Genomic DNA, 60,948 nt, shown 5'->3' with positions numbered 1-60,948 from the left:
AACAAAAAGGCTACATATTTATACAGGGCAATTACATAAAATCATTACGCTTTACAGAAAGCCGCTGACCGTTCTGTATAGCCCAAGACACACCATTAACCATTATTCTCATTCAGGGACGCAGTACCCTAATACATAAAGAATAACCATCGCAGTCAGGATCAGCTATCCGAGTATCGTACGGGTAGCCCGCGACAATTCAGTAGCAGTAAATTAGTTTTCCAGGGAAATTTCAAAGCAGCTTAATATTTCAACGAGACACATCGGTAGCCCGATCTCGTTCCATTACGTACCGATTGAGCTAACTTGGCTACGGGCTGTGGCTACTGGCTAAGAAATAATCGACGAGTCCCTGATATTTAAAAATTGGAATTGGTTGCGTGTCCTTGATGCTTTAACGGTATATTAGTGTTTCATCATTAAAATGACCAAGTATATTTCGGATCAAGATCATACAGATAGCGCACTAATTGCTTTGACATTAAACCAATAATCAATCTCGTTGCTATGACAACAAATTCATTTGAATAGCAAAAATATAAGTGAATCATGTGTGTAAAAGGGTATTAACGGATTGACAAAATACAAAAAGTGTCGTGGGTCTCATTTACGTGTTTGCTTCAACCATTACAGCACGGCACTTATCTCCTGGTAAGTGGAATTATTTTACGCACGTTTTGGGTCATTAATAGCAGTTCCAATTAGGACGAAAAATACACTATAGCACAAGCTAGCACATGTCTCTTAATAGAAGTTTATTAAGCTGTTGAAAAAGAAACGTTAATAGTGATCCTGTGTTGATGTGATGCCATTACTATCTTCAACACCAAGATTCCTTTTTGTGGTTATCGCGGGCGCAAGTTGTTCACTTGAAATAGGACTAGACAAAACCGGTTATTTAAGTAAGTATTTACACTCAGTTAAAATAGATCTTATACATGTTATAGGATTAAAATAGCAGGCAAAAAATAATAGAGACATTGCGATTTTCCAAACGCAGCACGTAGCACGTACGTTTTCGCGTACGTTTTCGCGTACGTTAATACGGTGTTGAATATTGCTAGTCTCGGTTCCAGACTGGATTGCGCTCATTCGTCACGAAGGAGAACAAGAAAGCCAGAATAAAGACTATAATATTTGATCTAATCTAACAGCTTCTAACTTAGGTCGATAGAGGGCATAGTGATGAAAAAATAGCAGTGAGCTGAGTCTCTGCATAAATTCAAACAGACCGCTTTTGATTTTGATTAAAATTTTGACCTACATGCTGATTAAACCTAATTGTTTTTTGTGCTCCCCAAATATTATAGTTGCCCCAAAACATATATTTTGGTAATTAAAGATCACTACATACATACATCATAACTTTACTTTCAAAATGAGACTTTTTCGTCCTGAAAATTGGGCGCGTTGCATGGACTTAGACATGAGGTAAAATCAGCATATTTCAACGTAGCATCTGCGTTTTTTATTCTACGTTGGATCCAAAATGGAAAATCGCAATGTAATTTTTTAAACGCAAAGTATCACACACATTTCAATGGGCAATCTCTGCGTGTGAATATTGCGTTTAAATTTAGTCAATTTTTAACACATCGCTGTACCTTTATTATAATGATTTGTTACAAACAAAAAGGATCATAATAATAATTAGACTTTCCTTCATATGTTCATTATCTTTGACTGTCTTTAATATATTGTGAAATGGACAAATTTTGTGCATTTTCAACGAAGTATCTACGTCGATTTCGCACGTGGAATATCTTCAAAAATAGCTGAATACGTGACCTCGCTTCGATACAGGAGAGTGGTTTTGAATAGATCAACGTACGTCCGACGTCTACGTTCGGAAATCGCATTGTCTCTAATATGTCTACTGACACGACGGATCTCAAATTCGTTATAGATGCGCAGACAATCGGAAAGAGGTTTTAAAATAATGTTGAATAATTATGTCAAAAGACGTAAATGTAAGAAATAAACTATTGGAAACAAGTTACCCCCAGTGTTGTTGGTTCATCCGTAATCGTATTGCATATCAAAACAATATCCGAATGAAATTCAATTAGTTTGGTCAAAAACTTCAATTTGGTGACCACTCTCTGGCTAGATAAGGGTCGTTAACCCCAGATAAGGGTCGTAAACCTCAGATAAGGCATCTAAACCCAAGATAAGGCGCTTTAACCCCAGATAAGAAACGTAAACTCAGATATGGCAGTCCAAACCCCAGATAAGGCGCCGTCTGGGGTTGGGACTGCTGGTTCAAAACTAATTTTTTTCAAGATGGTGCTAGCCACCATCTTGGATTTCTGGGTGAAAATGATGCCGTAATGTCAAACTAATGTCAGAATAGGAATCCTTGTACTCGACATATCCGAAAAAGTGTCTTTGTGCATGATTATAGGTACTCTGGTTCAAAACTTAAATTTTCAAAATGGTGGCGGCGGCCATTTTGGATTTTGGCCTCTAGCTAAAAATGCCGGGATTTTCGCGAGGGACATGGAGGCTATTTTTTTCTGAATGGTCCATAGAAGTCGAATCAATCGTCAAACCTTACTAGCCAGAGAGTGGTCACCAAATTGAATTAACTAAATGTCTAATTTGAGAGACCAAAAAGGACATACGCGACAGTTTGAGTTAAAACTTTAAATTATACCTTTTTTGTTTATAGAAACGGGTAATTTCATTGAATGTGGTAGTCAATTTATTAAAGTCTAGTAATGGCTGAGGAGAGATACGGATCTACTGTGAATCAAGAAAAGCCCAGTGTACGTGTAGATTTTATTCACCAAGTTCAAACATTTGGCGATTCAACCACACTACATGGAATACAATACGTGACAGGAGAGAAGATCCATGTTATTCGAAGGTGGGTGTTATACCATTTTTCATCCTGATATTTGCCAAAACATATTTTGCAATAACATTTTGACAACATATTAAAAATGTTGTTGTAGTATTTTTTTTTCATAAAACGTTAAAATGTTTTAATGACCTTTATATAACCCCGACACTTATAGGAGTGAATTCGTGATCCTAGCATCGCCTGTTTACGACATTTGTCAGTAGATATCCACGAAAATAACTTTTCCCCAAAATCTCACTTGATTCCGATTTTGCGTTTGCAAGTTATGCCTGATTATCTGTATTACACTGCTCCGTAGACAATGTGTTGTTATTCCGTACCAGAACGTAATTCAAATTTCACAATATTTTTGCTAAACGAATTAACCTGCGAGAAATTGTTTGTACATAAACATTATGTAGCCAGAGGTTTCCAGTGGTATTGAGAAAAGTGGACGGATGATGCTGTGGATCACGAAATGCCCAATGTTATTGAAACTTTTTGACAAAAAAACAACCAAACAACAACAAAAAAACGCATCTATAATAATTATGTTTGTAACGTTTTAACAATATTTTGTGTTTGCTGGGATAGTTGGGATCCGATATAACTTTTACAGCCCGGGATTTTTTGTTTCATTCCATGTTGGTGTGTCCATTTTGTAACACTAATATGACAATGTCATCATCATCGTCGACACATCATCCACGTTACATCAAGATATTTTGTAATTTCATCCCTCCATCTAACTTTCTGTCTTCCTGGATGCCTAGTACCATTTCTACATTTTGTAACCAGTTTGGTCAATATCGTCCATCATATGTTCTAACTAGGTGACCAGCCCAAGACCACTTCTTTTGTTTCATGCTTCTGATCTACTCATGCCACATTAAGTTAATTATCCAACTATTGTCAATTCATTTGTTTAAAAGGGATCGAGGTCACAATTAGCTGAAAAATGATTTTAAATAACGTTTGAATGTGTATTTTGTTTTGCAGATTATTTTGGATACTGGTAGCTCTCACATCCATAATCTGGGGAGGCGTGTCTATTTATAGATATTTCCGGCAATACCAAAAATTTAACATTTCCACAAAAGTTACTATTGAATACAACGAGAGCATGACCTTTCCTGCTATGACCTTCTGCAATTTAAATCAATGGAGCAGAAACAAGTCTGTTAAGGCTACTATTGACATGTTATCACGGATTTATGCTTTGGATCAAGAAGACCGAAATGAATTCAATTGGACGGCGTTTTATATAGGTATTGATGTAGCTTATGGGGATTTGCCGAATATAACGGATATAGCCTTATCGCCACTCGGAGCGTATACTTCGGAAGAAATGATTAAGGAATGTGTATGGAACGGTGTCGAGAAATGTGGACATCAGAATTTCACTACAATGATAACAGATCTTGGGGTTTGCTATACATTTAATAATCCCTCAAACGTGGAAGATGCCCTTGTCGTCAACAAGCCAGGTATTGATAATGGTCTGACGCTAACATTGGATATAAAGCAGGATGATTACATACTAGGGGAGTTTCAGGGAGCTGGAATTAAGGTTTGTATTGATGGAGCAATGAATCGTTTTGTTTCGTTTTAGGATCCGTTACGTTATCTCTGCCTGAGACGACAGTTTCATTTTTACTTCACAACTTGAGGTTTTCCTGGAGTTTTTGGTCTGCCATTAATATTAGGTGACCACACAAAAACATGCAGGTTTTCTTATCCACGGATGGGTCAATGAGTAAAACGAGTTTTTCTATATTTATTATCTTACTTATTATCTTCTTCTTTTCCTCTTTACATTTTTTGACATTAAACAATCGTATGGTACAATGTTTTAAATGTAATAAATGCACTCAGGGCAGTGTCACAATAAAAAATAATAATATAGATTATGTTATCCTGCTGGCTCACAAAGTCTTGCCCCAACCCGAGCTTTAAAAAAACCAGTCCTAAACTTCTGACCAGAACATTGTCCATGTACAGGTAGTGTTGCATCCGCATGGGGAACGCCCTTTGATGAAAGAGGTCGGATTTGCGGTTTCTCCAGGATTCGAAACACTTGTTGGCATTAAACACATCAAGGTAAAACGATTCAAGAGATTTTTATACATGTTAGACATCATGATTTGTCATTGTCGAGTCCAGTCAGTGAGCTGTCGTATTACAAGTCGAGTATAGCCGGTGGGTCTGAGCCGTAGACTAATGGTGGAGTTCGACAGACTGGTGATCTGCTACTTCGCGGGGGATACAATCATAACCCAATGTTGATGCCTGCATGTGAGTTTCTGACCAAATTAACCTCAATTTTGGCCATTTTAGCCCACAAAGTGCAATTTTTTGCGCTCTTCTCGCGAATTTGTTATACTTTGCATCATATTTCACCACTTTAGCTTCAATAAGGCAACATTTTCGCTCGCTTTGCGCGCATTAATACCATAAACCTATTCCGTCACCAAAAGGTGATGGATTCGCTAAAATTTCCAACGCAATCCCCATGTCAAAAAGAAATCTATACCACTGAATGATTTAATAAGCTTATCTGACAAACGGACGTAACTCTGAACTAAAACTCCGTCTTAGGTATCATTATGATGATGACTAAGACAAGAAGTTTATACGATAATGAAGTTGAAGTTGATGCGGGAATTGATTACAACGACAATGACCGTGACTACGATTATGATAAAGATGGTGATGTGATGATGATGATGATGATGATGATGATGATGATAATGATGATGATAATGATGATGATACTTATTTTAGTAATAACTAACTTTTTATATGTTGCGATAATGAGTAAAACATTATAATATACTTTTGAAATAATTCTATACACTCTCCTTTCTAATGTAGTCAACATCTGTACCACTACCGTACTCGTCAAATTGCACCGATGAGGGATTGAAGTATTCGAAAGTGTACACAGTACCACTTTGTCTTCATGAATGCAAAGTTGATCATGTAACCGGATTGTGTGGATGCAGAGACTATCGCTACCCAAACGGTAATAGTAGGCAAACAGGGGTCCAAAAATACTTGATTTTGAACCATATACGAGCCTATAGCATAATGATGGCTCATACTTATAGGCTTATTGAGCTTCTAAACTATTTGTGTCAGCTAGGTATATGATTTCGGTATGACCATTTTATTTTTATCATTTTTATTCAGAGTCGTCTGAAACAGAATGCGGGCCTGAAGAAATGTTTAATTGTACGATTCCGCAAGAAAGTATGTATCTCCTAATAATACCGTTCCTCGCTAAAATGCATGTTAATATTATGCATATCTTCCCCATGTATGCATTAGAATGCATTTATTGTGCATTTTAAGACTTGCGCGATAGATATGCGTACTAACACGGTCAATTCAAAACCATAGTTTAGCCTTGATTGTCCATTGTTTGTGGGGAGGGGGGGGGGGGGGTAGTGGTGATACCTCCCCAAACCGTCTCCCATACCACACTTCACACTAAATAATTCCTACGTTTATTTTATACCGGAGCAAGTTGGGATCTTTATCTCTGTACAACCAAAACATGTAAGATTTAACCTTAATAATACGGCAATGATATGAATTACTCCATCTATTAACGATATGTTACAATTATCCTCACAGAACAGTTTACCAAGATGAACAACTGTAATTGCAACATACCGTGTTCATCAGAAACTTACGAAGGGCGATTATCGGTTAGCTATTGGCCTGGACTACCAGCATCATTACAACTAAAAGAAATATATCCAGAGTACCCGGATAGGACTTCACAAAGGTATTTTGTAAGAAATATTTATTTTATAAATTAACAGCTCATTTTATAGGGAGCATACTCGTACAATAACAAAGCTATTGTAATTTTTTTGGTTTGTTGTTATTTTTGTAATTGTAACCTCGTGTAAATAGGTTGGCTTTTGTTGATTCATAAACAAATTCATGCTGAAAACTTACCACATTAAATATTAAATATGTATAATTTTAATTTCAGGGAAAATCTCCTTCGAATGAAACTCTATTACGAAGAGCTTAGCTACACGAACGTAAAGCAGTTTCCGGCATATACCTTAGCTAATCTGGGAAGTAAGTACAGAAGCGTTGCCAGCCTCAGTGTTCAGATTAACCCTAACTCTACCCCCTGCTTTTTGCTATCGGAAGTTAAAGAACAAACGAAAAAGGAGAGAAGATGAACAAAAAAGACGGGTTACGCTGCCCCAGGCAGCGATTCCGTGAGCATATAGCACTTAGGGTTATTACGTCATCGCAGACCCTGGGATTCACGCACGCGCACAGTGGTTATCATCGAGGTATTTTGTGGTATTTATGGGTGTTAGGGTTAAGCATTTCCTCAAAGTAGATTGTTTGGACGTCCGTAAAAAAATTGCTGGCAGCTAGTTATCTAGGCTAATAGCAAATTTCCGTTTTTACAGAATGCTCCTGATTTCAACACAAACATATTTTAGTATTATACCTTCAAACATGTTAAACGCTACAATTTAATTGACATTTCCGATAAAGCTGTAGTTTTACGTTTGATACATATTTAAATAGAATTTCCTTCTGTCATATTACAGTTGAAAACGGCTAATTACAGTTAAATATAAAAACTGTAAAGGCTGAAATGTGATAATAATATGAATAAAATAAGCAAAATAAGTTTAAGTTTATAATATAATTATTATAAGTAATAATATAATATATTGTCCTTTATTTGATTTCAATAGGTGATGTCGGTGGAACAGTTGGTTTGCTTTGTGGAATGAGCTTGATTACAGTTATCGAATTCCTGGATTTTTTCGCTTTAATGTTTTTTCGATATGTTATTACAAGAAGTAGTTAAACAAAATAGTAAAATAGTTGCGACACTGCTTTTCTGCTTTAATAGCATTTTCAAAATAAATCGTTAGTAAAGATCGACAGCAACTTTTTAGCATTTAGGGCCATTCTGTGGCAACGTTTGTGACAAAAATGATTTAGAAAAACACTATGCCAAAATCGCCACAAAAATGTCAGGTTTATAATTAGTGGTTAAAAAACCTATAGATACAGGGGAAAGAAAACCATGCATCACACACTAGCACAATATAATATATATGAAGTTACAAGAGAACCATAACACGCATAGGCAGATAAGCCTAGGCATACCTACTTGTGCGAGGACTTGAAACCCAGACCACTGAGTTTTTATTTTATCTTTAACCTCAAAGAGGTGAGGAAAAATGCCGTTATTTCATTGTTATTATCTCTTTTCCATATCATTATTATCTCATAATTATTACATAATATCATGTTTCACTTGATTTGGCATTACTCATATTAATTCACATGTCATATCATACATCTTATTATTGTATCATACATAGGTCTACATGATTATTATCATACAATGTTTTTTGATTGGGATTTCATGTTCAATACATCATGTTATCATTTTACAGGCCTATACATATTAGAACCTCATAATTTAAGACAAGTTTACATAACATTCCAGTACACTTTACCGTACTGCCAACCATTTGAATCAATGTCGATTCTTTTTTTTTATTTATTTTTTATCTTTGACAAATAAATTGTCTAGCTTACGCCATTATTTATGAAATTTTCTATATTCTTTCTTTCTCTTTTTCTTTCTTCGTACCATTATGGTATAAATATAATGTTATCACTTAATATTCCAGTATATTTTGCAGTAATTCCATTTTTCTTTGTCTATATTTATTCTCAGTTTTCGTTTTGTATTCAACATTATTTGATAAATTCTTTTTATTTCCTGAATAAATAACATCAATATAGGTATAGATTTTCCAGTATCATTATATATTATAGATTTGTAAATAGCAAAACACCCCAAAACAATTAAAATATTAGCTAAATGTTTTTCATTACTTTCAATATCCCACCCACATAAAATGTTTTCCAGGTTTATTTTAAACAAGTTGCAATTTTCCATTTGACAAATAAAATTTGAAAATTTAATCCAGAATATGTTGTTCTTTGAACACATAAAGAAATGTTCCAAATTATCTGTACTATTACAAAAATCACATGTATCTGAATTACTAAGTTTCCATAAATACAAATTCCTTTTACATGGAATAAGATTGTATAACACATTAAATTGGAATTGCCTCAATCTATTTTCAATTCTGTTTCGAATTTTAAATCGAAATACCTTTTCCCACACTCTTTCATACACGCCATGTTTTTCCCAATACTGAATACACACAGGTTTCTCCAGATCAGTATTTAACATACTATAAATGTCTTTCGTTTCAAGGATGGATATATGTTTAAATTGCTTATTCTGAAATTCAAAAATAGTGGACGATTTTTCTTTACAGGTGGACATAGAATTACTCCTGACCCCTTTTTTCCAGTTTTCTGGAATCGCATGAATTAATTTGTGAAATAAGAAAATGTTCAGTGGATTTTTGATAATTTGATAGCTTTTTTCTACATATGTCTCTTTTTCCACATTGCTGGCAATAAATATCAAACATTCATAATTGGCGGTCATTTCAAATCATCCCCAAGTCAACGAGGTTCAAGAAAGTTCTCTCATTGTTAATTGTTGGTTATACATACCTATACAAAATACAATGCCTAGTAACCCACCACTTGAACAGGAATTAGCCAAAGCAAACAAGGACCAGAGCTATTAAAAATTCTATAGCCACTAAGGTAGAAGCTTATTATCCTCTTCAACAATAGGATTATTGATTGGTGTTTGACTATCAAAGTGAGATAGAAGTCGCGCCAGCTAGAGGTACCGATGAATACAACCTTCATGCACATTTTACACTGTAACTCAGAATACAATTTAGGGAATTTACGGCTCATTCGTGCTGTACGGTCACATATGTGATGCGATTAAGCAAAATCAGTCGGAACTCGGAAATATTGATTTTGAGATATAGCCAAATAAAGGAAATATTTCCTTTTGTTTCCTGTTGTTTTGGAAACACTTTCATTGCTCATATCTTTGGAACTGGTTGTTCACCCGGTTGTTCAATTTTAATGAGATTTTCTGTAAAATGCAGCTTTATACTATCCTATAAAAAACTGAAAATTTAATATTTCCGAGTTCCGACTGATTTTGCTTGATCGCATCACACATAATGATAAACAGGTCTCAAGTCTGGTACTTTTGCATGAACGATCAGGGTAACAGTACATACAACACGTCAGCGTACCCTCCAGCCTAATACATGTTGTAACAATTTATGTTTACAATTTAGACAACAATATTACATGTTATCTATTGATTGTATTGAGTTTTACTTGGTCGTCAATATAAAATAAAATCGGTGGTCTACAAGGAAAGATTGTGTAGTAGTCCTAAAACAGCTTGGGTCAGTTTCGTGTCTTTGTGTAGGAAAAGTGACTGAATTGAGTTGATCATGAACCAGCTGGTCGGTGCTCTTAAGATGGGTAATTTTAAACAATTGGGCATTTGAAGTGGTATTTTAATTTAACTTGACTTACTTGACTAAACTGCACAGGCCGGTGTGGCCCCTTGCACTCTGCCGAGTAAGCCTCCTCCATCCAGTTCTGTCTGTTGCTTGTGTCTTTGCTTCATTTGGGGTCATTCCCAAGTCCCTCTGAATTTGGTCCTACCATCTGGTTGGTGGACGACCTGGTGGTCTTTTCTTGCTGAAGTCATTAATGTAGGCTTGGTGGGGAAGCCGATGTAGAGGCATCCTGAAGATATGCCCAGCCCATTTCAAACGTCTCCGGCAGATAACATCATTGATGGAGCTAGTGATGTTGAGACTCGGTCTGATGGAATTGTTGCGGATTTTGTCAAGTAGTGAAACTTCAAGCATTGCCCTAAGGCATCGCATTTCAAAAACATCCAGTCTGTGTCGATCGGATTCACGTAACGCCCAGGATTCTGACCCATAGGTGGCAATAGGGAGGATGAGCGACTGGTAGATCCTTACTTTCAGCGATCTGGTGATGTCATGGTTAGACCAGATGGTATTTTTCAATCTACCAAATGCCCAGGCTGCCAACTTTGTGCGACGTTTAATATCCTCTTCTACTGAGGGCACACTACTACCAAGAAAGACAAAGTTATTTACTTTGTCAATGGGCATTTGGTTCAGCATGATATCTCTTGGATCGTCAGACATGATCTTGCATTTTGTGGGGTTAATTTTCATTCCCCAGCTGCTGCATGCTTTTTCCAATTCATTAGTGGAGATTTGCAGGTTCTCAAAGTCCATATCCATGAGTGTGGTGTCATCTGCATATCGGATGTTGTTAATGCACATGTCACCCATCTGCACACCTGAGGCTAGATTTTGGATGTCCTTCATGACGAACTCCAGATATAGATTGAAGAGGCATGGTGAGAGAAGACATCCCTGTCTAACACCAACTAGGACTTCAAACCAATCGGTGATCTTTCCATTTACCACGACTGAGCATTTGGTTTGCTCATACATTTTTGCAATGAGGCTCACCAGTTTGGCGTCTACTCCTACTGATCGCAGACATTTCCAAAGGGCCTCCCTCCATATGGTGTCAAATACTGCTTTGAAGTCTACAAAGTTCCAATGTATTGGAATGCGTCTTTCTTTAGCCTTTTCGAAGATTTGGCGTACTGTAAATACCGCATCTGAGGTGCCTCTGGAACTCCTGAACCCACACTGTTCCTCTCTCAGATAGTTATCTACAGTCTGTTGAATTCGGTTAAGAACCATCCTACAGAATACTTTCCCATGGATTGACAGGAGGGTAATAGCTCTGTAGTTGGCTGGGTCCAGTTTGTCGCCCTTTTTGTACACAGGGGTTATTAGACCTTTACTCCGGGGACCAGTCTTCAGGGATTTTTCCTTCAGCCCAGGCAGTGTTGATGATCTTCAACAACATTTGTTTCAACATGGGTCCTCCTGCTTTCAACACTTCTGCTGAGATCTTATCCCAACCACACGCTTTGTTGTTTTTAAGCTTCTTGATGGCCTCTTCAACTTCATCTATTGAAAAGGGCAAACTTGCTGTAGCGGGGTTGACAGGTTCCGGGATGGAATTAAGTATATTACAGTCTCTGGGGAATTCTGTGTTCAGATGTTTACTGAAGTATTCATCCCAGCACTTCATTGCTTCCTCTGGGGCTGTTTTCAGTGAACCATGTTTGTCCTTGGCTGCAGTTTGAAGAGATCATGGCTTATGTTCTTTGCATGGGCTTCTTCCATTTCTTGAACGTCTTTTTCAAGAAGTTTTCTTTTCCAATGCTTCACTTGATATTTGACCCCTTTGTTCAGCTTCCGATAGCAGTTCTTGTTTGGAGCTGAGGGGTTGTTTAACATCAAGACTCTGGCTTTTCTTCTCAAGTGGCACATTTTCCTGACTTCTTCAGGTAATCCCTTCACTTGGTGAGCCCTCCTAATACCAACTGATTCTTCAGTAATTTTGTTTGTGGTGTCTCTGAACTTGGCCCACATGTCTTCTACATCAGTATCCTCCAGTTGAAGCAGGGGTTCAAAAGTACCACCAATCTTGGCTCTGAACTCTTCTGCAATCAGGGGATTGGTAAGTCTACTGACGTCATAGCTTTTTGGAGTCGTTTTCAGGCGTTTGGTTCTGACTGGTGCTGACACCACTTTAGCGATCACTAGATTGTGATCTGAGCCCACATCAGCTGAGCAGTATGATCGGCAATTCTGGATGGTACTTAGGTTCTCCTGTTGAGTTATGACAAAGTCAATCATATTTTTGTATTTCCCACAAGGTGAAGTCCATGTCACCTTTCTACAGGCTTTGTGCTGGAAGTGGGTTTTACAAACTGTCAACTTGTGGAGCATGCAGAATTCCAACAGTTTCTCCACTCTGCTGTTGATCTTACCAATACCATACTTGCCCATTGCGGGGGACAAGCTTTACTGTCAGAGCCTATTTTGGCGTTGAAATCCCCCATCAGGATGAGTTTCTCCTTCTTATTGACTTGTAGCCCATCATTAAATTCATCACTCTCTTCATCACTGTGCGTAGTGGTGGGGGCGTAAACATTAATGATGTTGAGTATTCCATCCTTCATTTTGAACTTTGCTGTTAGGATTCTAGAAGAGACGGATTCATAGCTGACAAGGCATTCAAGAAGTGGCTGTGATATTAGAAGCCCTACACCTTCTCTTCCAATGCCATCTTTCCTACCTGCTAGAAGGATGGTGTATTCATCTTTATTGATGAGTGTCTCGGATTCTGTCAGATGAGTCCAAGGATGTCAAGACCAAATCTTCTAACCTCATCAAGGAGGATTTCCCAGTGACCTTCCGTCCTATAGCGTCCTGACATTCCAGGTTCCTATATTAATACCACTGGAGCTCCTTTTCTTTGAAGGTTCCTCTACAGCAGTCTTTGTTTGAGTTGGCTGTTTTGTCACTATTGGCTTATTTGTCACAGTGCTTGTATTTGAGGCCTGCTCAGCTGTGGCTTTTGTCACATTTTGGCATTTTGTCGACTTCCGGCTACTTACGCTGATCCTGGTTGTCTTCCTTGTTTCTTCCTCTGGTTGTACCTGTGGAGATGGCAACCAATCATCCGGCGGATTCTTAGCACCCCTGCCACTCTGTTGCCGACGAGCAGCCACCGGGACTCGGGGCCTTAACGGGGGGGTCGACTTTCATGATAGGAGATTACTCGTTAAGAGTGTTGACCTGCTTTACATACTGGGCACACGGCCAATGACTTCCCAGTCGGGTGAGTTGTTACATTACTTACATAGGGGCGGGCCACCAGCCACTTGCCTTAAATATACACGTAAGGGCCCCTATGGGTTTGTTCGGTTTTCCTTCCCGTAAGCAATATTCTATAGCCTTCCAGACTGCTCCAGCAGCCTTTCAGGCCATAGGCTATTGCCCCCAGAGCCCCCGTCTGTTAACTATGCCGCAAGGCAAAGCCGTAACAGGTGGTCCGCGATTGACATGCAATCTTCGAGAACGTGGGGGTTGGTAACTACAGAGAGGCGATTAGGAACAGGAGGGCTGATGGAATTGCCTCCTGCGCCTACAACCTTAAGTATATAGTAAGAATAGCAAAGCAAGCAAAGGGTAAGCAGCATGCGGGAGAAAGGCATGCAGGGAGAAAGAGGGGCTAGGTAAGGAGAGCAAAGCAAAGGTTGGAAGTGCGCATCATGCAGCCATTTACCACCCTTAATTTAACATTTGAAATAATTATCATATTATGTTAAGAGATCAGGGGCTGTGCAATAATTATGAGCCCTGGGGGGAGGGTAAAATTGGGGGGGGGGGGGCAAGACATTTTTGGCGAGCCGAAGGGGGGGGCAAGCAATTTTTGCAAGCCGAGGGGGGGGGCAAGCAATTTTTGACACACGTTCATGCGGCGCCTTTTAAATAAGACACTCTAAAAAGTCTTAGGAAAACAGTACAGAAACGCTTAAATATGCAAATTTTCCTGCTCGCTGCGCTCGCAACATGTATATATATATAGACCATTTAAAGTTTGTAAATTTGGATCCCCAAAATTTGGCATGCACAAGGGGGGCAAAGAATGTTTGGCGGGCCAAGAGGGGGGGCAAGCGATTTTGGCGGGCCGAGAGGGGGGGCAAGCAATTTTGGCGAGCCGTTTGGAAATTTCCCCCCCCGGGGATTTCATAATTATTGCACAGCCCCTCATGAAAAACATGAAAAACATTCGCTTTTGTCCTGAAATCTTTGACGATAAGCATGAAAGTTCATTTTACCGTGGTTTGTAATAAATACTACATTATATTAACATTTTACTGAAGCACAGTTGAAAATTATTTATTCTTAAAATAAGATAAAAAATACCTCTTCACAAAACTATTAATAAACATAAAATCATTGAAAGATCCACACTGGTATTTTAACGTAACCTTGAATGTGCCTTAATAATATTATAGAGATGACTTCTTGTAAAAAGGGCCGCATATATAGCGCAATTATATATATAAAATCAATAATTATAGCATTATATCTCTAATATTTATAACTACTCCCTATTCCAGAAAAACACAGCACTAATTTGCCTTCTACAATGCATTTAATAAGGTTGTATAAAATAATTGTTTTGTTTTTCGTCCGGAGGATTTTCATGAATTGACGAGAACCCGCCCGTCAATGTAAAATTAGCATTATCTTTTCCACCATTGCTCGAGGAAAGGAAGAGGCCTTTTTAAAAGTGAGATCATGAGGGATAAACCCGGTAGATTACCACAAAATAACTAGGAAGTGATTATTATTCTGTAATAATCTTATTTTTTTCTAAAGCATTCAACAACAAAAAATGAGGCGGAGGGGGATGAAAGCCAAAACAACAAAACGCCTAATACATGTATAATAGAGATAGTTTCTTAAAAACCCATCAAAACCCACATATTTATATACAGCCTGTCTCAAAAAAAATTGTGCAAGTGAAAAGCGCCCTCTCTGGCAATTAGAAAATACCGTTGTGAAATAATGTTTACATCAACGTCCAGGGTGTAGTCTTAGCTCTCAAATGCCGTTTGTTCTGTTCAATTTGCTTGTTTTAATCTCGAGATATGTTTAGTTAAAGACGAAAGGGTAAAATCACAATTGTGCCACTTTTACTAGGGAAGAGGGCTTTACATGTAACAGTGATAGCATCAAGTTTATCAAGAGTTCCTTCGTGAAATCAAAAGAATGCATCAATTACACAATACACACAATTTTTGACTGTTTTGACTGTTTTATCATGATGCAGGAATGATGATTCTCTTTTTCCACTTAAAAGAGATTAAAAGATAAATAAATATTTCGCATTCTGCTGTAAAAATGGATTTCACATTCTGCTGTTCTGCATGTGCGTGTCAATGATTTTATCATGGTAAATACTGTTTAAGACATGTTAAAAGACAAACAAATCTTGTGCACTTATACATGTTAAAGCGTATTACTTTTTGGGAGAGATATTAGATAAAATAATGCCCGCGTGCTGATGTTGATGTGTCTAATGCATGCGCAACGAAAGGGGGGAGTGCATTAGACGCATCAACATCAGCTATCATTGATTTACATGTACAGCTCTCTTCCCTAGTAAAAGTGGCACAATTGTGATTTTACCCTTTCGTTGTTAAATAAACATATCTCGAAATTGGAACAGGCAAATTGAACAGAACAAACGGCATTTGAGAGCTAAGACTGCGCCCGTGACGTTGATGTAAGCATTATGTCACAACGGTATTTTCTAATTGCCAAAGAGGGCGATTCTCACTTGCACAACTTTTTTTGAGACAGGCTGTAGTGCAATTACATACAATATTCTCTTTTACCATGTTTACAGAAAGCCGCTGGTCCAAGACACACCTTACAAACCATTTACATGTAGTATCATTCAGGGACGCAAATCTACAGTAGAAATTTCATTTGAATGAGCATAACTCATATATAGCTGCCAAAAACCTGACGGTTGTCCGCGTGGCCTATGTTCTACTATGCAAACTCACTCGTCATTGGTTTATTAGTATTTTCATTATTGTATTCAAGGTCGTGCGTTCGCGTTGTAATTTGAAATATGCGACATACGATGGCGGTCGAATCATATACAGCTGCTGACAGCTGTTTTTATTCATATGACATTTTTACTACAAATTTGCGCAGTACCCTATAGAATAACCATCGCAGTCAGGATCGGCTCTTTCTTTGAGTTTCGTAGCCAGCGACAATTAGCATTAAATTCCTTGTCCAGGGGAATTTTTAATTAACTCATATTTAAACGAGGAATAATTATGACACCGTACAATCACGTACCGATTTAGCTAACTGGGCTAATAGTTGACGAGTCCTTGATAAAAAAAAAAAATGGGAATTGTTTGCGTGCCCTAGATGCTGCAATGGTATATTAGTTTTTCTTCATTAAAATGACCATAGTATACTCAGATCAAGACAAGACAGATGATAATTATGACTCGCGCATTAATTGCTATTATGAGTATCAAAATCATGACATTAAACCAATAATCAAACTCGTTGCTATGACAACAAATGTATTTTTGTTAGCAAAAATATAAGTGAATCATGTGTGCAAAAGGGTATTACTGGATTGAGGAAATACAAGAAAGTGTCGTGGGTTTCATTTACGTGTTAGCTTTAACCATGACAGCACGGCACTTATCTCCTGGTAAGTGTAATTATTTTACCAATATTATGCTCTTAATAGTTATTTATGCTGTTGAAAATGAACCGTTAATATTTAATATTGATCCTGTTTTCAACACCAAGATTCCTTTTTGTTGTAGTCGTGGGCGCAAATTATTCACCTGAAACAGTACTAACAAAAAACCGGTTATTGAAGTAAGTATTATAAAAGTAGATATTATATACAGGTATAAAATAGCGGGCAAAACATACTGCCATGACTGGTCTCAATTTCTGTATAGATGCACAAACATTCAGAAAGCGTTTAAAGAGTATGAAACGTATTTAAAACGTATGAATATCCACTCGTATATTCAGAAAGCGGTTTGGATAATATGTCAAAAGGCGTAAATGTAAGAAATAGACTATTGAAAAAATGCCACGCCCTGTATTGCTGGCTAATCAGTAACCATATTGCATATAAAAATAATAACCGTATGAAATTCAAGTATAATTTCATTGATTTTGCTTACAAAAGAAATACCAAAAAGGACCAACACAACAGATTCCGTTAACGCTTTAAATCTGACTTTTTCTGTTTATAGGAACGGGTTATTTTATTGAAGGTGGTAGTCAATTCATTAAAGGTGAATAAAGGTCTAATAATGGCTGAGGAGACATACGGATCTGCTGTGAATCAAGGAAAGTCCAGGGCACGTGTAGATTTTATTCATCAAGCCCAAAAATTTGGCAATACTACCACACTACATGGAATACAACACGTCACAGGAGAGAAGATCCATTTTGTTCGAAGGTAGGTGTTACAAAACTTTTCACCCTTATGTGGCAGTGACGTCAGTGCGCATTTCATTGGGCGCAGAGCAAATCGCTAACGTTCGCTTCACTCCTCGATGCGCCATGCTCCAAGTGATTCTAGAATGCTGTTAGAATAAGAAAAATTTTAATGCTAAATTATTAAACATGCTAAGGAAGCCTGATTACCTTTTGGAAATAACCGAGTGGGAGGCTATTCAATGAAATATCTTTTGTGTAAAACCTGAAGCATCCTATATATAAAAGAATGAATATGAATATATAACGATTCGTGATACCCAATCGTGATACAGTTGATGTGGTTTAGGAAGCAGAGAATTTTATTTCAATTTTATATACGGCAAAATATTTTTGAATTTAGTGAAAATGAAGACTGAAAAGATGTCAAACGATCTATGTAAAATTACATAGAACCCCGCCAAAGATTAGTGTTTCGTTTTAATCTTAATCTAATCTTTTATTTATATAAAAGGGGAAAACCCAACGTCAATACAAGAAAAATGGTAGGCTCCCTATACACTGCACTGACCGATACCATACACGTGCAGTCAAGTGAAATCGATACTATGTATTGTGCACATGTACCATATATTGTCGTATTTCTGTTTGTAGAAACAGACAATTTAAGAACAATACACATTAATGTGTTTAAGAGGGAATAATACCCTGATTTTCATCAGTACCCCTCTTCTTTTTTTTCTTGCAAATTTATGAAGTACATAAATATGTTCATCACCTCATGTCCTGAACTTATAAAATATCTCTACATACAAAGTGCTTTTAAACCATTTTAGTAAGTCATTTTAGCCCTATATATTTTTTGTTTACTGTATCCTAGTAACTCAGATGTGTGTTTCATAACAAACCATAATTTATTCTATTCAACATGTTCAAGTAGAGTACATGAATAGAATACATTAAATCCTTTGTTATACTCTCTAAATAACAGTTAATATTAACACTGAATAAATTAAATAAACACTTACACAATGGATATATAGTCATTAGTCAATTTAATACTATAATGTGTTGTTAGGAGAAGAAAAGGCTATTAGGTCACCGTATGTCAGGTTATAGGTCAATAATTGGTTCAGGTCAAATTTAAGCATCCATTTTAAATACACATGTGAGAGTCATGTGATATCATAATGAGGCATAATTTTGATATTCTGTCTTTAACTGGATATATATCGAGAAGTGCAAGGTGGATATACTAATATACCTTGGGATGTAAATGGTGATTACAATTTAGAATGCCTAGTTGAGATGGATTTCACAAATAAATATAAAATAGTTACCAAAATCACAAAAGTTAAGCTTACGGAAAACTACCCAATATGGTGGCATAGGTGACAAGAATTTTTTTTCAACATTGCTGTAGTATGGTTATGGTAACCTGTTACCTATGGCTTAATTAAGTTTCAGTGAAATAATGTCCCAAGTTAAAATTACAAAATATAGCCCAACATTGAAAATAGAAGCATTTTAACCAGTTCCTTTTTTGATAGGTGTGGAGCACCAAGTTCATGAAGTCATAAAAGAAATCAGGAACCACTTATTCCCATATTACATATCAACTTTATTTCCCTAATGTGTTAGCAACACGTATCCAAAATTTTAACGAAATCCGTTGATAGTAAGCTTTCCAAAATGAAGTGAATTTAAAACATCAGTGATGTACCACCTTTTGGCTTCTACCTTTAAAAGCATGTAAGCTACATTGATACCGATGCCACTAATAAAACAAGAAGATTTGCCCCTTCATTTTGCATATATACCACTTTGTGCAATTTTTTTTGGTAATTTCTTCACAAAATGCAAAAAAATGCAAAAAAAAAAATCAATGGGTGTAGTACCCCCTTAAGCAGATAAAATTCCAAAATATGGTACGTTTTCTGTCTTGTTATTACCCGATATATTGGAGTTACCTATATGTGTTCAAAATTTAAGATGGCTACCAACACTAGTGGAAGTTTTGGATGAGAAAACGGACATTTTGATGTGTGGATGCAGAGACTATCGCTACCCAAAAGGTAATAGTAGGCAAACGGGGACCCCAAACTGCGGGGGGGGGCACTTCCCAAAACAGGTGACGGTGCCTGCTGTTATAATACCAATGTTTTTAGACAAGCTTCTATACCCAATTATTACATTATTTTGTCCTAATACCCAATGACCCCTGTTTCTTTCCTGCTATATACCCAATGACCCCCACATTTGTTTTTCAAGTCAGCTTCCCAGTGGCTCATTTTTCAGGTTTTTTACTGAATTACCGACTTTTATTCGACAATTATATTTGAACCGAAAGGCCCCTACATTAGAGGGTTTTTAGGCACATGCCGGCACTATACATGGAAGTGCATTGATGGGCCCCGAAAGTGCTTGTCGCCCTTTCAATATCGTAAACGTTTTTTTAATCTTCTGAGATGGAGACCACCAGAAATGCTGCATAAAGTTTTTCCCTCACCTTGGCACATATACATAAGGCCTACTGAAATTCTCACTTGAAATTTAACTATTGGTGTCAGCTATGTGAATTCTGCCTGAGACACTGTACACGATTATTATAGTTATGTTTATATTGATCATTTTGGATTGATTTGTTTTGTTAGAGTCGTCTGAAACAGAATGCGGTCCTGAAGAAATGTATAATTGTACGATTCCGAAAGAAAGTAGGTATTTCTGCAATATATCCCATTCTCTCGCTAAACATAGTGCAGTTATACTGCACAGCAAACATGATCGACCTTTGCAGTACTTAAACCTGGTTAACAGGAAACTACTCCAGCAAAATCAATCGATAAAGTCTAGTCTATCCTCCACATTGAATGGTGGACTGCACTTATGGCACTTGCCAATCAATAATCACCCACTTGAAATATTTTCTAGAATTTCAGAGAGTACAATAAATATTGGCCGGTTATTTTTAATGCATAAAATTAGTGTGCATTATCTTCCCTATAAATTAACACCTACCAAAAAGGAATTACCCTTTAAATAATGGCCATTATTCCCTATGCCAAATAGGGAAATAGTTATGCAGTCAAAGTAGACATTATTTCTTCGCATTATGACACCTAATTTGTTGCAATGGTCCAAATTAAAATGAAAGTAACCCAAGATTTGAAAGTTGCAACAAAATCCTATTACTTCGTATTATATATATTATATATTCAGTATCCATTGAAGGAAATCTGTTCAACTCTCATTGGATTATTCTTTTGGTTTCAATTGTTCACGTAATGTCAAATTGAAACATGAAGATTTCAATAACTGACCAACAAGGTCATAAATGGCCTACAATTGCAAGTTGTCCTTTCAGTGGTAAAGTTAGATTCAAATTTTACTGTTTGGGAGATGTTCATAACAGATATAACGTACCCTTGGTCTTCCACTTCTTGTGACCCGCTTGGTCACAGAAACATTGAACTGGTAAAGTTTTAATATGGGATTAAGTAAACAATGACCACTGAAGCTCATTGATATGAATAATGACACTTTTTTGGCATTCTACCTCTGTACAACCAAAAATTTGAGATTTTACCTGAAAATTGTGCTTTTGTAGAATAACTCCGCAGGATACATATAGTATCACACATATTAACTGTGTATGAATGTGGTGATCGAAATATAATCATGAGGTTATAGATGTATTGAATGGAACAAATTATGCACACTCAGTACGCCACTGACCAGCTTCTATTATCATGCATAGTCGCGCTAAAAGTCGATTGATACATTTTAAAATCAGCACAATTCAGAGATACACCTTTTTGCTATGAAATTCATTTTTTCGGTCAAATATAAAGCAATAATTGTTTTCTTTAGTAATGTCAGTTAAAAACATAGTCCTTGGATATACTTTTTTTTAACAAAAAAAAATGTTGTTAAAAATAGACATGGAATTGGGTCTTTCAGTGTAAGATTTATGATTTTTACAGGCCTCAGCTTCGCCCGCGAGCCTTTTTCGGAATTATTTTTTTTTGCGTTTCAAACCAATATAATTCCCTAAAGAAAGATATTTCCCACCTCTATAACTATAAAAAATATCCGTTTTGATTTCACATTTTTTCACATGCGACTGCCAAAATGTGAAACCAGTGCTTCATTTCTAATATAACCAGCAGAAATAATCGATATTTCTATTGTGGCTTTCAAAATCATCCATCCCTGGGTTCATTAGCGAGTTGAGTTTGACAAAATTGGTAGTCGGAATTAAAAATTGATGCAATCAAAACCGTAAATCTGACAAAACTATGACATATTATAGCCCTATACATGAAGAGCTTATTTCCAAACCGTGTTAAGTCCACAAGATTCACTTTGAAGAAAATCAGAATTTTCTTTATGGCAATGAAAAAAAGTTCGATTTCTATAAAATTACAGTGAAGTGAAGGTGACATAATTATATAGGACCATAAAAATATGTTAAGTTAAAATCTAGAGACTTTTGATTTTTTTAAATGAATTAATTTGTTTTAAAAATAGCATGGACTTAACACGTTTTGACACAAAACACAATTTCTGGCATGGACTTAACACATTTTGACACAAAACATAGCATCTGTAACACAGAACTAATCATATTTTTCTCAAATTAGTCTTAAAAGATAACAAATTTATTAAAAAACATATAAAATGTGATTCTCTCTACTATAAAACACAATTTTGCCACAAAACACCTTGCATCTCAAACCCCCTCCTCCTGACTATTTTTTACCCAAATTTGATGTTTAAAATAGTTCAAAATTCGAAACTGAGCACTTGCATTTCTCAGAATTGAATAAACATCATTTCACTGACAATAAGTGATGACTTGAAATATCCATTTGTTTTATCACATTATCATAATTTCCCCCTCCCCCATGCTGCACCCTAAGTTTTTGTATACCTTTAACTTTAAATAATACCTTGAATTTATTAGCACATTTTGATAATCATACAAAATGATAATATTAAAAATTAACTCTACCACTATCCTCTAACATTAAGTCTCCCATCACAACCTCTCCCTCTCCCTCTTCCCACCCTGTTCATGTCTTTTTGGAGGTATCTATCAAATATTTGAGAAATCTCATACAAACTAGGCCTACTAATATTTAAAAAAACCAAAAAACAACAACAACAACAACTTTTTATGCAGGCCAAATTCAGGTACAATGTATACTAGTATCAGGACCAAACCAGGGACCAAACAAGAACGAAGATGCAAGGCAATGTTATCAATTATGCAGAACTTGGGCGATTAACTATTGGAAGCCCTATGCCGTGCTACTTGCCTACAAGCTGCCCACAAGTTCATTGTTTGTGGACTTAACACAGTTTGGAACCAAACTGGATTGGACTTAACACGTTTTGGAAAAAAATCGATACTTTGTGGGTCAATATTTCGGGACTTGACTAATTTTGGGGAAAAAAACACACATTGCTGGATAGCCCTAGTTACTCACAACCTATTTTCATCAAAATCTCAATTTTGAAGGTAGGTGGACTTAACACGGTTTGGAAATAAGCTCTTCACATGTATGATGTGCTTTAGAAAGTTGGGAAATATCTTTCGTTAGCGAATTATGTTACTTTAAAAAGCAAAGACGTTGACCCCCTAAAAGCTCATGGGGTGAGTTGAAGCCTGTGAAAATCGAAAATCTTACACTAGAAGCCTAAATTACACACCTAATTTTAACACCAGGGTTTGAAAAAAATATTCAGTACCAAACATTATGGTTTTCTTCTGACATTTACCGAAGAAATGAAAATTATTGCTTTTCATTTGACCGAGAAAATTAATTATGAAGTGAACAGTTAGCAGCCTGCACAACCGATTCTTTTGTTTGGCAAGGCTCACTCAGTCATTTAATGAGGCAATACAAACGATCGAATTTGGTGTTGAAATGAGCTAAATTTTTAGTTACACCTTTTCGATGTAAAATTAATTTTCTCGGCCAAATGAAAAGCAATCATTTTCATTTTTTTTTTTCAGTAAATGTCAGGAAAAATTGTAGTGCTTGATACTGTATTTTTTTTCAAATTCTAGTGTTAAACTTAGGCGTGAAATTTAGTCATTTAGTGTAAGATTTTCGATTTTGATAGGCTTAAACTCTGTCCGCGAGCCTTTTTTTGTATCAACCTTTTAGCTTTTCAAAGTAAGATAGTTCGCTAATGAAGGATTTTTCCCAACTTTCTAACGCACATCACCGTGAGCGATATATCATAGTTTTGTCAGAATTTGCGTTTTCATTTCACTATTTTAACTGCCGGCTGACCATTTTTCAAAATCAACGAGTGAAATCTAAGGCTAATACTAGCATTGTGGATCGATATTCCTGGGTTTAATAGGAATACCGGCATGGCTACAGTGTTGCTAGAACTTCAATATAGCAAAGAAATTCCCAGGCCTATAGCGCTCCTACTGATCATGTTTAACCAGAACACTCAATTGGGGATTTGGGCTACCAAATCGCTGGTCGGGCAATTTGCTTTCAATGGAAAATTGACCTGGATAAACAACAAAGGAAATATCGACTATTTCTGTTGGTTGCTCTCGAGATAAAAGTACTGAGTTAGACATTTTCGGAGTATAAAGGAAAAAGGGTAAAATAAAAACGGAAATTCTAACAAAACTATAATATATAGACCCACACGATGTGCTTTACAGAGGTGGGAAATATCTTTCTTTAGCAAACTATATTAGTTTGAGACGCTAAAAATGAATTCCGTAAAAAGCTCGCGTGCGAACTGAAGGCCTATAAAAATCAAAAATATCACACTAAAAGACACAATTTGATGCTTAATTTTAACACCAGGGTTTGTAAAAAAAATGTATATCCAAGCACCAAGTTTTTAACTGACATTACTGAAGAAAAAAAAATATTGCTTTATATTTGACCGAGAAAATTAATTTCATAGCAAAAAGGTGTATCTCTGAATTGTGCTGATTTTAACATGTATCGATCGACTTTCAGCGCGACTAAGCATTTCTAAAGAATCGGTTGTCCAGGCTGCTAACTGTGAAAAGGTGTAACTAAAAATTAGCTAATTTCAACATCGAATTTGATTGTTTCAAGCGCCTAATTAAATGACTGAGTGGGTCTTGTTTAACAAAAGCCATTGACTGACTAGTGTTCTACGTGTGCATGGTCTATCACAATCTCAGTCCAAGTCCTGAAGACTATGTTTTCACTATCCTAGCTGCTCATACTGCAGTTACTGTCCATTTTCTACCTCTACAAACAGTGTATGTTACAGGTATACGCCATAGAAGTGACGTCATAATCGGATTAATTACCATAGCAATAGATGAATACAATTTTTGAATAGACCGCCCTGCACTACAAGCCGATTGCACTTATCACCTGTGTATGTCCGCAAACATAGATTGAATACAATACCGCTCTTTTCAAAGATACTTATCTTACAGGTGCGAGTGATCAGCCTTTCTTTGACATCTATGATTCAATGCATCGGTACCGCGTGAACGTTGTAGGGCAGGGTGGTATAGTCAAAATTGTATTCATCTATTGCTATGGTAGTTGATCCGATTAACTACGTCACTTCTAAGGCGTATACGCTGGCGAAGTTACGTAATAATCGGATTAACTACCATAGCAATAGGTGAAAACAATTTTTGAATATACCGCGCTGCACTGATACTTTCACGGGGTACCTCTGCATTGAACCATATCATGCTGATCACTTGCACCTGTAAGATTAGTATCTTTGAAAAGACCAGTATTGTGTTCAATATACGATTGCAGACATACACATGTGATTAGTTCAATCTGCTTGTAGTGCAGCGCGATATGTTCAAAATTGTTTTCACCTATTGCTATGGTAGTTAATCGGATTTATTACGTAACTTCGCCAGCGTATAGGCAGAGAGTTGATATTCTTGAGAAGGCACTCTATTCACGTGGTTTCTTTTCCAACGCTAAAAGATCACGAATTTTGGTGGTTTGCAAATGAAAAGTGTCCGCACTATCGATTACGTAACTGTTATGAATAATTTATTAGGTTTTTCAATGCAATCGCCTCGACCCATTAATACATATTATCTGTATTATCAAAGTAATTGGAATAGCAATACGGTGAGTTCACTGAACTACGCCCTAATACTGATGGAGTTTTAATGGCGCTAATCCTCTCCATACACAGATGAACAAATACAATAGATGAAGGTCAACACGTATGACCTCCTATGTGACATGTTATATGTGATGTACAAAAACTTGAATATCATAAAGATCAGTATTCGTTTGTGCATATGAACTGCACGTTTACGTTGCTAAATATTACTCATTATATATTATGACAAATAATGGTATTATGACAATACGGTATATACATTGTATATAAAACCATGGAGGTATATAAATAAATGGAGAATGATCCAGCCAAGCCTCTTTTGTACTACGTTGGTTATGACCAATTATTGTTGAATAGGCAATTTCAGGTTTATATTGATTATGCTAAGCTGATTACATTGTGAAGTCTGTTTCACTGGCCATTGATTTCAATGGGGTAAAATGAAGTTTATACTTATTGGAAATTAAGTGCTCATGTTTCATAAAATTTTGATATCAAAATCTCATTTTCGCCAAAAATTGAGTGCTTAAATTGCATCAAGAAATCAGTCTTTTGAAAAAAGAAACACCTTATCTGTTGTCATCTTGTGACTCCCACATTTTGGTCATGAAAAATTGAATTATGACTTTTTTTTTCCAAAAGTTATGACCCCCGTATATTTGGAACCCCTCCTCCAAAGAAAATGATAGACTCCTAATAATATTAATAATCATTTAGGCCTAAATACTGATAATTATTTATTATACAATGAGAAGTTTAATGATGATGATTTAGGCGGCCTATACGATTTCATGACAATAGGCCTTCAGAATTAAAAGTTCAATAACATGACATATCCGTCATGGCACTCAATCAATTTGACCCGAAGCTTCAACCAAAATCACGATTATCATACACTAAACAGTAAACTATGAGAAACTGTTTAAACAAAGTATATAGGGCCTGTACATTCCGTAAATCAATTTCTCTCTAGAAAAGATTGTCTGATCATCACTTTTGCTTGAATTCCGAAGTACTTCCGGTAAATTTTGCTCGCTCGTAAGTCGTAACTCAAATGGCCCAAATTGGCCCAACATAATTGTTTCACAATCGGAAGGTAAAAACGTTTTGCTTTCATTTGCACTATATTTGAACTCCCTCAGACCCCCTTAAAAGCTTGATATATGAACATGAAAACTAAGTATATTTGTCAAGTTACGGCACAACTAGTGTAGAAAACAGTTTCATAACTTGAGAACAGAACATCCGAATTTCGTCGGGTTTTCGCACGATCATACATTGAAACTATAAGCTATCAAAACTGGTGACTTTGAACTAGCTGATTGACTAGCTGACGTCATTATACAGTCTCTTTTACAAGGCTTCCGGTACGGGTCAATGTAGGGTCAATTCCTATGAGGAAATTTTGGGAGTGACAATCAATGAACCATGGTAGAGGCTCATAACCATCGTGGAGATCAATAGCTTGGCTGAAGTGGCTGGTCAATTCAAGTTTGGTGACTCATTGAATAGAGGTAACGGGATAATCTCCACTTAGGAGATTAGAATTCTGGCGATCATTCTCCATTTATTTATATACCTCCATGATAAAACGACTAATAGATCCTGCTATCATGGCGTCAGGTCAATGTTCATCATATCCCGTATATTTCTTAAAATTCACTCATATTTGAGACAAATTGCTGTGCCCATTTTATAGGTGCACAGGTAGATCCGTGTTGTTTTTAATTTTCATTTCTTTTTAATGAAAGAATTAAGGTTTTCCACTGCACGGGGCCACAAGGGTGATACTTATTTTAATGCTATATTTTCAAAACGAATACGTGTTCCCGGTTGGCTCTATAGCGATTTCACAGAAAAGGTATTTCTAGTACAATGCAGCGTCGGACTCCTCCGTGGCCAGCTTGATTTCGATGGAGCGAAACCAAATTGGCTGCGGAGGAGACGGGTAATTTTGCCATGCAAATGAGCTGAGTGTCGTAGCCCTGGTATAGGGCATTGCCTAATTAAAATCTTGGATTGTAATTCATTCATGCATGTAAACTTGTGAATGGCAAGCCGAGTGTGTTTACCATGCATGCCTAATTAGTCAAATCCAAAATGGCTCCACGTCTTAAAATCAACATTGGACCTTGTACTTCATGTGTAGAAATAGTGAATATAAATAATAAATACGGCAATGATAAATTACTCCATCTATTAACGATATGTTACAATTATCCTCACAGAACAGTTTACCAAGATGATCAACTGTAATTGTAACATACCGTGTTCATCTGAAACTTACGAAGGGCGATTGTCATTTAGCTATTGGCCTGGACTACCAGCATCATTACAACTAAAAGAAATATATCCAGAGTATCCGGATAGGACTTCACAAAGGTATTTGTAAGAAATAGTTATTTTATAATTAACTGATCGTTTTAATTGCGCGTCAGTGTTTACTACGTAATGACATCAGTGAAAGTGGGTAATGGTGAATCCAACGGACGAGGACACAAAATACATCAAGGATCAATAAATGATACAAGAGGATACCTTGAATATACGAACAACTGAAAAGAAAGAGAGCAAGGTATACCAACTTGATGTGGGGAAACAAAATACAGACTAGACGGTATGCAGAAAGGGACAAAAAACTACAAATGTAGGCATAGAAGTACAAGTGATGAAAATCACTGTGCACATAATTAGACATGAAAAACCAAACAACCAATGTAGGTGCAGGCAAAGTTTGATGGCCAAAAATGGCCAATTAGCCCACAGAAGTGTCAGGAAAACACACTGTTTATATGCCTACATTTGTTGTTTTTGGTCCCCCTCTGCATACCGTCAAGTAGTCTGTACTTTGTTTCCCCACATCAAGTTGGTATACATTGCTCTCTTTCTTTTCACATTATCAGCGGTTTATGTTGCAAAATTAAGATTCGTTCAACAAGATATTCTCCGGGATCTTTATAGAATAAATGCCATGGATAGACCACTTAGAGACTAGACTAAGCTTTTCTCCAGGACAGGGGAGGATTAGGTTTCGAAAGCGGACACGTGTACACATTTCGCGCCAAATAGGACGTTTGGCTATTGTAGGATCTTGGGCCAGGCCCCAGGTACCCACCTCGTCGTCGAATGTTTTTCAAAAAGGAGCAGAATTGTCATAAAACTATCCAAAATGTTTTTAGGGCACGGTCCCATCCGTCCTCCTGGATCCGCCCTTGCTCCACGAGCAGTACATGTGGACGATATCTAAATAATCGAGTTATGTTAGTCAGAGTTCATCGGTTCCTTTTTCGCAAACATCATATAACCCGAGTGTAGATGTTAGTTCTTCATTGCGTTTATTCGTAAAATAACGAAATTAATAATATTAATGTTATTTTTGTTGTTGTTGTTTGTAATTGCCTCATGTAAATAGATTGGTTTTTGGTAATTCATAAACAAATTCACGCAGAAAACTGACCATATTATAATATTGTACGAGGGTCATTCAATTAGTTCTACCTTCACTCTTATAACGTTGGTTATGTACATGGTAGCTTCTTCCAACTTACTTCTTGCTTGAAAATGAAAAACGTAAAACGATTGTCCGCGCCGGTCATATTAACGGAGCATTTCTGCTGTCCTGAATCCTGGTTTCATTTTATTACTTTGCTTAAAACAAACGGTAAAAAATTAAAACACCTCATCAGCTACATGAGACCATAGGTTACCACCATGGAAAATATGAATGTTCTGTACTTGCAGAAACTGAGATATGAGGGTGAATGACCCTTTTATTATATATAATTGTAATTTCAGGGAAAATCTCCTTCGAATGAAACTCTATTACGAAGAGCTTAGCTACACTAACGTAGAACAGTTCCCGGCATATACGTTAGCTGATCTGGGAAGTAAGTGTTGCGAGCCCGGGTTGCCAGTCTCAATGCTCAGGTTAAACAATGTTGTGTCAATTTCCTTAAAGTAGATTTGTTGGACTCCGTACAAAATTGCTGGCAGCTAGCTATCTATGCTACCAGCAATTTACCGTTTTAACAGAATGCTCCTGTTTTTTCATAAGCATGTAAACATCTCAAAAAAGTAAATAAACCCCCTTAAATAATGGCCATTATTCAAAAAGGGCTATTGTATTACAAATCTGTAAAATGCGTTGGAAGCAGAATTTATTTCTTCGCATTGTGACACCTCATTTGATACGATAGCCCAGAAAACAATAAAACACCTGTCAATTTAATGTAGTAAGGTCCAGATTTGAAAGTTGCAATTACATACAAATATTTACAATACAAAAACGCTCAGATATCATTACACAGATTTCCTTCCATTACACTGAATACAAAATCAATACAATTTACTGCAACTGTCAAATCTTGGGTTACATTGATTTAACCAATTGCTGCGAATGAGGTGTCAAAATGTGCAGTGCAGAAATAAATTCTGCTTCCAACGTATTTTACAGATTTGTACTACAATCACCTGTTTTTGAATAATGGTCTTAAGGGGGGTTAGTTACTTTTTTTGAGATGTTTATATAGCATTACCTTCAAACATGTTAAAAACGACAATAGACATTTTCGATAAAGCTGTAGTTTTACGCCTGTCAGCTGATACATATTTACAAAAAATCCGTCTGTGACTTGTAAAAACCACAAGTTACCGTTTGAAACAATATGCTTAAAAAACGCAAATAGGAAAAATGAAACTTTAAACAGGGTAATGAGAATACAAACAAGCATAAAGCCAAATAAGATTATATATTATATAATAATAATAATAATAATAATAATAATAATAATAATAATAATAATAATAATAATAATAATAATAATAATAATAATAATACTAACACTACTACTACTACTACTACTACTACTACTACTACTACTACTACTACTACTACTACTACTACTACTACTTTCTACTACTACTACTACTACTACTAATAATAATAATAATATTCTCCTTTATTTATTTTAATAGGTGATGTCGGTGGAACTCTTGGTTTGCTTTGTGGAATGAGCTTGATTACAGTTATCGAATTCCTGGATTTTTTCGCTTTAATGCTTTTAAGATATGTTAATACAAGAAGTAGTCAGACAAAATAGCAATATGCTGAGATTTCTTCTTACCTTGTTTCAAAATACTTAGTAAATCGTTAGTAAAGCAACTTAGGGCCATTTTTGCCAACGTTTGTGACAAAAATATGAAAACGTTGAACTGATTGAGATGCAAGTACTTGCACGTTCTAAATGACACGGTCTCTTCAATATGATTGTTTGTTGTTACATTTCACTGTTCAGGGCAGCTCACGTGACACTAATTGCAGAAAGTAAAGTGTGCTTGAGTTGAAGACAATTAAGATATTATAAGAACTTGTACATAGGGTCTATATGGTATGCCGATTACAAAAAGCTACTGAAACAAAATTAATAATGTGCGGGAAAAAAGTCATGGGCCCTTATACAGGTGTCAAAATACAAAGCTGCTTAGATTGTGTATTCCTCGGGTCATGAGGATTTAGAAAGCTTTGACCTCCAAAGGGGTCAAATGTGAAAAATTCAAATTTAGTGGTGTGGCCAGAAAGCAAAAACCCCGGTGGACTTGAAAAATGTACTATGTAAAAAATGGTGACTGAAGAAATGCGTTGTGCTTTGAGATCTCACGACGCCTTTTTTAAAGAAAGTAAAAGCTGAAATAGACGAAAGATTCTTTTCGATTTCGCTATCAGGACTTCACGGGTTCATGAAAAATATGAATGAGAAAATTTCCCCCTGACAAAATTGAAAGGGGAAATCGGGAAGGTATTTTTTTTCTTGGTACCACTTTCATGGAAACGAAAAATTACAACAAACCTCGGTAAAAACTCCTTCCTACTAAATAGAACTTGAAAGGGTAAAATGGTAATAATAATAATAATATGGAAATTTATAATGCGCAAGTATCCGTCAGAGCCGCTCACTGCGCAACAACAGGATTATGACCACAAAAGGGAACATGATGAACAGAGCAAATACAGAAAATATACAACATACCATAATAAGAAAAAACATTTTACACTACAAGTCATCAGCAAAAGCGATATTAAACAGATGTGTTTTTAACAAAGATTTAAAAGAGTCCAAAGTAGTACAGTTTTTAATGTGAGTTGGTAGATTGTTCCAAAGTTTAGGAGCACAAATGACAAAAGAACGGTCGCCAAAAGAGTTGTTAGATCGTGGTTCCTGAAGAAGATGAAGATTGGCTGAACGAAGTCCAGTGCGCCCAGGTATATAAGTGTGCAGAAGATCGGCGATATATGACGGTGCAAGTTCGTTTTGTGATTTGAAAACAAAAGTGAGGATCTTAAATTCAATGCGTTGTTCAACAGGCAGCCAGCGCAAGTCAATGAGAATTGGAGTGATGTGCGAACGTTTATTTGTGAGAGTGATGAGGCGAGCGGCACCAATTGAACCAATTGCAGACGACGAAGTTGTGATTGTGGAAGACCGTACAAAAGAGAATTACATGTGTCCAAGCGAGATATTACAAGAGAATGAACAATGAGTTGAGTTGCTTCTGTTGTGAGATATTTGCGTATCTTGCCGATGTTACGAATTTGATGATAGGCGGCTTTGAGAGTGGACGCAACTTGCAGTTTATGAGACATGTCAGAGTCAAAGATGACACCCAGATTTCGTGCATCACAAGATGATGTAATTTGCGATTCTCCGATGACAATGTTACTAATGATGGATTTAGATTTCTGATGTTTAGAGCCGATGATGAGAAATTCGGTTTTGGTATCATTGAGTTTAAGAAAGTTTACACGCATCCACATTCTTATTTCCTCGATGCAAACTTCAATGCGAGAAATGCTTTGAGAAGATTCAGATGGTTTAAAAGCAAAATAAATCTGAGTGTCATCTGCGTAAAGATGGAATTGCAGATTGTGCCTTCTGACTATGTCACCAATTGGATGAGTGTAAATTGTAAACCACTGCGGCCCCAACACCGATCCCTGCGGTAAGCCGAATTCAAGTGTGCATGGCTCCGACATAGAGTTGCCGATGACAACACGCTGAGAACGATCGCTCAGGTATGATTCGGCCCAGGATAACGCAGTGCCACTCAAGCCAATATAATCATGCAGCCTTTTCAAAAGAATTTCTGAGTCAACAGTGTCAAATGCTGCAGATAGGTCTAACAAAATAAGAGCACAGATATCCCCACTGTTCAATGCACTCAAAATATCACTCTGGACGCATAACAAAGCAGTCTCAACACTATGACGTTTCTTGTAAGCAGATTGATAGCATTCTTGAAGCTGGTTTCTTTCCTGAAAGTCTGATATTCTTGCTGAGACAATTCTTTCAATGAGTTTGGAAATCCAAGGCAAGTTCAACACGGGCCGATAATTTTTCAGATCATCCTGATCGAGACCCGACTAATGATCCTACTATTAGGCGGTAGAAGCGTTAAATCAATGTGCGTGTTAACTGACGCTAACAATACGAAACATGAATCAATGGTAGTTTTCATTAGATTAAAGTGCTAATCAAACCATGTCGCTTTGCTTGATTTCGAATTTCTTCTTAGTCTTCATTAATTCCGTTCGTATGATTTGATTCTTCAAACTTTTGGGGATACGAGCGTGTTAGTTTTCTGGATGAGGATTTGCCCCCCCCATGGTCCCGAAGGCTCTGAGTCAAGCTCTGCTGGTCTCATTTTGACATATCACGTGAACTTAACAAGCAAAGTCAACCATAATCCCCTTTACCTATAGCTGGCATATTTGTCAAAAGTTAATAGCCAATCTGTTTTTTAACGGTGACGTGCATGGTACCAAGCTGTACCACGGATTCTGGGAAAGTATTGGATATTTTCAGACAAAATCAGAGACAGTTTCGAATAAAGAAATTTTGACAGATATGGGACATGGTTGACCTGGTTTGTTACGCCTATCCTATAAGCCCCTCATACTTACGGTGTGGCGTGGTGTGATTTTTGTGACCTGTTCTTCTGTGTAAAATAAAAAATAATATTCAAATGCAATCTTCTCAGCTATTTAATAGTAAATAGCGCGCACTGACGGTAGTGATCATATAAAAAGGAACATCGTGTGTCGTAAATCAGGTAAGATTCTCATTAATTTATCTTTGTTCTCCAAAGTGAGTGATATTTTAGCCATTATATGAGGCCAATATGAAGACAAAATTAATACACTAAGGTAAAAATTGTTTAGAAACAGTGATTCCTTCCCGTTCAGGCACTGCGTGTACCCGCGGGTACTCATGCTCGCCGTACATTTCGCGAAATTAGGAGGTATTTTCGGACAATGAAACGTGATTCGCGAAACACAATAAAAATGGGTCATTGTTCATACCACTTGCTCGCGAAATTGAAAAGAAGGTGCTCTTTATTCACAAATCACATATTCAGTTCAGTTACCTGCGCGGGTACCGTGCTTCAATATATGCGTTTCCATCATAAAGGGGTATATTTAGAAATATTGTTCGCGTTTTAGCGAAAAAGGGCATTGTAGAAGGGCAAAACATTCGCGAAATCGCTTAAAATAGGGGTTTTATCCTTAAAAGTTCGGGAAATGAGATTCAAAAGGATGTGTTTTCAAAGTTCGCTGACAAGCATGAGTATCCAAATTCCGTGGTTGGACCGAGCGCTTTCGGTGAGTCCTATCCCATATTTTGTTGATCTTTTAAATCAGTAATCTCCTCTTGGGATTGTTCTTCAGTGCCATGAATGCTGTTTTTATGGTCTGGTGCAGCTGCTATAATATTTGTAATTCTTTAATGTCAATATTTATTATAATAATTGTTTTGAAATTTAGTATATTTTGATGTTTTCCAAAAGATGTGCAATATTTGGTAAACGTTATTATTTTGTGTGCAATTTGTTTTTGATGCCTTTTAAAATTCTTTAAGTGTTCAATCTTTTTAATGTTTTAATATGTATAATTGCTTTGTAATTTTACATGTAATTTGGCCATTTGGCCACGATATGTGATTTAATAAAATACCGATAATAATAATAACTTGGGTCCACCAAAAGGCTTCGAGACCTTTTTACAAATCGAGTGGGACGGTCCATTCTCAACTTAGGGCATAGACCCTATCCAATTTAACAAAACAATCTGTCCACCAATCTGTCCTGCCATTTCAATTGTTATACCGTTCCGGTTATTGGATAGGTTCTAAAGGTGATGATGGTCCACCGGTTTTTGTTACACGAAATTATATGGCGCGGTTTGTTTTATACCTTAATAAATAAATAAATAAAATAAATAACGTTTTATGCATAACATTCTGAGCAATATTTTTTCCTAAACAATGACATTAAGATTATGGATTTCGTTCTTATTTCAACTGGTTTACAATGTAAATTGAGTTTTGTTTAATACCATCATTCTTTCCCAAGAAGTGACTTTACAAGAATTGTTTTCTGTAACCTGATTGTTTTAAATAATATTTTCTTGTACAAAAGTTCTTTTGTTTCCAAATGTCCTTCTCATAATTTGTATTCAACAAACAAAACGAAATAACAAATTGAAAATAAATGTGTAGTTTTATAATAGGCATATAGGCCTACACCTTCTCAGACCCATTCGCACAATAAATAAATAAATAAATAAATAAATAAATAAATAAATAAATAAATAAATAAATAAATAAATAAATAAATAAATAAATACGCACGGAATGTATTTATATAAGCTGGGCTTATTTTAGAAAACCTTAGTTTATAAATAATAACGTAGTAGGATTTCAACACAAATTAGGCATACTGGCAAATATTTTACTGGACAATGCTTCATGATGCGGATGGTCGAATAAATACTATCTCTGCCCATTGTGACATATTGATTGGTACCCGACGTTCTACGGCTTTTTATAAAAATATCGCGGGAAAAGACCAAAATTGAAAAGAAATGGAAATTGAACTTTAGAATTTGAAAAGTATAAATCACGTTAGGTCTAAGGCTGTGCTAACACTTTTCTTTGATGACTTTGACCACAATTATATATTTTTCAAATATCTTAAAAATTCAAGAATCTAAGCTAATTGAACAGACAGCTCGAAATGCTAGGATACAACACACAATTGACCAAATATACAACTTCCTGTGACCCGGTTTTAGACCACAAAACAAATTTTGTAACAAAATGGAGATGGTATTGCACTGAGCGCTCGATTGTGACAAGAATGTCACAAACTTGTCTTGTTTGGAGCATTTTAGTATAAATAGGTTAAGGAATAGTGTGATGATTGAGGACAAGCGAGGGGAACTATTTTTTGTAGATATCTATATAGAAGAACAAGATCAGTGGATGGAATGAATGCTGCTTGCAAAAGCCATTGATCGTTATGTAGAATACCGTATGAAAGTGAGCGTCAAGTTCGAAAATTATCGGTCAAATTTTAGCCTAAATTTATACCGGGTATTAATCTACGAAGGGGAGGGGGGTGTACCACCCCCTAAGATTTTTTATCCGTTATAAACAAACACATGCGTTTACGCCCAAACGACCTAAGCAAATCGTAGATCCATCCTTTGCGTTAATTTTAGTGATAACATTTTTACCCCAGCACCTTACCCGGGGGGTCATTTCGCCCTTGTGAAATTATTCAAAGAGATCCAGAATTTTTACTCCTTAGTGAGGTGAAAATAGTCCTTTACTTCTATATTTTGGAGAAAATTCGGTGGTATTCGCATTTTTGTAGAATTTATAGCCAAAAATCAATTTTGCCTATACTTTTGTACTGGTTTTAGGAACAATATATTCACGAAATAACTACCGCGATGTTACTCTGACCGTGACGTTTATTTATATAGAGTGATCTCAGCCTGATCAACTTTGCATAAATAGGGACAACAGTTTATAAGATCTTTTTTGTCCATATTCATCTCCCTGCCTGCTCAGTCCTTAATTGCTTCACGGTCAATGCCCGTGAGATATATTACCCTGATATTCATTATACACATGACCTTAGCCTATTCAATTTTATACAAAGGAATATATGCATGGATTTGTAGATTTTGTAGAGATTTTCAACACGCTCCGCGATATTATAATGACACCAAAAACTCGAAAACTTTGCAAAATCGTCGTATATGTACATGTACGATTATGAAGATTATCATTCATCCAGGTATAAATAACTATGAAATTATTATAATCTGATCTACTGGACTTACGTTTTTGTGAGTGGCAATATCATACTGCAGTTACTGTCCGTTTTCCTATACACAATACACAGTGCTCTTTCCCATTGACGCGTGACCTTTACAAATAGCCCTACGTTAACAGTATGGGGATATGACTAGTTAACGTCGCTGTGTGAAAAATAACCGGCCAATATTAAAAGTACTCTTCTAAAGTTCTAGAAAATATAGTTTTTAACATGTCCTAAATTTTAGCTAATTTAGATGTTTGGAAATATTCGTACTTTGGTGTTTTAGTTAATGTTATAGGTAATAGTACATTGCCTAGTTAACGTCGCTGTGTGAAAAATAACCGGCCAATATTAAAAGTACTCTTCTAAAATTCTAGACAATATAGTTTTGTAACATGTCCTAAATTTTTAGCTAATTTAGGTGTTTGGAGAGGGTCGTACTTTTGTGTTTTAGGAAGGACATGTAAACGACAGATAACACCAAAAATATGAAGAAATTATTTCCAAACCGTGTTAAGTCAAAAATCATTATGTTGCTCATTTTCAAGAATGCTGGTTTACAAAAAGCACGCCATTGTCTGATTTCGTGAACAAAGCCACACATAACATTGTTTCCTTTCGTTTCCTTTATAATCGGTTACCCAACTGAAGCTATGAATACCAGCTTTATTGCGATATCGCACATGAAAACAGTCACTTGTGCACAACCTGAGAAGATCCGATTTAATCAGTTGAGCTGTTTCAATGAGTGTTATCTTGGTTTAATAGCTTTTAATGGGGTTAAGTCCTGCAAAGGTCGAGATGAATTCTACTGTAGACATGACTGCATCATGTTTCACATCCTATCTTGGATGCATCATCAGGCCAACTGATGTTAAAGCAGGGGGATGACACCCTTATTCACATGTTTATTTACAACGCAAACCTATATTGAATCCCGGTGGTTTGCGAATAATGAAATGTCTGCATCCCAGGATCAATTAAACCCTGGTATGAATTATTTTTTTTATTAGCTTTCGCCATGATCCGTTTTGCAATAACATAAAAGCACTTCAAATAACAGCCCGTTGAGTTCATTGAACTACGCCCTGAAATCGATGGAGTTGTGCCTTATAAAGAAGCTCTCCCATTGACCTCTATTCAGGTCAGTGAGCTCTCCATACACAAATGAACAAGTACAATAGGACAAGGCCAGCACCTATGACCTGCTTAGTGACATGTTATTTTGAAGTCTTCTAAAGCTTAATATCTTGAAGATTAGTATACGTTTGTGCATATGGACTGCGCATTTATGATGCAAAATATTAGTTCTTATATAAAATTACAAATACTGGAATTATGACACACGGTATAGGTGATATATAAAACGACTAATAAAATCATGTCATTATGGCGTCATGTCAAAGGTTCATTATATCCCGTATGTTTGTCTAAATTAATTAATATTTTGAGAACAATTTCTACACCCATTTAATATGTACTCAGGTGGAACCCGACTTTTTTAAATTTTCATTTCTTTTTATGTAACAAATTCAGGTTTTTCTATTGCGCGGGGCCGCCAGGCAATACAAATTTAGGCTAACATTGAATAAACGCGGAATTAAGAATAGGCGTTTCTAGTACATACAGCGTCTGACTCTACCTGAGGACCTAGTCTGAGTCCCATGGGCTCCAAGAATGGCTCTCCATACATAAATGAACAAATACAATGAAGGGTCGCCATTGCTCTCCATACACAAATGAACAAATACAATGGAGAGTCCGACTGCCATGCAAATGAGCCAAGTGTCCTCTCAAGGTATGCTCTGTGGTTAAAGCGGCAATAGTTCGTTGACCTGTGAAGATGTTACGTCACAGGTCGAAGATGAGCCCAACCTCTGAGGGATCTTTTTTATCGCTGAACAATAGGCCCCTGCCAAGTTGTGTCGTAGGCCGCCTCCCTTATTAAGCGAAGGCTCCTCCCGTTTAACATAAATCGCTTCCTTGACTCCTCTTGCATACTGCAGTTACTGTCCGTTTTCCTATACATAATACACAGTGCTCTTTCCCATTGACGCGTGACCTCTACAAATAGCCTACGTTAAAAGAATGGGGATATGCCTAGTTAACGTCGCTGTGTGAAAAATAACCGGCCAATATTAAAAGTTCTCTTCTAAAGTTCTAGAAAATATAGTTTTGTAACATGTCCTAAATTTTTAGCTAATTTAGATGTTTGGAAATATTCGTACTTTGGTGTTTTAGTTAATGTTATAGGTAATAGTACATTGCCTAGTTAACGTCGCTGTGTAAAAAATAACCGGCCAATATTAAAAGTACTCTTCTAAAATTCTAGACAATATAGTTTTGTAACATGTCCTAAATTTTTAGCTAATTTAGATGTTTGGAAATATTCGTACTTTGGTGTTTTAGGAATGATATGTAAACGACAGATAACACCAAAAAATATGAAGAAATTATTTCCAAACCGTGTTAAGTCTGCAAACCACCATGTTTCTCATTTTCAAGAACGCTGGTTAACAATAAGCAGAGCTTTGTCTCATTTCGTAAACAAAAGCCCACACAGAATTGTTCTCTAGCGCTCGCTTTATAATCGTTCACCCAACTGAAACTATAATCCCAGCCATTGCTCCATTGTACGTGTAAAAGCAGAAACATATGATGTGTGTATTTAACCAGAGAAGATATGATTTAATCAGTTGAGCTGCTTTCAATGAGTGTTATCTTGGTTTAATAGCTTTTAATGGGGTTTAAGTCCTGCAAAGGTCGAATTGAATTCTACTGTAGACATGACTGCATCATGGTTGTCAAATGAATGATTAGTGCTATCTAAGTGCGTGTAAACCGCAGAGTGCTGGCTCTCTTATGTTGGTACATGCGCTTCGCTAGAGTCTGTTTGGTCTCCCCTATGTAAGGGACGCACCATTAGATTCTCAGGGTGGGGGTAGGAAGTTTTTTTTTTAAAAACTTCACCCACTACATGAGCCAAAAAAACAACTTTCCCCACCAACACTAAAAAAAAAAAAAAAAAAAACTTTCCCCACCTAACTGTTTATAATGCATGAAATCTTGAAAAAAAAAGGTGAACCAGAGTACCTAAAATCGTGTACAAAGACACTTTTTTTTTTAAGTCGACCCCAAGAATTCCGAATCTGACATTAATTTGACGTTATTGTTGGCCCAAAACCTATTTTTACAAGACGGCGCCACCGGCCGCCATCTTGGATTTCTGGGTAAAATTGATGTGGCAGTGTCAAAATTATGTCAGACTCGAAATCTTTGTGGTCGACTTAACAGAAAAAGTGTCTTTGTACACGATTTTAGGTGCTCTGGTTCAAAACTAGATTTTTCAAGATGGCGCCGTCGGCCATATTGGATTTATGGATTAAAATGACACCGTAATGTCAAACTTGTGCTTGACTTACCCGAAAATAACTTGGTACATGATTATAGGTGCTCTGGTTCAAAACTTTTTTTCAAAAATTTTTCAAAATGGCGCCGGCAGCTATCTTGAATTTTGGCCTCTAGCGAAAAAATGCCGGGATTTTTGTGAGGGACGCGGGGGCTAATTTATTAATAAAAGTTCCACAGAAGTCAAATCAATCGTCAACCTTACTAGCCAAAGAATGGTCACGGACTTGGGGTATTGGGCCTTATTATATAACGGGTGTCCTAAAAACGGTGATTGCTAAAAAACATGTTTCACGTATTAGGGTATCGTTGCTTAAGTTGAGGTTCCATTTTTAGGGACCCCCGTTTTTTTAGAATTCCATTGGGCTAAAAAACTTGGTGCCCAAAACAACCAGGCGCGTATGTACGATTTGGTGATCTGGCAGCATGCATGAACTTCTCCGGGGATTCTTCCTTTCATATCTTCCTTACATTGCGGAACCGTGCAATCGGCGAATGCCATGTCCTGTACAGTGTGGTCCAAAAACATTAATTAATGTTGATTTGACGGTGATATATAAAAATTGCTGAAGGAAATTTGGGAGTACTGTTTTCTTTTACTGTGAATATATTTAAAGTGGAGAATTCACCATAATGCCCGCAAATTATGCCTTCATTTGCCTGTATTTAGTGTATTTTGTCATAAAACATGCATTATTTTAGAAATAAGCAAACAAAATAGCTTTATAACATAAATAATGCCCTAAAAAGGAAAAAAAACCAGCAATTTTTCCGTGCAATGGCAAAGTCGCGCAAATACGTCGCGCAAATACGTGACTATGTGAAACGGCAAATTCTTCAAATTGAAGATATAGGTGATCGGCAAATACGTCGTTATGTGATACAGACATTTCAAGGTTTTGCAAATACAACATAATTAAAGTAATTAACATCTTACTAATTAAGCCACTTTTGAGGCATGGTTTATCGTGAATATAATTATTATATAGAGTAGAACATAACAAACAATTACACCAATTTTCTCAAAAATGTTAAAAATGTCGAATACGTCAGTATGTGATACGGCCGACGAATTAAGCAACATAATTCATTTCATATTTGGGAATATTGAATTAAGCATCTACCCATCTGTACAACCATTCACCGGTACCAAACAACTTGGAGTGTTTATCTTGGAAATGCGAGGAGGAGGGGATTGAACCAACCCTTATCAAAGCGTGTAACATCCGATTTTAATTTAAAAGTTGTACGTGGTCAAAAATTAAAGTTACTCCGATTTTCATCTACCCTAAGGCACAAGAGTACAAATTGGAAAGTGGGAGGACCCCCAAATAAATATCTACACGTAAATACCCAAATTGATAGAAATGTTTTGATTTGAGAGATGTGTCGACATGCTGGGTATCTGTCCGTTGATATGGACACGATTGGCGCATGTTAAAACACGGAACCTAAATTATACCTAACAAACAGACTACCGTAGTAAAAGGGCATAACATAACACAACAAATTTGCGTTATTTCAAAAGGATCAATAATTGTTGTATTTGGAAGAGGAAGTCTCGAAAACGGGGACCCCGAAAACGGGGACCCATAAAATCATCCCATAAAGCTGACAAATTTTTATAGAGGGTCCCCGTTTTTCAACTTTGGAATCCCCGTTTTCGAGAGTTTCCCCCAAAACGGGGACCCCTATTTGTTCTCTCTATTTCAGGACTGATGAGTGTCCAAATCTCGCCAATATATTCACCATGGGTATACTAAGGCCTAAAAAATTGTTTGATTGGCGTAACATAAAAAAATTAGGGTAGGTCGGTCGGCATTTTTTACACACATTTTAAGCTGTAAATTACGTATGATAAAGGCCTTGGAACTTTTTTCCAAGTCTTTTTAAGGTTTTTTTTGCAAAAAAAAGGGGAAAATGTCTAGGGTCGCGCCTATTTTTAGGGTCGGTCGGGTTACGCCAATCAAAAAATTTGTTTTTGGGCACCTTATTGGCATGACTTTGTGAAAAGCTTCCAATTTCACTCTTGCTAGATTGACTTCACAATTGTTTTGCTAAAGTTACGCCCAGCTCAGAAATAAAAGCACAATTTGCTTGGATTTTATTTTATTATTGTTTTCTGATATGCACGGGATAAAATGGTGAGCGTATATTCTTTGTTTAAAATACAAAATTAGGACTTATAAAACACCAAATAAATGCTGACCTTTGTATGCGTTCAACCAGTTTACCGTGTGTCTTAGAACCCGACAGACGGTGACATTTGACCATACACTAGGATCCACAACATGCTCATCTATCATGGGAACAGTTCTTAATTGCAATTCTGGGTAAAAACCACATGTGCCTGCTAACGGTCAAAAATTTTTTATTGCATGAGGTGAAAGGGCTTTGGTAGTAGGTTACAAAAAGTCACATCAAAAATTCCTCCGGAGCTTGTTGCCATAGCAACGGCAGTTTTATGATTTTCGTGATTTTTGCTTATTTTGGGGTGAAGATAAGGGAGAATATGTACTTTTCTGAATTGCTCCTGACTTTATATTTGAGGTCGCATTTAAAAAGCAACCTTACCACCATAAAGTATTATCTTAGTGCTTTCTCCAGATGCAAAAAATATTTCAATAATATTTCTCCATGTGCAATTTTAGGGCTGGGCAACATTGCCAATTAAGCACTTTTGAAAAAATGCAATTTTTACCCTATCTTTGAAGTCTAAAAACTAATTTTGCTTGAGCACCCAGAATTATTTCCTCTTTGATGGTACTTGAGCAGACATTGCCCCTTTCAAAGTTGGTAAAAAATCTCTGGGGCTATTTGACCTGTAAAGCCAGTGTTGCCAGAAAATTTGATAATTGTCAAAAATGCATTTTTCGAAATAATGCATTTTTCTACATGTTACTCATGTAACCTTTAATACCACCAACTTAATTGAAATATTTGCACACTTTGCACACATGATTAGACACACACTGCAACGGAAGCAACACTTTGCGGCTGGGGACAAGTCCTGTCCTGCAAAAACCGGTATTGCCAGAAAATCTTACTTCATTAATCCAAATTTCCAATTTGTGCATTTTACAATATTATGTATTCGGTTAAGTTTATACTATCAATGGTAGTTGAATATAATGTGCATTTAAACATCATCTGATACAATACATGTTCAGACACATGGGCAAGTTTCTCGACAGGTGGCTTAGTAAGCCTTAGGCTTAGGCGACCTTGAGGATACTATAGGCTAAAGCCTAGTTTTGACCCAAAATAGTAATTTTTACATGGACATTTTTTGAAATATGACAAATGCATCTTGGAAAGTGTATCAGTTTATTAAGATGGATGTTAAATCAAAAAAGTGACCTATGATTTTGACCTATGACCTCTTGCAATTCATAAGTAGGCCTAAAATGCCGGTTTTCAACGATATTGTTCATTTTGGGTAAAATGGACCCTTTTACCATTTTTAGCAATTTTTGCATTACAAAAGTTTTAAATTACACTTAACTTTATTGATAAATAGGGCTTCTTTAATTTTAGGCTATTGAGAGAATTCAACAAGTATGCAGTTTCCATGGCAACGACCATTAATGCTCATTTTTAAGCAAATATCTGTGAAATAGAGCTAATTTCCCAGTAAAATTAGCAAAAAATTGGCGTAAAAGGCAGTTTCCTTGTAAACTGGCATCTCTTTGAATTCTCCTAATAGCTTAAAATGTTATGCCAATCAAACAATATTTGAGGCTTTATGATAATCCTGTTAATGAGAATACACGAAACTGCTGATTCTTGATTACGAATCCACAAGGCATAGCCGAGTGAACTCGTATCAAGGAATAACAGTTTCAAGTGTATTCGCTGATTTAAACCATTGCTTTATACTAACAATACGCTCTAAAACTGTGGATTCTTGCATAGAAACGTGTCAAGTGTTCATTCGTAGAAAATAATCTTCAGTAATGAATAGACGTCATAGCAATGGTTTAAGTATATTTTCCAGACATAATTTGTGTGATCTAGCCTGTAAATATATCAGATATTTTGTGTAATCTATTATGAGAATAATGAGTTTTAAACCTGACTCAACAGGCATTCGTAGACTACATCTACACAATTTTTAGCGAAACATGGCACAGAAGGCTAACAAAGAATCGAGGCTATATTGTAGATGAATCCAATTTCATGCATTCCTACACCTCAATGGCAGCCATAGCTGGCCATAGCTGCCCCCCTTAGGTCTATCCCACCTGAAATGTGAAATGATGTTGCCTTGGCAGTGGCGGATCCAGGGCAGTCAGAGGGGGGATTTGAGAAAAAATAGAGAAAAATGTACGAAATGGAGTGACCCTCCCGTCCCACTCGGGCCCTGCATATTGGCGGGCCCGCAGTAATTTTCACATGATTTTAGGACGAGGACCCGCCTTCAAGCAATGCCTAAAATAATCGCCTTTCCTCCCTTTTCTCTTCTCTTTTCCCCTTCCCCTTTCTCTTCTCTTCTCTCCTTTTTTTTTTGGAGGGGGCAGCCGGAACGAGGGGCCGGGCCCACTGCCCCTCCCCAATTCCGCGCCGGGGTCTTGGCAGGGATATGAAACTGCTCTCCCTTCCACCCAATGATCATACCATGATACTTTTGGAATGGCAATTTTTAACCAAATTGATAGCATATAGGCCTACACATACAGATAGAAAATTATCTTGAGGATTGTGTTAGAAACAAGGGGAAATCGGGAAAATAGGGAGTGTTTTAATTGCAACAGCCTATCATGACCCACTAGCTTCTTCACCATCAGTTGGATTATTATTTGCATTGTAAACATGGTAAATATTGTCTGCACGGTTGTTTCGATGTGAACACATGTGATGTTACCTTTCCACCCTGGACAAGTATATCTTTAACAGGTCCTGTATCAACGTAAAAGTAGAAGTCAAATTGATGGTATCAGAACGGATGTCTTAATTTAGGAGAGAAATTCAATAAGGGTGTCAAATAATGCAAATGTCAATATTGATGCCCCCATGGGAGTTTTAAGTTTATATTATTGCGCGTATCATTAATTTTACATGGCTACGTTTTCAAACAAATGCACGCATGTTTGACAAACTCAAAAATTACGGGTAAGCCTGTGGGTAAATTAATTGTCATATAATCTGGCAATACCATCATTGCCTAAGTTTCAAAACCTGTTTGTGATGGTGGTTAAAAAGGGTCCATTTTTGCCCAAAATGACCAAAATGACCAAAATCATTAAAAACCTGCATTTTAGGCCTACTAATGAATTCCAAGAGGTCATAGGTAAAAATAGGTCACAGAAAAATATTGTGATTTACTTTTTTTTGATCCAAACGTCCATCTTAGTAAGCTGATACACTTTTTAAGGTGCATATATCATTTTCCAAAAAATTTCTGTAAAAATTACTATTGTGGGTCAAAAGTAGGCTTAGTATCCTCTAGGTCGCCAAAGCCTAAGGCTTACTAAGCCACCTGTCGAGAAACTCGCCCATGCGTCTGAACCTGTATTGTATCAGATGATGTTTAAATGCACATTATATTCAACTAACATTGATACTATAAAATTAATTGAATAAATAATTGTAAAATGCACAAATTGGAAATTTGGATTAATAAAATATGATTTTCTGGCAATACCGGTTTTTGCAGGACAGGACATGAACCCAGCCTCAAAGTGTTGCTTACGTTGCAGTGTGTGTCTAATCATGTATGCAAAGTGTGCTAATATTTCAATTAAGTTGGTGGTATTAAAGGTTACAAGAGTAAATATGTAGAAAATGCATTATTTTGAAAAATGCATTTTTGAAAATTATCAAACTTTCTGGCAACACTGGCTTTACAGGTCAAATAGCCCCAGAGATTTTTTACCAAATTTGGAAGGGGCAATGTCTGCCCAAGTACCAACAAAGAGGAAATAATTCTGGGTGCTCAAGCAAAATTAGTTTTAGACTTCAAAGATAGGGTAAAATTGCATTTTTTCAAAAGTGCTAAATTGGCAATGTTGCCCAGCCCTAAAATTGCACATGGGGAAATATTATTGAAATATTTTTTACATCTGGGGAAAGCACAAAGACAATACTTTATGGTGGTAAGGTTACTTTTTTAATGTGACCTCACATTTAAAGTCAGGAGCAATTCAAAAAAGTACATATTTTCCCTTATTTTCACCCCAAAATAAGCAAAAATCACGAAAATCATAAAAACTTCCGTTGCTATGGCAACAAGCTCCGGAGGAATTTTTGATGTGACTTTTTGTAACCTACTACCAAAGCCCTTTCACCTCATGCAATAAATTTTTTTTGACCGTTAGCAGGCACATGTGGTTTTTACCCAGAATTGCAATTAAACCCTATACTACATTTGTACATTCATCCTTTGAAGATGTGGGTACACAAACTCATACTCTGCAACTTGAGGGTAAATTTTGCACTATGATTATGTAATTGAGGTTATTGGACTATGCCATTGGGATGAGACACTTGTGGTCTATAGTGATAAGATCAATTAACGAGGCCTCTTAAACTGATGGCCATTGTTTGCTAATTACCATAAAATCTATATACCGTAGCGGTTATTGCCAAAGTTACAATATGGTGGCACAATTGGGCGGCAAACAACACGGCATACTAATTATACATGTTCTACATTGTTGTATTTTAAAACACTGAAGACCAAAATTGACGTAAATGCCATCGGAACTGCATATGTGTTTAGTTGAGTTGTAATCACATTGATTTGCTTTCGTCATTTATGTAGTGATGCGAGAATGGGCTTAATTTTATGGCAACCAGCGTTTTGTTATGTTCCAATACATTTGGCTCGCGTGCATGTGAACTTCACATGTTCAGATAATACAAAAGGATGTTACCTGAGGTCTTGTATCGAGGATGTTACATTAATGAACATTAAGAAATAGATGTCTCGATGATATTTATATGGACATTGAAAAAGTCCTTTTGGATCTCGTCAAATTGAACCATCTTTATTAAGACTTTCAGTATATAAAGAAATAATGTATCACAGACATTACGTTCATGCACAAAACATCACATTCTTATTATGTGAACATTAGGCCGAGTAAAAAAAATACATGTTTCTCGTCCGCGCCCTCCTCCCATTTTGAAGATTTTTCAAATTTCTTTTTATTTTGTAAACTTTCAGTTATAACTTGTTGAAAAAGATGTTTCAGACGTTGAAACTTACTTTGTAAATGCATAATACATCATTTCAGAAGAGTTTTGTGATGACTAGAGGGGCCTACCTCTCAAAACAATAGAATAAAAAGGGCCTCCTCCTTTTTCTCAGATATCAATCTGTATGTCGAATACCCAAAATATGGTGCTTAATACAGGTATTTAGCGTCGTTTTCCAATAAAAAATAGAAAATTAAAAGCCCCTCATCCTCCTAATTTTCAAAAACCCGGACGAGAAACATATTTTTATTTTTACTTTGCCTTATATGCCCATAACTACATAGTTACTATTTTACTATTTGCACGTCAACATATTTTTGTACTTCGTTTTATTCAGCACAATATCAATGCTTAATAACTAAATAATGCGATCAAGCAAAGTCAGTGGAACCTCGCACAATATTCAAATTAGGATATAATGCAACAAACGCAATATTTCCTTTTCATTCCTATTGTATCAGCAACTCTGTCATTGCTCATATCTTTACAACTAGTTGTACCATTTCTACCCTAGAAAAAAATCATTACTATTAAATCTCAACACCATACAAATAACCCTTTCACGTCCAGGCTCACATTGGGCGCCCCATTCCTGTTTTAAAGGAATTTTTATTAGGCCTGATATTACAAATGTGAGTTGGGGATCGGAAGGTCTTAATTTCTGAAAGTAGTAAGGACTTATATATTTGTCCAACATATCCCCTTTTTCGAGATTGACCCAGGGTAATCTCGAAAACGGGGACCCCCAACACGGGGACCCAGTAAAATCTCTTCATAATGCTACAAATACACTTTGTTTGAGGGGGTCCCCGGTTTTGGGATCCCCGTTCCATCCTTCCTTTACTTCCATCATGCATGAATAGATAATCATGACAAAGTGCAAATTCATATTCTACAACATGTCAAAACTACAATACTCAACCAAATTAAAGGATTAGACACTGACCACCAGCATGATCCGCATTTTATGTTCTGTTCTTATGGTTCTGCTAACCAAATGGGACTTAAAATGCAATGCGTTCTGTTGCCCGATCATTGTTGAAGGAAATGACACTCATCTGATTAATACAAGAATTTGAAATAGCAAACAGTAGGTGGAATATTGAAGGTGCGTCCATGCTAGCAAGTACACATGGTAAAATTGAATACAAATAAAACATTATTATCACCTGCTCGAGGTCAAAGGTATAATGAGGTCAATCAGAATCCACCGCCTGGTATTCGTGGCTCGTGAGCCACAGTAGCTCTATTTATATTTTGATGTTATGAACGGCAATGTATAAGTCTGCACAAAGAGTAACGCAGCTGTCATATATATGCCTATAACTTCAGCACTCATAATTGTTTTCACAATATTTTAAAATAAAAAGAAGGATGATTTATTTACACGCATTTTGATACCAAATATATCCAATTTTGTTCAATATTAACAATACAGCAGTGTTTGAAAACACAAATACACGAATTTAAAAGTTGCAGCTATTTGTATTGATTTGAAGTAAGCGCGAAGATGTTAGAGACATTGCGACTTCCAAACGTAGACATCGGACGTACGTTGATCTATTCAAAACCACTCTCCTGTATCGAAGCGAGGTCACGTATTTAGCTATTTTGAAGATATTCCACGTGCGAAATCGACGTAGATACATCGTTGAGAATGCACAAAATTTGTCCATTTCACAATATGTTAAAGACAGTCAAGGATAATGAACATACGAAGGAAAGTCTAATTACTATTATGATCCTTTTTGTTTGTAACATATCATTATAATAAAGGTACAGCGATGTGTTAAAAATGGACTAAATTTAAACGCAATATTCATACGCAGAGATTGCCCATTGAAATGTGTGTGATACTTTGCGTACAAAAAATGACATTGCGATTTCCCATTTTGGATTTCAACGTAGAATAAAACGCAGATGCTACGTTGAAATATGCTGATTTTACCTCATGTCTAAGTCCATGCAACGAACCCAATTTTCAGGACGAAAAAGTCTCATTTTGAAAGTAAAGTCATGATGTAGTGATCTTTAATCTACCAAAATATATGTTTTTGGGCAACTATAATATTTGGGGAGCACAAAAAAACAATTAAGTTTAATCAACATGTAGGTCAAAATTTTAGTCAAAATCAAAAGCGGCCTGTTTGAATTAGGCAGAGACTCAGCTGTTATTTTTTTCAATCACTATGCCCTCTATCGACCTAGATTAGATTAGATCAAATATTATAGTCTTCATTCCAGCTGACTTGTTCTCCTTCGTGACGAATGAGCACAATCCAGTTTGGAACCGAGACTAGCAATATTTAACACCGTATTAACGTACGTAAAAACGTACGTTCCACGTGCTGCGTTTGGAACATCGCAATTTCTCTAATGGTTGGCTATACGTGACACAGTTATGGCATAATAACCATTGATCGCTGTAAACTGCAACTTTTAAATTCGGGTATTTTTCTTTAAAAGCACTACTGTGTTGTTAATATTTGACAAGTGGGGTATCAAAATGCGCGTAAATAAATTGTCCTTCTCTCTATGCTGTAATAGTGTGAAAACAATTATTAGTCCTGAATCTATAGGCGTATTTATATCTATAACAGCTGCGTTAATTTTTGAAGACTTTAGTTTGACGTTACTTCAGCATTACATGAATCTAATTGCTTAAAAGTTGATAATTGACAGAGGCGCTTGAAAGTTATAAGCGTATCTAAATCGAAGTTACAGTTTTTCTGGGACACCCTGAATATTAAATACGAGACTAAGAATAATTTAGCACATGTAGAAGTTGTGCACAGCAACTTCTTTTCAAGAAGGCATTTGATTCTGTAATGTTTTCAATTCTATGGTAATATTGTATTCCAGAGGGATTGGACTGAGGCAACCTTTGTAAATGTCAACAATTGAAAATTTTAATAAAATTTGTATTATATCCAGAATTTCCCATTCAGAATGCAATTTGGTGTGTCTGATATGCTCTCAGGTCCCATAAAAAACTTCGTAAAAGTGGGTAACCTTAAATACATTGAATTATTTGCCAATCAGACTGAACAATGCGGCAAAGTGCAAAAACAGAACAGATTGTCTTTTTGTAAAACCAGGTCATGCAATGTTTGAACCTTTAAAAAAGTAGCATAACTCAGAAAACACAAAACATTTTACTGAAAATATTGCTCTTTTCAAAGATACTAATCTTACAGGTGCGAGTGATCAGCATGATGTGAACATTTTATAGAATTATGATCCATATGTCTTTATCCCTGTTCTTTAATAATCTGTGTACAATGCAGTGGAACGGCGTAACGTCTAATGCAGGGTAATACATTCAAAAATAGTGTAAACCCATTGCTATGATATTTCATCCTGTTACATCACTACTTTTACGGCGAAATGAAATTGGTAACCTGATAATTCTTTTTTTTCTTCTTTTTTTTTTACTTCTAGGGCCATAGAAGCTATATACTTCATGCATTATGAGTGCAAACACGTCTTCGGTGAGTTCCACTAGAATTATAACCTTAATATAGATCATGCAAGATAGGGTTTATTACTGAAAATCACTTTAAAATTCACTATTTGCTGCATATTGAGTGCTGTGATTATCAGAATAATGCTAAAACGGAGGTCATTTCAAGGTCACCACAGGTCAACCAAAGGTCAAATGGGGGTAAAATTAGTTTGTCAAATTTAAATATAAATGAGTATAATGTGATGTTGATATGATTCAAAACATGATAGAATTCATTTCAAGGTCATCAGAGTTCAAAAAAGGTCAATTTTGTTTATTATATTAAACTTTTTGCAAACATTTTTCACGAAAAGATAATTTGGTCTAAAGTAATTTCAAGGTCATCAGAGGTCATTTCAAGGTCATGGCCGGATTTCGTTGTCTTACAAGACCGCAACATATCTAGTTAGCAACTGCGTAGTTAAAGGAAGAAATTTTCATTGTTTTAAATTATCTACTTTCATAGAATTATGACCAATTATTATAGTACAATACAATACAACCAAGCATTTATATAGCGCCCTCCAAGGACCACATAATAGGATCATATAATAATAATAAAACAATAATCAATGCAATTCTACATAATAAACATACAATTTCCAGATAAGCAAAGAATTAAACAAACAAATGAGTTTTTAAATTGGTTTTTAAGATGTCCACATTTTTCGCCTGCCTGATGTTGATTGGAAGAGAATTCCATAGACGAGGACCTGCTGTTTGAAACGCTTTGTCACCGGTGAGAGTCATGGTTTTCGGAACAATGAAAAGTGTTCTGTCAAGTGATGAACGAGTGGCGTACTTTGGTTTGCGAAATGTGATCAGTTCTTGCAGGTATTCCGGAGCTTGTGAGTTGACACACTTGTATGTGATGACAAATAGCTTGAATTCGATACGCTTAGGATCGGTAGCCAATGAAGATGGCTTAACAGAGGGCACTAGATGTATCACGGCCAACCATCAGTATAAGTCTCGCGGCTCTATTTGGTAGGCGTTGTAGACGAGTTAGGTCATATTCAGTGGCTCCAAAAAGCAAGGTGTTACCATAGTCTATGCGAGAAAACACAAGAGCTTGAACAGCCAGTTTGCATGTGTCCGGATCTCAAAAAAACGACGAATCCTGGAAAGATTGCGTCGGGGATTGCGTAGGTGAAAACTGCCGCACTTCACAACTGATGAAATCTGACTAGACATGTTTAAAACTGGATCAAAAATGTCTCCAAGATTCTTCAGTGTCAATGTAGGCTCAATGATGACACCATCAAGATTTAGCTTGATACCCGAAAAATTACTTATGAATCTCGAAGACGCAGCAATATATAACTCAATTTTTTTCCTGGTTTGGCTGCAACTTGTTTTGTGACATCCAAGATTTTATTTGATGCACACATGTCTTGAGTCTGTTAGGAGCTCGCTCACACTCATCAGGAATTCGCGGGTCGAATGAAACATACACCTGGGTATCGTCTGCATAAATATGAAAACTGACATTGTTCCTGCGCAAAATGTCCCCAACAGGATGCGTATACATTGTATATCCCCTGGGTCCTAAGATGGATCCTTGCGGCAGGCCAAAATTCAATACATGCTCGTTGGAGAACTGTCATGAAATACAAACACGGTTTTTCCTGTTTTTAAGATAACTAGCAAACCACTTTAGAGCGCAACCCTAAATATGAAAAGTATGACAAAGTCTGTTGACAAATATGGCATGATCGATTGTATTAAATGCAGCTGATAAGACTGCATTCTTGTTGTCAATTGCTGAGACAAATGTCATTCTTTACCCTAAGCAGGGCCGTCTCGGTAGATGGTTTATAAGCAGATTGGAATGACTCATTTAGGTTATTTTAATTGAGATGCTCAGTTAACCTATTGGAAGCTACCATTTCAGCAACTTTAGCAACAACCTTGATATTTGAGATGGGCCTGAAGTTCTTAACAATATTAGGATCCATACCCTGCTTCTTAATAACGAGTGTTATGATAGCATCTTTTAAAGAATCGGGAAAAATGACAAATTAAATGACAAGTTGACAATTTCAGCTAAAATTGGAATGAAAAGAGTCGAATTGTCTTTGAGAAGCCACGTCGGTATCGCATCGAGCAGACACGATTTATTAGAGCACTTCTTGAGAATGTGATCGATCTCCTCAAGGGTAGCTGGCTTCAATTCATGAAGCTCCGTAACATCATGACTCTCAATACAGGGTGTATCAAAATTAAGTATACAGTTTGAAAAATGCCGCAAGATTAAAAAGTGTGAGGTCTTTGGTCAAAATTCTCTAGTTGATAACTTAATCAAAATGTTGTCCTCCTACAGCTGAAAAATCACTGGCGTGTAACCATTAATAAGGATTTGGTGGCTACTTTTGTGAGCCAAGTACAAAAAGCAGTTTTTTTTGTAGATAATGTATTTAGCGATAGTCTTTTGTCACATTGATAATCGGGTCTGTGAACATTTTTCAAATATCTTCTAAGTAACAGTTAATTCTATTGGCAACCATTATATACGAGTACTGAATCTGCCCTAAAATGATATTATAACGTAACGACGTAAATTCAATAATTTATTTACTAAAACAATGAATATGTGTATCACACACAATTAAAATTTAACCTTACCTTGGTTCCTGCACATCCCTTTATTAAATGAATATTTTTATTAAAACTAATTCACGTTCGCAGAATTGGTGGTTGAGTAATGGACAAGTCACACCAGGAAACAAAGGACTCTCACCTTGGAATCCAGAACATGTGGCAAGCTATCGAACCGCGAGAAGCGAGTACGACAAATATGCATTACGACTACGCATAATGGCAATCATGTTGTCAGTATTGTTTGTTGCGGTAATTGTTAACCTTGCTTTAACTGTATCTGGTAAGTGTTTTTTTTTGCGATTGTTTGATCGGTGATATAGTCACGGCTGTGTCTTTTTCTTACACGTTGTTAGTCCAGCTTCGGCTGGATTCTTGTAGTTCTTCTTCTTCTTCCTTATCTATGACTTTGCAACAGGGCATATATATATATATTCTTCTTCTTCTTCTTCTAACAATTGGTAGATTTTGTTTTGGCTACGGCAATGGGTCATTTAACCATTTAATTGGTGATGCCATAAAATCAATTTTCTCTCATTTAATGAAATTGATCATTAATTTTGAAATACTACAGTGTGCAGTATCATTGTAGATTAATCATTGAAAGTTTTGAATGTGAATTCAAAACTTGTGACATGATATATTGTTGGATTTGATTCATACAAAACCCGTCCTTCCTTTATTTTGCAAATTCTTCAGATTTGACGAAAGACCAAAGTATCGTTGGAATGCAAGGGCCAAAGGGAAATCCAGGTAAGGTACTTTAAAGCATACCATTTTAGAATACATAATATGTGACCGTCCACGGCGAATGAGCCGTAAATTCCTCCCCGGTCAATTTTGTTTTATTTCGTGTTTAAAAATAAACATCATAAACTTAAAAATGGTATATCATTTGACTTCAAACGATATCCAGAAGCGAGGTTATGGTTTGTTAAACTTTGCTCCTTCAACAAAATTATAGCTTTTACATTTTTACATGTGTCTCTTTTTCCACATTGCTGGCAATATATATCAAACAGTCATAATTGACGGTCATTTCAAATCATCCCCAAGTCAACGAGGTTTAAGAAAGTTCTCTCATTGTTAATTGTTGGTTATGCATACCTGTACAAAATACAATGCCTGGTAACCCACCACTTGAACAGGATTTAGCAAAAGCAAACAAAAACCAGAGCTATTAAAAGTTCTATAGCCGGCCATCTAAGGTAGAAGCTTATTATCCACTTCAACAATAGGATTATTGATTAGTTTTTGACTATCAAAATAAGACGGAAGTCGGGCCAGCTTAAGTTATCGATGAATACGACCTTCGTACACATTTTACACCGTAACACAGAATACAATTTAGGGAATTTACGGCTCGTTTGTGCTGCCGGGTCACATATGCTTTGGAGTTTTCATCTTACAAACTCAAAATTATTTGACACTGACCTGACAGTTTCGTATGTCATGAACGACTTACTTCTTCATTGGTATCACATCGTCCTCTTTGCTGGTGGTAAAACAGCTCCATCATATTGTGGCGTGGGCGTGGTCTTGAGGAGAGTCATGCACTTGACTTAATAAACAGTAGCCCCGTCTCTATTCATGACGGCAGCTCCTCTTTTGCGGATCCATATTGATTCTCTGATGTACCAGTATCGCATCACACTCCTTCTGTCTGTTTCATACTGCAGTTACTGTTCATTTTCCTATACCATTGACGTGTGACCTCTACAAACAGTGTATGTTAGAGGTATAGGGCATTGCCTAGTTAACGTCACTGTGTGAAAAATAACCGGCCAATAAGTAATAATTTTATTTGTACACTGCATAAATTGTGTCTTACCTGAGGACACTATTTTAAGACGCGACTTTGAAGCCAATTTTTAGCCATGTCCTTATGCAAGTCATGTCTTGCATGGAGACATGGCTTGTGGAAAGACAGGACTTTGAACTATGTCCTTATCCAAGACATGATTAGCTACAAGACATCAACAAAGTATGTAGCTAGCCTTAAGTCATGTCTTATATTATAAGAGCAGAATGGGACATGTCTTACTTCACGTCCTAATTAAAGACACATTATCGAATAAGTGACTTCTAACAAGTCACTAATTCTTCGAGTCGTGTCTTATCGCAATTTCATATGTCTCTAAACTAGACATGACTCATATGCATACAGTCCGTCGGTCGCAACACATAGTGGCGTATAGCCATTTTCCAAATTTTCCGTTTCACATAGTGGCGTATAGGATTAGAGCTAGCTAATATCCTATAATAGTTATTCCTTGTTAACTATTAAAGATACAGTTTAATAGTTTGAACCTTTAACTTTAATTTCAAATGGAATCGGGTCACTAGCAGATAACAGTGGAGGAGTATGGACTCCGTTACTGGTAGCATATCCTTCAAAAACGTTTTGCTCGGAGAGTATTTTGGCCTTCACGTACGCCATTATGTGTTGCGACCGACGAGTATAGCAAGCTAAGCGGCTCAGAACGTGGGACTAGCTACGCGCAGCTTCTTTCTCGTTACGTGCAGCTTATTAACCAATCAGATTCGCGGTTTTAAACACGTGGAGCTGATGTAAACATCCTCTCTCAAAAATATTACGTTGTTAATTTTTGTAAATGAAAATATCTGTAGTATATCAGCAAAAAAATGGTATAGGTGCTATTAAAGTAATATCTGAACAGAATGATGATTGTTCTATATTTAGGGGGCTATCATTTTCTTCGGAAGGGGATCCCAAATATAGGGGGTCATACTTTTTTTTTTTTTAAAATAAGGGGGAGGTGGCCATAAATTGATAATGACAAAATGTAGGGAGTCACAAGATGACTACAGATAGTGTGTTTATTGTATTCAAAAAGACTGATTTCAATACAATTTTAGCCTGTCTAGGGGGTAAGGTGTATCGGTGGTGGGAGTCGGGGGTCATAACATTTTGATGCCGTAATAGTGAGGGCCGCAATTTATTGACGCCGACTTTTTGTAAATTTAGGACCCCCCCCCGTTCCGAAAAAAATGATGACCCATTTTACTCTCTCCATATTTACACAGTGGCATGTGATATCGCTTTCCCTGCAATATCTTTACACAGCGCTTTACATCAGTAGTAGTTGTTGTTTGACCTTCATATCCCCTGCACCGCTAATACAGCCCGAGTATAAAGTTACTTGCTATTAAACACGGTGTAAATTTGGAAACACTAAATAAATATGCTTTGTGTCATTTTAGCCAGGCATTAGCAACATGTTCTCTTGACACGTGCTGTGATTTGGCCTCCTTTACCCGTTCGTTATCTATGCTAATTCCGTAAATTAATTACAAGATAATAATTGTGAAAGAGGATACCTATAACTATACTACGCGCAGCTACCGACCCAACCACGTGATTAAATTTGACTATTTTGATTGGTCAAACAGCTGCTCGTAACGAGAAAGAAGCTACGCGTAGCTGTTCCACGCTTTTGGCCCCCTTGGCTTGCCATAGACGAGTCATGACTAACCACAAGACATGTGGTTATGATATGACGTGCACAAAAACACTAATTAAGACATGTCTACTGAGGAAATGTCTCCATGCTAGACACAATTTTTGCAGTGTACTCTCTGAAATTCTAGAAAATATAGTTTTTGTTACATGTCCTGAATTTTTAGCTAATTTAGATGTTTGGAAATATTCGCACTTTGGTGTTTTAGTAAGGAAGGGCACGGCATGGCGTGCAAAATTCCCTGTGTAAATCGAATGCAACTTTTAGTGACTATCACTCACTTGTCTCATCTCATCTCATCTCATCTGTATAGTCAGCAAGACATCATTTCTCGACGCATCACGCTAACTGTATATAAACCTCTGAATGATGCTTGCATTAAATTTTAATTTTTACTTTTGGATTGGTAGTGGTCTTTAGCTGCTGACTTGAAACTCTCAAGACTATTACAATTTACCGCCGATGGAGGGAGCTCATTCCATTCTTTTACAGTCGTTGGGAAGAAGGAGTCTCTCCAAGCCGCCACCTTCCATCTCATAGTCTGGTATTTTTGGTTATGTCGTCTCGTCTGTCTGTTTGTCTTCACAACGTAATTTTGTAGGTCAATGTCAACCAACCCGTTGACCATTTTATAAAACATAGTAACTCTGGCAATCTTCCTTCTGGTCTGCAGAGGCTGCCAGTTGAGGTCGGCCATTAACTGGGTGACAGTTCCGGGCATACGGCTGTACTCTTTCATGCAGAAACGAGCCGCTTGGGTCTGCACTTTTTCCAAAGCGTTGATATTGTGTTTTACATGGGGATCCCACGCTGAGGTAGCATACTCAAGTAAAGGACAAACAATGGCTTGGTAAGCAGTGACTTTCACCTCCTGCCTGCAGTCAGCAAGGTTTCTCTTCAGAACACCCATTGCTCTCTGGGCCTTTTTGATACTAAGACTGGTCTGTGTTCCCCCACTGAGAGTGTTGGTAATTTCTCCCAGATAAGGGTGAGATGTCACACTCTCCAGCTGCTGCCCACAGAAAGTGTAGTAAGGCTTGGTTGGAGCCCTGGTTGCTATGGACATTGAGGCACACTTGCTGGGATTAAAACTCATTAGCCAGTCCTCTTGCCATTTCTCTAAGGTTTGGAGATCCTCTTGCAAAATACGGGTGTTTCCACTGCCGTCAATAGGAGTATAGAGTAAACAATCGTCTGCAAACAGTCGACAAGTTGACCGCAGTTGATTAGGCAGATCATTTATATACAGCAAAACCACAACGGTCCTGTTACCGTACCCTGTGGTACGCCAGAAATAACTGCAGCTGGATCAGAAGCTTGTCCATCTACCAGGACGCGCTGGGAACGGCCAGTTAAAAAGCTCTCCACCCACTTGAGTAGGCTTCCGGTTATTCCATAATGGCTGAGTTTATAAAACAGTCTACGGTGGGGCACTTTGTCGAAGGCCTTTGAAAAATCTAAGATGGCAACGTCGACTTCCTTTTTAGAATTGAGTTCACTAGCAATGTCATGATTGGTTAGGATGAGTTGTGTTTCGGTGGAACGTTTCGCCCTATGTCACAGTTTTTGGCAAGGTATCTTGAAAAAATACAGTCTGTTTTATCCAGGGGTCACTTTTTTTGGGTGTACTAAAGACTTCCTAAATGAGGTGCATGGCTTGATGATGGTGGCAATGATGTGCTTCTTAAATACCCGATTGGCTCTCTCAACCACACTTTCCACATTATGGAATCACTACAAGTCTCTTGGTTTGCTGAGAAGGATCTTTGGTTTTAGCTTTGTTGGTTTTGGAAGGTTTGTCCCTGATCTTCTCTTTGACCGTCTCAACAGTCCACTCTGGGTAGCCACACACGGTTGGTGGGATAAAGTTGAGATATTGGTCTGTATGGGTAGCCTTGCGGTAAACCAGTAGTTTGACTGATCCCAGCAAACACAAAAAAAACGTTTTTAAAACGTTTAAACAGGTTATATTTTGGATTTTTGGTTTTGGTAAAATCGTTTTATAACATTAAATGTCGAGTTATATTAAAGCCATATTATTACATTTCTGTAAAATAGATTTAGAGAATAAAGGTATTGTTTGTATCCCCTGGAGTGCATCTATCGTTTCATATAACACGGGCGACATCATTATGCTAAGTAAAACAACGAGGAGAAACCGAGTTGTTTTACGCCAAAAATAATCGCCCGTGTTATATGAGACGATAGATGCACGACAGCGACTAAAAACAATACCTTTATTCTCATTCTTAAACACTTTAATTCAAATAAAAATATCATAAGTATTACATATTTTAATTTAATTAAATCCGACATTTTACAAGGAATTACCTAGGGCTTAAAATCGATCAATCCCGTTGTTTCTATGCGCCTCCGATTGGTTCAAATAGGGAGCACGCGTATCGCGTTGATGCATACGCGCCGACCCATGTGATATCATTCTCATTCAATACAATTAACGATTTGAAATTCTTAGGTACTCGGGTTCTTCATGAAAAATATATAAAATCATGAAATATAATTTAGAATTTGAATTCCAAACCTGTGACATGATATCTTGTGGTATTTGATACAGGTTTGAAGGGAGACCAAGGCGACACGGGAAATGCAGGGATAAACGGAGCTCATGGTAAGTATAAAGCAAACATTTCCAAGTTTAAAGTAAACATTTCCAACTTTCCAACCACAGGTTTAAACGGTATGAATATTTCAATTGCGCGAGTAGGAGTTTACTTACTACTAGTATTGGATCCTACGAGGAATACATAATTTGATTTAAGGTTCAATGTGTACGATTTGCTAAATCTAACGTGCATGATGAATAGCGAAGATTGTTCATGAAGATCAGGGAAAATTGCTTTCATTTCGACAATTGCTAAGGCTATAGAACCAAAGTAGCTCGATATTTCGATTGATTATGACAACATTATGAACCTTTGCATTAATGATATTGACCAATACAAATTTATCAACGATGATCGATCCGAAGATCGACAAATTTGGTTCCTGTGCCAAACACACAGAGGTCGTAAAGGATTGGGTTTTTTCAAACGGAGAAAAAAAAGGTATTTAAAGTTAAAGTTAGTCATTATCTAGCTAGAACGAGTTTGAGTATTTTATTTGCTTATCTTTAATGCTTGTATTGGTGTATTAGCCCATAGTTTCGGAAAATGGCGAACTGAAGTAAAATCATCATCAAAGCTAGGCACAAGTATGAGACTATGCTATGTTAGTGGGTCATTCATATATTAATAATATTGGTGATGCCAAGAAATCAATTTTCTCTCATTCAATACAATTAATCATTTGAAATACTGAGGTGCACGGGTTCTACATGAAAAATAAAATCATGAAATATAATTTAGAATTTGAATTCCAAACCTGTGACATGATATCTTGTGGGATTTTATTCATACAAAACACTTTCTTCCTTTACTTTTCAAAACCTTCAGGTTTTAAGTGATACCAAGGCGACACGGGAAATGCAGGAACAAACGGAGTTGATGGTAAGTTTAAAGCAAACATTTTGAAGTTTAAAGCAAACATTTCCAAGTTTCCAACCACAAGTTTAAACGGCATGCATATTTCAATTGCGCGAGTAGGAGTTTACTTACTACCGAGTATTGGATCCTGCAAGGAATGATTGATATTATACAAATATAACATGCCTATGGTGTGATAGTACAAAATATATCATGAGGTCAAATTTTGACTTTTCTATTAGATAAATAGATC

At 36.6% G+C, this 60,948-nt stretch overlaps 2 protein-coding genes across 2 annotated transcripts; one reads left to right on the top strand and one right to left on the bottom strand.

The window, feature by feature from the left end:
* The first annotated feature begins 735 nt into the window (after nt 1–735).
* On the top strand, nt 736–32,271 carry LOC140161104 (acid-sensing ion channel 2-like). The gene is made up of 9 exons (XM_072184496.1): nt 736–902; nt 2,672–2,869; nt 3,845–4,415; nt 4,847–4,945; nt 5,720–5,870; nt 20,388–20,447; nt 28,086–28,239; nt 29,653–29,744; nt 30,832–32,271. The coding sequence occupies exons 2-9, from the start codon at nt 2,721–2,723 to the stop codon at nt 30,954–30,956; spliced, it is 1,401 nt and encodes a 466-aa protein (XP_072040597.1). The 5' UTR covers nt 736–902; nt 2,672–2,720; the 3' UTR covers nt 30,957–32,271.
* A 25,327-nt stretch (nt 32,272–57,598) lies between these two features.
* LOC140160124 (uncharacterized) lies at nt 57,599–58,279 on the bottom strand. Its single transcript, XM_072183402.1, has one exon. It carries the CDS (start codon nt 58,277–58,279, stop codon nt 57,599–57,601), a length of 681 nt encoding a protein of 226 aa, XP_072039503.1.
* Nucleotides 58,280–60,948: the final 2,669 nt, after the last annotated feature.

This window comes from Amphiura filiformis, chromosome 9, assembly GCF_039555335.1.
Source record: "Amphiura filiformis chromosome 9, Afil_fr2py, whole genome shotgun sequence".
Taxonomy (NCBI): domain Eukaryota; kingdom Metazoa; phylum Echinodermata; class Ophiuroidea; order Amphilepidida; family Amphiuridae; genus Amphiura; species Amphiura filiformis.
Note: the sequence above shows the minus strand (reverse complement) of the source record. Positions and strands in the feature narration are given on the sequence as shown.

What these genes read in the sequence shown, in the direction of transcription:
- LOC140160124 (XM_072183402.1), bottom strand. Translation starts at nt 58,279, where the DNA reads ATGTCCATAGCAACCAGGGCTCCAACCAAGCCTTACTACACTTTCTGT.
- LOC140161104 (XM_072184496.1), top strand. Translation starts at nt 2,721, where the DNA reads ATGGCTGAGGAGAGATACGGATCTACTGTGAATCAAGAAAAGCCCAGT. An exon ending in AAGATCCATGTTATTCGAAG is followed by an intron (nt 2,870 to 3,844) that starts GTGGGTGTTATA and finishes TTTGTTTTGCAG; the next exon opens with ATTATTTTGGATACTGGTAG. An exon ending in CCGGATAGGACTTCACAAAG is followed by an intron (nt 28,240 to 29,652) that starts GTATTTGTAAGA and finishes TTGTAATTTCAG; the next exon opens with GGAAAATCTCCTTCGAATGA.